Below are 72,089 nucleotides of genomic sequence, written 5' to 3' on the forward strand. Positions count from 1 at the left end.
TCATTTAGAATAATTTTGTGTGCCTCATTAGCCTTGTAATTTAAGAAAGAATAAAAGAAAAAGAAAACAAACCAGCCACCTAATATTAAACAGTGTATATAATTTAATTTTTCCAACCAAAGGGGATGTTTATGACACTAAATATATCTGTTAGTTTATAAATACCTGTGTTTATAGTTGAACAGAGCAGTGGTTCTCAAACCATGGTCCATCAGACACTTAGTGATGATACACAGTGTGCTGCAGGTAGTATGATGCTGCTGCAACCTTTCTTCTTTCTTTCATCTGCTACCTTGCTTTCATGGAAAATAAATGTACCAGATTAAATGCATTCCTAAAGTTTCTGTGCAATTGCCCATTAGAAGGTGGATGGCCAATGTGAATAAAAATAGAACTTGTTTTAAAGACAGGCCCTATCGTTAAGCACAGTTGATATTTAAAGCAGAAGGTACTAAGTTCCTGAAACCATAAGACATGGAAGAATTTTGTTGACTTTTATATAAAACTTGCAGTGAGTGTTCTGGAAGTTCTTTGAGCAGATTATAGTGTGAGAAAGGGTCACTTACTTTTATGCATAGTTGGTAACCTTTAATGATACTGAATCTTTGAAATTCCTTCCGGTAACACTGTGGGAATTACTCCAAATGAAAGAAATGGGATGGGGTTGATGATGACCTACACAAAAAACTGAAGATAGGCATTATTTGAGTTAGAAAAATATTGAATGTCATGTGTAATGAATGTGTGAAGAAATAAGATTTGCTATGCTTGTAAGTACAGGGACATCTACTGTTTCGTGTAGTAAAATGTGCAGCAGTACCAAAGCAGATGCAGCTATACTAGACATAGTTGTAGGAAAAAACAAAGCCTTTAACAGCTGCTTTATGAAACAATACTTACTTTTTATAAAATATATTTACTTATATTTATATTTATTTATATCATTTATTTCCAACATGCAGTCTGCGTTTAGGAATTTTAAATTATCAAACTCTTTTCTTATTTAAATTTGGGTTTTTTTTTAAGAATAATCTCCACCAAAATAAAGCTAAAAGCAATAAATATTTCAATGGTTTGCTTTTTTAAAATTTTAAATTAAATCTTTAAAATTTACAATAAAATTGGAATAAATGACTAGTCTAGGTCTTGGCCAACATGTTTTTCAGTTTCTAGTAACTTCACTATATATATAGCTAGATTAATATAACTGTCCAGTTCCATCAGAATTGCCTTGCCCTAGATGAATCAAGATAAGTGTGTGCAAGTTATTTATAGACATTAGTATTAATAAATAATAATAATAAATAGTGTGCAAAGGTGTTTTTTTTTTTCTGTACACACATTGGCCATATATGCCTGAGGATTTTGTGAGTGTGTTTGGGAGTTTGGCAATTTTCTTTTCTTTTGTTTTGTTTATATTTCGAGTAGCCTACCAGCTTTTGCTAAAGACACAAGGAGAACAGCTGGCTGTGTATTAAGTGCCGCTGGTGGGTGGGCAGTTGCAGCATGAAAAAGTGTGGCATGCCATGTTCTTCTTGCATCTCTGTAGACTTCTTCCAAGCAAAAACTTGGGAGAGGGAGGGGGTTAATGTTGGAGGAAATGTATTCTTTTTTTTTGTAAGTTACTCTTGGGTGAGGACCAGGAGTATCATTCTGTGTCTTAGAGGATGGATTACAGTCTGTACATCTGTAGGACCGGAGAGCTTGGCTTTAGGGTAGAAAGAGATGTAGCTGAATTGAAACCAGATGGAAGTCAAGATGAAGAATTTGGTGAAGATGTGTGTAGGGCATATTTCCAAAGGGTCTGCTCTCTCACCTCATATTTGGAAGGGATGAAATGAAGCAACTGGCCTCCAGCATGTGGAGTCACTATGGCCAGGAAGATCACAGTTCAGTCATCATTCATAGCAACTACTGAAGAGGGCTGGACTTCTAGGTGGAGATATCTTCGAAAAGGGATGAAGCCTGCAAAACTTTCCATTGCTAGGTCTGGGATTCTGAGTAAGATGTTGCCCTTTTACAATTTTTTGGGAAAAAAAGCACAGTGCGGCTGAGTGCCAAGGAAATTTTTGTATACAGAAAATATTTCAGGAATCAGCAGGCAGTTTGCAAGCAGATGAGATGCAGGAGGAGAGCAGCCAGATTGATGCTGAAATGGTGAAATATGGAAGCAGTTGAGAAATAGCAGAGAGAAAATGTAAATAATGAAGGAGATGCTTTGTTTGGGCACATCTCGGGCTTTGGTGCCAAGAGGAAGCGTAAGAATTTACTTGAACAGTAGGGACAAAGGAGAAGGAGGTATGTTAGCAGGTGTTAATAGGCATCACTGAAGCTAGTGTGGTTGTTAAGATTATTGGTGACTGATGATCTCAGATCCAATGCTTTGGAAATAGTAAGGTGATGACCTGGGAGAAAACATAACAGGGGACTCAGAAATGAGCCTTGCAGGAGTCCACAAAGCAAGGATTCTGTGCTTAGAAGAAAACAAAGTGTTGAGACATGAAAAATGAGTGTTTTCCAGATAAAGTAGTAGCAACAGATTTATGTTACAATATGGCAATAGAAAAGTTGAAAGAATTAGAGAAATGTCTATGTATTACAAGGTGTGTACACGTATGCACATTAGAGTCTTACTTTTAATATATTGTGGCTTGTCAAGTTCATTTATGTCTTATTTTATGCTATATGCATACTTAAGGAATCAAATCAGGGTAAACCTGATAAGAAAGAGGTACTATGCTGAAAAGTCATGCAGCAATGCTAGCAATTTTTTCACTGCATCTAAACTTTTTAAAAGCTCAGCTGAAGAAGTAAAAAATGGCTTTATTAGTAACATTTACTATTTGCAGCTGAATAAAGAATTCTAAGCACAGCTTTTCAACAAAATGAAACTTTTAATAGTCACGGAGACTCAATATGCTATTATTAGTACATCATTGCTATGATGTGGCATGCGGGAATATTCGCACCAATTCTGCACACTCTGTTGCTGATTTTTCTGCTGACCAAACTTCAGTTGAGTTACATCAATTTAAAAATCACTGTGACAGAACGAAAAATGAATTCCATCATTTTCATTGAAACACACTTCCATTGTGTGAAACTAGTTTTTCAATTCAGCACTAACTCCCTTTGCATATCGTTCAATTGGAGCAATTGTATGGGCTTGCCTAGCTTGTACCTCCACAATGGCGCAGTATGGATACAGACAATTGCTTGTTCTTGATTGCAAAAATTACTTACAGCCACCATTATATAACAAAGTATTTCTAACTGTAGAGAACCTTAATTGATTCTTTGCTCAGTCCTTTTAACTCACAAGTCCTTGTGGCTCAATTCCAGCATTTATAAATGTTTGCTACCTAAGTGCTTTATTTTTGGTGTTTTCCAGATTTTTGTTTGAGGGAAAAGCTTCATAATCCAGTCCAATGAGTTGCAGCTATTACAGCTTTCTTGGAGAGGCTTTAGCAGGTGGGGCTGTATACAAAGCTATTAAAGGCATATGAATAGGAGCAAAAAACGCATGCAGAGAGTTGAAGACAGAAATTACAAAGCTTTTAATAGGCAGTATAGGAAAGTGCAATGAATGTCCTAAATTTTGAAAGAAAAATAAAGTAGTCCCTATCTAAAAGTTCTTTCAACTGTAAGATTCTCTGCAGCTCAGTGCTTTGTGCAGCGGTATAGACAGCAGAAATGTAAAGGTTTTTCTTGCCTTCCTGGTTACCAGGGCTGTTAAATGGCTGCGAGGAAGCTCGGATGAGCACGAAGGATTTCTAGGTGTTACCATTACAGTGAATAATTACTATTTAGACTAATCATAGTTTGGCAACTGTAATTCCACCAGATGTGTGACAGTCTGTGTCCCCATTTATTTAAACAGTAAAATTTCAGCTGTTTGTATTTAATCTGGAAATTGCTTTTAAGATCAAGAAGCGTATTTCAGCCAAATCAGTGATTAACATTGACACTCTAATGTCTCTGGAAGGAGCTTTTGTTTTTATTAGCACTTTCTCATTCAGCAATGAGAGAGGTGATAGCACCTTCCCATCGTTCAGCTTTACCTGATGAAGCAAAATAACTTTCAGACCTTGTGAGAACGAGACCCATAGGATTGGTTGTGGTCCACTTTCTCATTTGTGATTTTCTCTTTTTCATTTTGTTTGAGATTGAATTTGAGAGAGCGCTTTGTTCCGGACAGTAGTTTGTGGCAGTGGGCTGAAGAGATGAGATTTCATTGAATCATAGAACTAATACACAAAGCGAAAATATGTGAAAATTGAAATGACAAGGTAGAGTAGCTTGGTTGTTGAGGTAGATAAAATAACTAGGTTCTCAGGGAAATGAGGTGGGGATTTTTTTCCTGAACTAGATTTAGTTTGAACAAGAACAGTGGAGATGGAAAACCTAGACACTATAAAAACTTGATAAAAACAAAACAAAAAATATTTGTTCTGCTTTCTCTTGCAACTTTGTGTTGAAGGATCTGTAATGCTGTAATCCCACATCCCAAAGAAAGAAGACCAGAGTACATTTTTTGTCAATGTAACACATCTAGAGAAATAATAGATTTGGTTAGAGTGGATTTCTTTTTACTTTATTTACTATGCAACATTGTTGTCAGAGCACCCTGAGGTATTGGAATGCGCAGGAAAATCAGTAGTACTCAAAGAAATCTGTATGTTCTGCCAGTTCGTTTGGTTTGTTGTTGTTGTGGGGTTTTTTGTTGGTTTTTGTTTGTTTGTTTGTTTGGGGTTTTTTTTGTTCGTTTGGTTTTGGGGTTTTTGTTTTGTTTTGTTTTGTTTTGTTTTTAATCTGGAATAATAGTACATTTATTTTCCTTCCTTTTTCCTTTAGAATCACTGGGGCAAGTTGTGACTGATCTAAGACATGTGAAGTATCCCTTTGTGAACAGAAGAATAAAGTTGGCTTGATGCAATCATGCTGCAGTGCTGACAGAGATGCAGTTTTGAGCTAAAAAAGCCAGGAGTGCTGCCAGGGCTCTCTAATTTCCAAATAACTGTCCTCTCCTCTCATGTGTGGCTGGAAGAGAGAGAATTATTTTGCATTTGATTAGTAAGGAGTTAAATTCAGTAAAGCTTCCTTTAGCTCTTTTACAAAGGCTCGGGGAGAAAGCGGCTGGCAGTAGCCTTGGTGGCACCCAGGGGAGTGTGCTGTGCCCTAGGGAGTGTGGAGCTTTGTAGCAAGCAGGACAAGCCTGGGCTGAACCCCCAAGCAGCACAGTGTTTCTGACTTTTTTATGTTCTTGCTTTTAGTACCTGAAAAAAATGTCCCTTACAGTCAAATGTCATTGACTTTGAACTTATGAGGACTATAACAAATTTGTCAGGCTTTGTCAAGTTGCTAAGGTTTTCTGCAGAAATGTGCTTTTTCATATTAGTTGGTTTCCTTTTAAATTTCTGGGTTACTTCCACTAGATTCCCATGCAGTATTGTTTACAACTACCCTGGATGATTTTTTTTTTGCTCTACCAAAATTATCGATCTGGCACAAAATAACCACATTCTCATCCTAGCACTTTCAGCTACCAATTACTTCACCAGTGAGGAATGCTTAACATAATGTGACTGTACCGAGCTCTTACGTCTCTTGCATAAGCAAATGGTGACATCTTATACTACAGTTTCACTCTTCCATTCTGCTGCTGGATAAAATCTTATGTTGACAGCTGACTTAATTTAGAAGTACCTATGGAACTACACAAAAATACATGATGGGAAAGTTTAAAAGCTAGTAATTTAATTTGCTGACTTCTAACTTACTGTATGTCTCAGGTTCAGAGCAGACCCCAAACTGATCTGAACCATTAATATGTTTTTCATGTATTACAGTGATGCTTGTTGGCCTCCTGAGGCTGAATGCTGTTTGCTGCCATAATAAAAAGGTAGCCTTTGCTCTAGGACCTTTAGGGCTTGCTAAAGTATTATCAGGAAAGTTAATATTTCTACTGCAGACCTCACTTTCACAGCCTCTTCCCTTCTTTATTTGCCAGAATAGATCAAATCGGCTTTGTTTTCCACATGTGTTTTCTGGCAAAACTGGGTTAGATTTTGTAAAACAGAATTTACTCGATCCACTTGTTTGCCACGGTGACAATCTGCAAAAGAGGGAGAACTTTTAACTTTTTGGAAGTTTTTTAATTTGTTACTGGTGTTGTTTACAACATACTGCACTCATTTTTTTGCTGTAAAATTAATTAGATTGTCCTCCTTTGAGAGTACCAGTGCCTCTGTTTTGGGAAAGCTCATAGCTGGCTGTTTGGAGGTATTAAGTAAAGGTCTTAGAGGAGGCTAATGCATAAATTTCACGAGCCATACAGTATAATCAAGATCTACAATGTCCGATGTAGCCGTCACAGTCTGTATAATAAATTGACCGAACATTGCAAAATGGTGTAAAAGTAAAATTTTTTACTTGCTGATGACTTTTTACCAATTCTGTCCTCCCACACTTCTTGCTGCCACCTGCTGAGGTGAGTTTTTGTTTGATGTTTATACGTGGCCCAAAAGAACTTGGCTGGAAGTGACTCCTTTGAGTCCTTTGGGGACAGACGGTTAGTTGTTAAACAACCAAGTGGGACTGAAAAGTTCCTTCCTTAAAAACTGTGAATTTAATTAGTCACCACAGTTAGAGCAAGAGGGTGATGAGGTATATTTAATATGAGTGAGAAGAATGATTGTTGTAAGAGACAGATAAGTTGACTAGGGTAATATTTTCATTAAGTTCACTTTCTTATTCTTATGCAATACAAACGTCATAGATACAAACAGCTCTGGTAAGTTCCCTAAGTCTTCCTGCCCTTAGGAGAGCACCGCTGCAGTTGAGGTTGTGCTGTGGAGGCTAGAAGTAACTGCCATGGTATGTTCAGGGACACAGCAGATGTGATCCCTGGGAGGTACTGATGAAGAAGCATGACATTCTGGGTAAAGCTACTCTTGGTTTCGCCTCAGATAGCAGCTAATAAACTAGACCAGAATGGTATTTTCAGGCCTCAACCACCCACACAACTTTGTATCGATTATTTTTTTGGGATGTACCTTCTGTTGTGTTTGACAATTAAACGTTTTGAAAGTAGAGTTTCAGTCTTGGGTTCAATAACAAGTCTCTCCAGTATTTTAGCTACATTTTATATGTGTGTATATATATATATACACACATAAATGTACATATATGTATAGACATGTATTTTGTGTGTATATATATATATTACATATTTCAGTAGGCTTTACACATTTCAGTAGGGATGAAAATGCAGTGGTCATATTGTCCAATAATGGAGGAAGACACAGCCCTTGCCTGCAAAACATTTGATAAATGTTTTCAACTGACTTAAGAAATGAAGTTGTTTTCTACAGTTAGCTTGTCTTTATTCTTATCAAAACTGTGGGGCTTTCCAATGTCAGGACACTTGGTGGGTGGATACTTCTCAGAAGAATAGAGGACTTATCAGTGTTTGCTTAGATCTATTACACTCTCAGCCATAAAAGTAGCTATGCTGTCTATAGCACTCATAAATCTTCACCTAGTCAAGGCTACTGTCTCTTTCTTCATGCAAGTTTGCGTTTGAAAAAATGAGCATAAACCAATTGCATGAAGTAATTATAATCTCAAAACACCTGACTTCTTCATTGCTGGTTTTGAAAAGTGATACCATAATTCAGTTTGGAAAATTGTCCAAATTACTTATCAGCCCTGCCACAAAAATCTCTCTTTACCCTTATAATGAAAGTGTATTGCTTGGGAACATACTCACCAGAGGGCACTGTTGCACACGGTCTTACAGATAATTTTCTTTTGGTGAAAATAAGGTCTGGTCCTGGAAGAAATGGTGTGTTGGTGTTAGATTATGATGCACGCTTTTCTTAGGGGAGCTGTTGCTAATAAGGTAGTTTGAACTGGTTTAGTCTCTATATCTAGATAAAAGCACATTTTTCCTGTTGAGAAGTGGCCATGGCTACCAAAGCTGACTTCTGTAGATGGCCTATTTTTATCTGTGTGATTTAACTGCATTATATCAAACGCTATGTAATTTATAAAAAGTGAGTGTAACAAGCCCTGAATCTTTAGATTGCTACTGAAACAGTAGCAGAAGGGCAAAGACATTTATCTTGTTCCTATTTATTCTTATTGAAGAGAATGGACAGGTAATACCTAGTAAAACCAGCAATTCAGCTTTAGATAATTGTTAATGTCTACTGTTTATTAATGAAAAGCATATACTTAGGCAATATCATTACACAAGAGATCTCTGTATCTACACAGTTACACAGAATTGTATTGCTATTAGGTGAATAAAGATAGTTGAGAAAACTAAACAATGGTAAAGTTTATGCTTGAGGCTATATTTTATTGTGGAAATAGGCTATTTTTGCCAGATCTCTTAAGGCAAATCTTATTCCAATGTCTTTTCTGCTTGGTTATATGTTTCCTGAATTTTTATTTCTATTTTTCACAGCAAAAGGTGCTTGTTTCCAGTTCTCTAGTATCTGTTTGGGCTTTTGTGTGTGTATTTTTACTTCACTTTGTTTTAGTGTTTCCCAAAACACATAAATGAAATAATATTCACTGTAGAAAAAAAGGACTTTCCACCACAAATGAATGCAGACCTTTTTTAATGATGAGCTGTGTTTCTACTGATTGTGCTCCAGCATTTGTTCTTTGTGAACTTCAATGGCTTTTTGATCACAGAGTGGATTTTTTGATTTTAGGTGAGTCCATTACCGCTGGGCTGTTTGGCAGCGGCTGCAGTGAGAGACCTGCTATCTAGAACCCGAGGCGGCTGGGCTGCATTCGGGGTGACCAGCAGTGAGGTGGTTTCCTGTGGTGGTGTGGAAGCCATTGCAGCGCGGCAGGAGATGGGAAACCAGGATTCTTCTTGCTCTACCTTAAATGTTTTCTCTCTCACCTGTTCAACTTTTCCACAAAGTACTGTTAAAACAGGTGTTGCTTTCACACTGTTCACAAATACAAAGGTATTTGAAGGTATTATTATTTCAATTATCTTGTAACAGTGTGATCCATATTTACTATCTGTCTCACTAGTCTATGTCTCTTATGTCACCCTGTATCACTATCAAAGGACAAGAATGTAATGGAAAATGGTAAATGCCATGCAATTTTTTAATGTTCTTTTTTTTCCCCCTAAAAAGGACTGCAGATGAAGTACAGTGTAAGCTTGATAAAAGTAATTTTGCAGCAGGAGTGCACACTGCTTAAGCTTGCAGTTCTTTCAAGGAGTCACTAGGTATAGGGAAAAGGATATGTTATTGACATAGGTGTGCCTCAGTGGACCTTCTGGTGTTGTGTGCTCCCTGTGTCCTGGTCTCTGCTTGTCCTGTATTGAGAGCAAGCAAATGCCATAGCTCCTCTCCTGCCAACAAGGCTAGTGAGAGGGAAGCAAGGGGGCTGGTGCCCTTCCTGCCCAATACAATACATAGCAAAGCTGGGGTATGTCAGGTTCAGGAGCTTTAAAGTGCTTACTGGGTGTGATTTTAGACATTGTCCCAGTATAGTTAAGTTTCCAAAAAGTCTTTGGCAAATCTCCTCAAAAAGGCACTTAAAGAAACAAAGCTATCACAAGTTAAGATGGATTTTTCCTGGATTAATGATTGTTTAATAGATAGAAAACAAAGGGTAGGGCTAGGATTAGGCTTAAGGTTAGCTTTTGTAATGAAAGGGAATTACTAATGAAGTCACACAGAGACTTGTCCAGATAAATAGATATTCCTGGGGTTTCTGTTGTTCAATATAATCATCAGGGCTTCTTGGAAGTGGTTGATTCATGAGGTTGCAAAGTTTGTTGTTGCTGCAGACCTACTGCCACAGGTACATCTAGTGTGCATCCCCATCTTAAGTGTTGGATGTGGACTTTGTAACGCACTTAAAAAGTTGAAAGAGAGCTTACAAAGATACCCTTTACATGTCATTTTAGTGTCAGTCAAGATGGAAGCTGCAACAGAGATACTGGACAGGTTTTTCTAACAATTTCAATAGCTATGGGTAAGGAGCAGGGGACTAATGGGCACTGACACTTTAGTTCTTTTCTCTACAAACTTTGCACTGGAAATCCCATTAAAACAGATGCATTAAACCAGTCAAACAACACTGAGTTCATGGGACTTCTAAGCATGTCATTTTCTTTTCTCTTTGGTTTGGAGAAGATGCTGTACAAGATACCTGCTCTTATTCAGCCTGTTCTTAATGCCAGTGATCCTGTCCTTCCCTCTTTTACTCTTTTGAGAATAATGCTTTTCAGCATGCTTGTTCCCAACAGGATGAAGCCAGCCATTATCAAGAGCCATGAGTTCTCCTATAGTGTGTATTTGCATCTTAAAGTGCCTGAATACTTTTGAAAAATCTCTGCAGCTCCTTTTTATGGGGGTAGTTGATCTTCTGCTGCTTTGTGGATTGTGCGTGCTCCTCATTTCTGTTTGTCCACTGATGTTTTGTTGAGAAGATGCTTTGTAAGCAGGTCTAAGATCTCTTTGCTCACCACCTTCAGTGTTTAGAACTGGTGGGGAAAGAACGTTTTCTATGAAAAGAACATCGGTAGGCTGGTATATCTTACTATTTCTTCTCATTTCTGTTAGTTTTGTCACATCTCATCTCATCTCATAATTTTGTTTAATTTCCTGGAGACTAGATTCTGCTTTGCACAATGTTTTGTATACCATGTCTTCCAATAGTTAATGAACTGTTTCAATTAAAATCAATGACAGCCTATAAAAAGATTAATAAATATTTTTGTGGTGTGAAACAACTGCAAAATTTCTTTTCTTAGTCTGAATAAAATTTGATTATCTTTTATCAGACTTGCCATCAAGCCATCATCTGAAGATCATCCTCAGATTCATGTGAGCTTCTATTTCTAGGTTTACTTCTATTTCTAGACTCAAATTTGTCTAATTCTACTTTTTACTAAGAATTTTAGATAGCTTTCCTCACAGGCTTGTTTGAAGGAAGTATTCTGAATGATATACTTTTTTTTAAGACTGGAAGGGATTGTGTCCTTTGTCCCTTAGTACTACTTAGGGGATAGTGCATGTTGCTATTTTTTTCAGATGTAGTGCTGCTTTGTAATAATTTGAACGTTTTGGGTGTGGATTTGGTTACTGAGTGGTATACTTTATGACTACATTCAGTCAAATATCGGAAGTTGATTGTGTGATCATATTTGTTTAGCTTAATGCAGCTGTGTTGGAAAATCAAGAACAGTGGCTCGATAAAGTGCCAGTCTACTAACACTTCTGGTGGAATTAATACCATTTGCTTTTACATATCTCTGATGAGCAATGGTTTCACCGATGAACTTGTCAGAGTAAGTGGTAAAAGTCTATGTTCGTTAACGTAGGAAAATAAAAGCCTATAAATTGAAAAGGATAAAGAACAAGAGGACTGACATGAAAGGGTAACAGGATGAAAAATGTCAGGGACTTGAGTGACTTATAAGGTGAGATGTAATTAATCTCATCCAGAGGTTCTAAAAGAGCTGGTTGATCATTCTGCTCCTCACTGGTCACAAGTTCCCAAAGAGGAAAAATATTAATCTTGCTGGCTGGCTGGGCAGGTGGGCTGCACTGTGCTGCAACTCTGGACCTAATATTTTATTTCATAGAGAAGAAGTAAAGACTTGGCAGAAATAAATGTAAATATGAACCTGGGTCCAGTGTTGCATCTAACTATCGTTAGAACTAGTTAGAAAAAAATTTAATTTGCTAAAGTTTTGAAGGACTTTTTTTTTTTTTTAACTTTGAATAATATTTTTTCATATTTGAATTAACTAACATTTTCTTGAATTTGAGAATGAGCTTGCCCCCTCTTTTTTTTTTTTGTTTTGTTTTGTTTTTCACTGCCATTATTTTGTGGATGTTTTTTCAGAAAATTTGTATATATTAACGAAATTTTTGACTTAGCCTAGAAGTTATCATTCTTGTCAGGTCCCTCTGATGATGTTACTCTAATGACCAAAGATTTAGTGTGATGAATGTTTACAGGATTTGGGAAATTTTCTTCTCAGAAAATCCAGACTTAAATCTGTTATATTTCTATAAATGCATTTTTTTCAACTTTTTAACTTATCAGCATATTTCTTTCACGATAATTGTCTTGCATTTAAATGTAACTCTGTCACAAAACTGTCCCTAAGCCAAACTGCATAACCTCTTTCGATCTCTCTATATATAAACACAAGAGCACACTATGTATTTATGTGATGAAAATACAGTTTTAATATAAATCTGTAGACATTAATTTTTCTGTGTATTTTGTTAGTTTATTTACAGCATCGAGGTAAATTGGCATTGATTTTCATTCTAGAAACTAAATTTGTAACTATTAGTGTGAATATATTTGCTTACCCAAGACTTCAGCGCCAGCTTTTGCTATTAAGATTAGGTAGAGTACATGCTGGCCACATTTGAACTATGAGTTCTTACAATAGTTTAAACATGTAAGTAAACAAGCCGCAGTATATATAGGCAGTGTTATTTTTTTTAAAAGGTCATCTGTGTAAGTCAGCTACAAATCACTTTTTTTCATTTCCAGTCAAGTCTTGTTGCCACTATTTATGTTATGAAATTCTATTTAATGATATTAAAAATGTTTTGAGGTTTTTTTATTGCTGGATAATTCAGACTCCATTATAGGCACTGTTTCTGATTTATTTTTAGTTTCTTTATTCAGAAAATTCTTCTAAATTTAGGGAGGCATAAAGTTGACAAAAAGCTGCATATGTTTTTCCAGCCCTCTTCCAATTGCCTGACACTTTGTCAAGAGTGTAAAATTATGTAGCAGAGAGTAAAATATAGATTAAACAAAATTCAATCATCCTGAAAGAGGCACTGTTTTGTTTTTGTTTTCTCCCATTATTTTCTTTTTCTCCCCCCCTCCCCCCCATCTGTCCATGTTTTGTTCTCCCCTGCTTTTAAACAAAATGATGTGATTTATCACAGTGCTTTACTTTGGATCCTAGCTCAATGAAATAATTCAACACATAGCTCTTTTTTATTGTGTTTTTATTTCAGCAAGCCATTTTTTTGCACAATAGCCTATGGTTTGGACACTTGAAAATTCAAATGAAAAGGGGAATTTTTTCCTCAGAGTAGTTTTTGACTGAGTTTTCTATTTAGATCACGCTATTTGAAGAATGTTGCCAAGCTATATGTGTTTTCTATATAGACCGTGTGTTTGCTTGTGCAAACACAAGCTGTTGTATGTTTTGCTTACAATAATAGTGCAACATATCACATGTTAGCTGGGTCACATAATTTATTTGTTCTGTGCAGTTGCTAGTTTATGGCTGGGCTTCCACATTTGTGCAGCTCGTCCCAGTCGAAAAGAGGACAGGTTCCCAGAACTCATAGTAGAGGAACAAATCACAGCTGAAATCTGGAGTAAAAACAATCTCTTTGACAAAAGGCTAACCGAAAAAGGGAATGTCTCTGGAAAAGTCTAGAGAAGATGGAGAGAGCAAGAGAACAAGCAACAGGTGTATCATACAGTAGGGCAAATGCAGTTTAACCCCCCCCCCCCACCAATTATTTAAAAGAAAATTCCAGATTTTTTTTCAGCTTAAAAAGGGTTTCAAAGACCAGTCCAGTTCAAATTGCCACAGAAACTGTGTAACTGCACTCACAGGCATTTTGTAAACGTTTGTTATGAAGGTTTTAAAGAAGAGAAAGTAAAATCTGCTGACATTTTAGTCAAGAAATAGGACAAGAAAACCAACAGTGGCCTCTTCCAGGTTCAGATATATTATGGGTTTTTTATACTGTAAAATGGTTCCATGAAAGAATTTCTCTAATTTCAATAGCAGTCTGAAGGCATGTTGGCTTCATGATACATATATTTTAATTATTTTTGAAGTAATTTTTATACGTAGGGAATTAATTAGACAAAATGACAAAATCAAAGAGAGAAGAGATTGACTGAAAAGAAGCAAGTGGGAAAGAGAAAGAAGAGAGAGAAAAACATTGGGAAAGAAAGACTGGAATGTACATGGCACATGGATAAGGTGAAAGTAAAGTGACTGCAGACATTTTACATGACATAAAGAGGCAACCCTAAAAAAAAAGGATTATTTTTCACAAATAAGAAAAAAAAACAACCAACCAACCAAGGATGGTCGAAAGCTGAAGCTAGAAATAGCCAAACTGGAAGTAAGTTACTGTGTTTTGGCTGTGACTGTAATTGTGGCTGTGACCAATCACTGGGCTGTGATTTGTCCCTAGATTTTTTTGATCAATTGTTATTGGGCATTTTTAAATCAAAATGGGGTCTTCTGATGTACAACCACATGTTCTTGGTCCTCATTAGGAATAACTGGATCAAGTTGCACATTTCTGTGTTATTCAGAAGTCAGTGTAGATTATCAGATTGTCCCCTTATGGGAATTATGTTTTTTAAAGCTTCTTAGAAAATAATATAAATGGTGAGGTAAAGACAGATGAAACTCTACTTAAATACATAATAGATAAATATAGCTCTTCAGATTACAAAGATGTGGTATTTTAAAGGAATGGATTTTAGGTCAACATTTCAGGTCTACGATCATAGAAATGATTGTAAAAATAATCACAATATGCTGTAGTTAGTGAAGCTTAAATTTAACTGCTTGTCAAGTGTTTTGAGTAGAGAAAAGTCTGATTTGTCACCAGATTCACAAATACATAGTTAGATTTTAAATAACTTTCTTACCGCTAAGGTCTAATAACAGCAGCCACCAAGCTCTGTTTGATGTTTCAGGCATTAATGTATCTTTTTTGGACAGCACACTGAAAGGCTAAGGCACACATTAACACATTTTAACACAATCTCAGTGCAGCTATACAAATTTTGCATTGCATCTAAAACACATCCAGCTGGGTCAGAGTAAGAGCAGCAGAAGTGCAGCTGGTACCCATCTGGTGAGGCAGACCTGATGTCCACTTCTTCCACCATTCTGCCTCCCCTACCTCAACTCTTTCAGTACTGCTCTAAAAGAAAATGGATTTGGGCTGAATTTGCAAAGCTTTTTTTTTTTTTTTTTAATTCTGTAAAACTAATCTTTCTTTCTGTGAGGCTTTTTTTTTTTTTTTTTTCTGTCCCCTGGTTTGTGTGAAGCAGGCTTTAAAACATTGGGCATAAGTCTAAGAGTAACGATAACCAGGGATTTGAGACAGAGGAGAATTAGTAGCAGCTCCAGGTATCAGTGGGTACGAAGGTCTCCGTCATTAAGGACCACGACTAAATAAACATGCTGGGGTATGATCGCTTTATTGCTCTTTGCCCATTTTATGTCATTTTATTGCCTTACTAATGGCTATAGGATTAGGTGTGTAAGGGAGTTCTGAAAATGTAAAACTAAAAGAGGTATATAAAAAAGTGTGCTTCCCATAGAGATTCCAACTTTTCCTCATCATGGATGATGGAGAGACTAATTTATCTTGCATAGATTAGCGAGGGTAGGGAGAGAGGCACACAGGGACTTAAAAAAACAGATCCATTTCTAGGCTTCATCCTCACTTTAGTACACCTGATGATTTTTATGTGCATTTATAGTGTCCCCAGTGGGAGAGGCTGTGTCATTACAAGTAGTGCTTTTTCCCTCTGCAATTAGCCAGATGATATGTTTCTGATCTAGGGTCTACATATGAAAATATGCAGATAAGAATTTTTTTTTATATATTTAACTATTAAAGAAAACACTCTAATTTCTGATATTGCCAAAATCAATCTGATATACTGGTGTAGCAGTATCACTTCCGAGGACAAAAAGTACTGATGGGCTAATAATTTTACTGTTTTCTATTTTGCATGCACTGCAGTTTACAAGATCAATAAAGAATGTAGTGCCTCAGCAGACCTAAGATTTAGGCTGTAAGAATTTCTGTTCTTGACTAAAGTCCTGTTGTATCTAAATAAGGGGAGCTAGTTTCATTGCTGGTGTCTAGAAGTGATTTTCTGTATCGTCGCTTTCTTCCAAGGGAAAGAACAATGCATTTCTAGTAAAGCAAAATGCAAAGCAAAGAATGCTGCCTTAGCTGAAGCCAGTGGATTATTTTTTTTTAAATAGGAAAACCTAAAAATGACATGCTCTTATTTGGATTTTAATAGCACGGAGTTATATTTGGGATACAAAAAAAAAGTTTCTTTCAGAACTTTATGACTGGCTAGTGTATATTGTTTGTATTTAAGAATTGCTCATAAATATACAGACTACACATATATAAGAATTTATAGAATAGGTAGCATTGACATAAATATACATAAACCAAAAAAAAAAGATAGTGACTGCCCAGCTGAAGCCTAGTGTTTAAGAGTGCAGTTCACCCAGGAAAAGTCAGTGAGGCTGCGAGAGTTGTAAAGTAGTTCTCAAGGTTACTACAAAATGTCCCTTTCTTTCCTTCGTGCCTTCATCCTTCTTGAAACCCTCTCCACATAATCAAATGAAATTTATTTTTCTTTCAGGCTTTTCTACTACAAATCCTGTTTTACTATGTAGTTTACCCAGTACCTAAACATTAGAGTCATCCAAAGAGCAGGGAATCTTTTATTCATATGCTTCTATGTCAACAGTTCCACAGTCTTAAAAACCATTTTGTCTCTTATTCCCTATATGTAATCCTTCCAGATAGTATTTCAAGACATTGTATAAATTCTATGCTTTATTATTCTACAAGTGGAAGAAAATCTGGCATCAACATTGTCTGATGACATAAGCATTTTCTTGAAGTTTCTTTAATCTTTTGGAATGCCTTTGTACCTTGGGTGAAAGCACTGTATTCTCAACCTTTATAATCCAAATAAGAATTTTCTTTAGGAGTTTGGTTTGCACTGCAGGTAGCTTAGCATTTATTTTAATCTTATTGGCTGCAGGATGGAAACACAGCCTAGGAAATCAGCCTTCCCTCATCCGTATATGGAGAACTGAAGCTTCTGTACTCTTGTTTTCTGTTTTGAATGCGAGTAAAGTTTTGCTGCATGCTTCACTAATCTCCTTGCTTGGTAGAGACTATAGCATTAGCTGTCCTATTTCAACATGCCACTCTTTCAGAAAATGATGGTGATTTGGAGATGCAACTGTTGTGAAAGATCATGTGCTCCTGAAAGCCATATAAATACTTGAGAAATCGGAGAAATTGGTGGTAAATTGGTGGAATGTATGCACACCCCAAAGATTTTTGCTAAATGATATCATTATGTTGTTCACCCAAGGCTGTGTGTGCACCTTATCAGGCAATTGCACCCTCATCATATCTTATTACTTTCTCCAGTTGTCCAGATGAACAGAAGACCTGTGAACCACTAGTTTCTTCTTCCTTTTTTTTCACTGGTGTGCTTTAATCAGCTAATTAAGGACTTTGCAACTCCAACATGTATTGACCTTGAAGACCCAGTCCTTGAAAGGTGATGATTTTTTCTGCTGATTTCATTAGACTTTGAATGACCAGATATTCTTTTGTTCTGGGCCTTTAATATACACCACTTCAAAAAATATTTTTCTCTTTTCCACTTTCTTAAGTGAATTCTACCGTGAACGTTTCCCTCTGTCCCCCAGTGAACTCCATGATTCTTGTTTCCTCCTACTCAGCAGCAACTCATGTGTTTTGAATTCAGTCCCACTTGGTTCATCAGGATGACTTTTTGCTCATTTTCCCTGTTTAATTATATAATACCACTTTTGCTCGATTTGTGCAAACATCCTTTGGACTTGTTACAATTTGATTTTCTGTCAAGGAGAGTTCCAAACAAGAGAAAATGATGGACAGAGGAAATGATGCTGGTGTATATCTTATTTGCAATTCTAATAACAGCTTTGTGAATTTGAACACATTAGTAAAGAGCACTTCACTCAAGTGCACATTACTGCAGAACTTGCTAAACATGCCTAAGAATAATTCTACTCCAATCTGGGCAAATTAGATGGATAACATCATTTGCAGCAGTTGTTAGTTATGTATCAGCTGCAGTCACAGCATTGCTTATCACACTAAGGTTAACTTCCTGTCATTTGTATTTGTTTAATCCATAATTAGAATAACACACTTGATATTGTTTACTGACCACTTTTAAAAAAAAATATTCATGATGCAAATGTTCAGTAACATAAGACTAGAAGAGATCTCCTGTGTTGTCAACTTGGCTGATGTCACCAACCCATATAATACCTCTCATAAATTTCTCTCTGTGTCTTAAAACCGGTTAGGTTCCTCGCCTTTACTACCTAAATGGAGGCTTGTTACAGTGCCATAACCCTGCCATATTTAGAAGCTTTCCGCTTTCCAGCCTCAAATTTATGCCTTTGTTCTTATGGCAGCATTGTTTTATTGTCTAAATAATTTTTCCCCCTATGATGTTTACTGTGCGTGATTTATTTGTAGAATAAACTCCCTCTCACTTTTCACTTCCCTGAGATGGGCAAACCAGCTCCTTTTAGTTTCCTTCTGTAAGATCTACATTCTGATGCCCTGAACATGGCTGGCAAGCCACTAGTCCTCCTTAATTCCAGCTGTAATGGCAGCTTTTAACTCCCTGCCTCATGCAGAGGGAGGCAGAAATGCCATTCACTGTCAGGTGAATGACAGATAACAGGAGATGTAGATGAGTTCTGCTGGCTCTACAAAATGTGTCCAGAAGTACAGGTGGAAGCAACTGGCTGACTTCTTATTCTGGCCAAGTGAACAGATATGCTAGTATTTTAATTAAAACTGTTTGAGACAGCTAAGTCAATCTTTTCAAACCAAGTCCATCATGGTAACTTAATTTATGTACACATCTGAAAAATAGGGAATGCCGTAGCAATTTAGCCACTGGAGCCTAGAAAGATATCATGATTCTTAAATAATAAAAATTCAGTTGAGAATTAAGAAAATGGGGGACAACTGGGGAACAATCTTGTATGGGGGGAGAATTAGGGGAGAGAAGCTCTGCTGAGAAGAACCAAGGGGTCTTGGTAGACAGTGAGCCAGCGGTGTGTCCTGGGAGCAGAGAGCCAACAGCATCCTGGGCTCTGTTAGCAGAATTGAGGGAAGTGATTATTCCCTTTTACTCAGCACTTACTAGATGGCATCTAAAATGGCGCATCCAGTTTTTCCCCCTCCCTGCTCCCCTGCCCCTTTCTTTCTTCCAGGAATGACATGGATAAACTGGAAGAAGTTCAGTGGAGGGCCACCAGGATGGTCAAGGGCTGGAACCCCTGCCCAGTTGAGGAGAAGCTAAGGGATCAGGGATGTTTCAGCCTGGGGATGAGATGGCTTTGGGGGAGGGAGCCTCACAACAGCCTCTGGTACCTCAAGGAGCCAGGCTTTTCACTGTGGTGCAGCTGGGAGGACAGGAGACTGTGGATGTAAGTTGAAACAGGAGAATTTCAGCAGGATGTAAGGAGAGAAATCCTCACTCTGAGGACTGGAGAGGACCAGATCCAGGAGAGGTACAGGGTGCCCAGAGAGGCTGGACGGTCTCCATCCTTCAAAGTGTTTCAAGATATGACTGGATAAAGCCCTTAGCAACCTGGTCTGACCTGCACTGAGGGGAAAGTTGAACTTGATGATCTCCTGAGGTTATTGAAATTAAGGATTAAGATTGTATTCAGGATTCCTCGTGTCCATAGTGGTACTTCATATAGGTCCTCCTTTTGGACTCATAAAACTGATTATCGGGTGTCATACAAATGCCCAGCCTTTTAGTTCACTTCTATATCTCTTCTTTCTTGATTGAATTTTATATTCAGATCACCTTCTTTTTTCTTTTTTTCTTCCTTAACCTCTTCAAAACAATTTAGCACAGCAATCCGCTACAATACTACTTTAGTAATTTTCATTCTCTTCAGTCTCGGAAATTAGCAAAGAACCCAGTGTTCTGTTTCACCTCTGAGTCTTCTCTTTGCTTTTCTGTCCTAAGAAATGAAAAATACAACTTCACTTATGTAAAATAAAACTGCTTACAACAAAAACTGTGTCTTCATGTCTTTTTGGTATTCAATGATTCTGAAGACTTTGGAGTCCCAAAGTAATTATTTCTGCCACACTTCCTAGGAATGGTTGGATTTCAGATAGTTTTTTAACTGTTCTTTCCAAGACAACAGTAGACAGCAGTGCTGTAGTTTTGTTTCTTTTTTTTTTTTTTTTCCCCAAGAACTCTACGCAGATCAGATGAGACAAGTCACATCAATCTTCAATTAGAAAATATTTATCCTGTTTCCTATCCCTACCATTTATTATATGTCAAAAAAAGAAAACAACCATAACAAAGAAGTTTCAGTGTTTTAGTTGCACTTATTCAAATGACCAGGCAAGGCCAAGTTTTAGCAAGAAGTCACATCTTTATTAGGCCAAGCAGGACATCCACTTCAAACAGCCAACATTGATATTCTCTTTGGTGCAGTGATTGTGTTGTTGCTGCTAGGTATAACAGTCAGTCTGCTACAGCAGTGCTTCTAACTCTAGACCTCATATCACCTAAAAAAGAAAATCCTGTTACCCCTATTTTTTCCGCTCTCCTGCAGATTCTGAAAGTTTTCAGATGACTAATTTGTTGTATCTGTATTAAAATGTTAACATGAATGGCTGGGATACACCCAGTTGTGACCTTTTTATGATCTAAGTGAAGCCATCTTTGTTTCCTTCCACACCACGGCTATGGACTCAGCCTTCCTGATTGCTAAACAGATTTGTTCTGCACTTCTTCCTGATTAGGACGTTGTTTTCTACTGTGATTTTGCTTCTTTTTGGAAGTTGAAAGACTAAGTTTTCACAGGAAGTTTCATTTGCCATTCTTACAGATCACCTAGGGGTATTCAAATAATAATGTGTTTTAAATGCTAATTTATAGAACTTACTGATCAAAAGTGGACTGCCACCTTAGATATTTTCTCATGTGTCTAGTTAAAGCAATGTTATCTGGAAAATGAATCAGTTTTAGGTGTTGTCAGGGCATTTAATCAGTAGAGAGTACAGTTTACAGCTGTGTTTTCTCCTTAATCAGATGAAAAGATGTATATCTCTACTGCATTGTTTCGAAAGATCACCAGAACTTTGGAATGCAACAACTTTTGTGTGTCTCCTGGGATAAATTTAAAGATTAGTTGTGATTTCTCCTTCTTTTTCAACATGGAGTGTAACTTTGATAAGGCAGCTTAACATCAAGTGGAAAGCTGTTCCTGCAGCTGTATCTATGCTATGGGGTAAGTGCATCACAGTCCTGTGCCCAGGAGATGCACCTGAATAGTGTCCCAGCAAGGTGGAGGTGACCTGTGTCCTCCACATGCCTTGCATTTCTGGTTCCCCAGGCCAGAGGAGGCGTCAGCTAGGCTCTGAGCCTGTGTGCTAGGTGTACCTTCCAAAGGACATTAGAGAGGCCTGTCATCTGGTCACAGGGATTTTGGATACACGTTCACAGACCAGGGCTGCAGGCAAGACCATGCAGGACAACTGTCCCACATTTAGGTATGGTAACTTAACATCTACTTTGTCTCTTTCTGTCATGAGGAATGTTCTTCACCTAGCTTATTTTTGGATTACATTACACATATTTGCATTTTTATCAAACATGGAGATACCTGGGTCTGATTCTGTTAATCCTCACTTGGTGTTGTGTCTATCATTTTATGATTGCACACATGGCCATTTTTGTTAATTTGGCTGACTCTTTTCCTGAAGCTTAGGCCCTCTGAAACATATCTTGAGTTGGAGCAAACTTTAATTCTAGGAGTATAACAATAATTTGAATTTGTTTTAAAATGTGATAAAGGATGCTTTTTCTGGCATTCATATCATGTAGCAAGTGGGATATATGGTATACTTTCAGTTTTGAGGAAGTGCTCAGGTGGATAGTGCAGGAGGTGGGTCTCCATCCAGGGTCTCCACCTTGAGCTTTTTTAGATTTTGGGGAGTCATTTGCGTAGATTCACCTCACCTAACTCTAGGTGGCCGCTGCATTTGTGTGAGCACTTTGGTTAGACCAGTGGGAGGAAATAGGTGTTTTGAATGGTGATTCAATTCAACCTACTGTTAAAGATAGGTTTGATGAATCTGTTTACATGTGCCTGTTTCTGATCATTGCATACAAAGGGAGTTAGGCATCCAGTTTGCATGCAGATGACTGTATTGTAGACATGTAGACTCAAGTGTCATAAACACTATCTTGAGTTGTCTTTTGCCTCAGTTCTCTGTTCATAACAAGGGGAATATAGCTTGTCCCTCTGTCACAGATACGGAGATAATGTTACTGACTGCAAAGTTCTCAGATAAGTGACGGAGCCTACCTACACGAGTACATTAAACCCAAGGAATATGGCCACAGTGAATATTGCTGATGTTCAGAAAACCCACCCAGAGACAGCTGTTTAAGGTAGATCTGATCATGTAACCTACATTATTGCAACTGCGCAAAACTTTTCAGATTGTATCTTGATGTGATATCACATTGTGGTTTTGCTCATAACTACACCTATGACCATTTCTCAGTTTCCTCTTGTCTGATCTTAAGATAGACTAAGCACAACTTTGCAGGACCACTTCTCTCATAGTGTTCTGGCTTTATTAATCAGAGAGATGCAGCCCACCTTATTTTTCTAATATTTATCATCAGCTTTTAAAAGGGACTTTTACTGATTTTTAGCTTATTAAAGTCACTGATAAAAAAATCTGCTGGGAGCAGATATATCTGTATTTCTTTAAAGACACAGTAGTTAATGTTTTATTCCCACCTGTGAAAACCCCTAGCATGTGTTAAAATTAAGACATAACCACCGTCCAATTGCAGAGCGGATCTGTATGTGTACAGCAAAGAATAGACTTAAGCTCCTTCTCCACAGGATTCTGTTTTATGTGCACTGGGATCTGAATTTACTGCACTTAAAATGCAGATACCTCTGCTCATAAAGATATCAAGTGTCCAGGGACTCCCTGATTCTTAGGATAGCCCTGGTTTTTGTATTTTCAAGGAGGTACTGTTGTCATTTCATGTTTGCTGAAACCAAGAATGACCTTTTTTCTCTAGGGAAAATAATGTAATAATTTTAATGTGAAATTTCTTGGCTTATAACCTAGTGTAATTGTTTCTTTGGCCAAATGCAGGATTTTTAGAAGCTTTGGATGGTTGGTTTTGATATGCTTTACAAGCTGTATTTTCAGCAGTACTCAATCCCGCCATATATTTTTGTTCTTAGAGGGAAAAGCATCCCTTTGAAAATCAGGGTGTTTTACATGGATGCCTCCCCAGGAGATGAGTTGTTCTAAATATCTTCATATTTATTTGATGCAAAACATAGAGTTATTTTGATACTTTAAAGAGCTGATCCAAAGTATCATTGAAACAGAATATATGCCTTTATGTTTTTGTGTTGTTCCTTTATTTGGGTAGTATTTTGGATTTTCTGTGCCTTTGCTGTACTTTCAGTTTAAACTCATAGTCTTTAACATGCTCTGAACTTCTCATTAGCTGATTTTTGTAAAAATAATAATGAGAGAAGTTGTCAAGCTAAGTGTAACCACGCTAGTGTCTTGGAAGAGTTAAGTCAAGTGTGTTGACACAACGTTCTTTCTGCAGGAATGTGATGAGTTGGTTTAGACTCTAGTTAAAAATTTTAATTTTAGACAGAATAACTGAAAATAATGGGACTTCTCTGACTATTCAGTTATTTAATTAGCCTTTTACGTAGGACCAAGAGTTATATAGTTACTAGCATGGGCAGAAGTGTACTGAGTTTTTTTAAACTTTGTTTAGAATATATAACTGATTCAGCAGGGGATAGAATATAGAAATTAGAAGACTTGCTGCAATTAATTCATCACACAGAAAAGAAAGATTCTAGGCAAGATGAAAAAAAGCCTCAAACAAAGCTTACCTTGATACTGGTTAATCTTTTTTTGAACTCTTTTATTGTGTGTGACAAAGGCAATGGTGTTTCTCTGTGAAAAAAAAATATTGTATGGTATTTCTCAAGATAAATGTGGATAAATTGTAAGTAAAATTTATCTGACTGACTATATAAAACATTGTTTATGAGAATGTTTGTATAAAAACCTGCCAAGGAGGCTTATTAAGGAATTGCTAATCACCTGGGGATGACTGAACAAGAGTGTTTAGTCTTGCTTATCAATATCACGATGGTCTGGTTTTATCTTACACCTGAACTCTTTCCTCTTTTTCTTCTAATTTCGTTCTGCTCTCCGGGACAAGTCTCTAATAAATTTTTCTGTGTGTATCAGAAAATAATAAGTTACCTGATTTAAGCAAATAATTAACAAGTGACTCTGGTCATTTAACTGTAACTCTGCAAATCTCACCACGAAACTCTATGCTATAAAAATCCTTTAAGCCCTCTAAACTGGCCACACTTCATGGCTATTGTGAGTTTTCAAGAATAAAATGAACTGAAAAATATTAAGTTAAAATAGAAGTATTAAATACTAAAGCCTATCTAATAGTAGTTTGCATACCTAGCTGTAAACCTCATCTGTTGCAATGTAAAATGCAAAAGTACCCTATTTTTTATTCTTTCTCCCCATGAAAATACACAATTTTCTAATAGTGCCTGCTAACCCAAGATAGGGTTAGCAAATTTGCTGTTAATCTGGACACAAAGCAAGCACAGAAATGGATTGAAGTGGCAAAATACAGATTTACTACTAGCTCATGGAGAGAATCTGCACATGAACAATACAATGTCAAGAATTACTAGGATCTGGTATGTAGGAGGGAGAGCTTCCTTCTGTCAAATACATTATTGTAGGAAAACTCAGTGATAATTCAGGAGGCAAATCCAGCTGTCACAAAAACATTGAAAATAAATTCTTATGTGTTCATATGGGCATATACACATACGCATATATATGTGTATATAAACCAAGATTTTAAAACTGCACAACATTTGCTATCTATCTATGTTGCAGTCTGCTGTGGACAGCCTCCTGGAACAGCTAGATAAAGGGATATAACTACTTTGTGTCCTCAGTCTTTACCTTCTAACCCCTGTACCTGACATACTGTGTTCTGACAGAATAGACTAAACTAGACTAGACTAGACTAGACTAGACTAGAATATTTCAGTTGTAAGGGACCTGCAACGATCATCTAGTCCAACTGCCTGACCACTTCAGGGCTGACCAAAAGTTAAAGCATGTTGTTAAGGGCATTGTCCAAATACCTGTTAAACACTGACAGGCTTAGGACATCGACCACTTCTCCAGGAAGACTGTTCCAGGGTTTGATCACTTTCTCTGTAAAGAAATTCCTCCTAATGTCCGGTCTGAACCTCCCCTGGCACAACTTTGAACCATTCCCACACATCCTGTCACTGGATCTGAGGGAGAAGAGCTCAGCACCTCCCTCTGTTCCCAGATCCCCTCCTCAGGAAGCTGTAGAGAGCAGCGAGGTCACCCCTCAGCCTCCTTTTTGACTGACTGTCATCAGGCTTCACCATTAGCTGTCGTTCTAAATCTTCCCTTAGAAATGTGCTGCTTCAACAGGAACCATCGTGGCCTTGACTTTTCCATCACCCAGACACACTGCTCTCCATCAGTGCAGCTGCACAGGTAGTAGTTGACATTTTGAGGTGGCCTGTAAGTGGTGGTCCATGTATGACCTCTTGGCCATGAGATGGCTTTTCCTGGACTATATCCTGGACTATTAGCAGTGGTATTATCTGGTGAAAGGCTGTCCTATGCTAAGTTGAAGGCTGAGAAATCTCAGAAGAAAGTTTTTAAGTTATTAGCTGCTGACGTACAGTTATTGTAGCTGTAATCCAGCTTTTCTTAGTTGAGGAAATTCTCTGCAACATGAGAATAATAAAGAAGTGAAGGGAAAAAAATAGCAAAATTTTTCCTGAGTCTAGTAGGTAATCAAGGGCTGGAGAGTGCAGCTGCAGGACCACCACATACAGCTACACCACTGGTTTCACTAAACCATTGACAGAAAGTAGCACAGGACATCTGGAAAATGCAGAAGATGTTATCTTAATAACTTTGATCTGTGCAGATTGTGGGTGAATACAATGTGACAATCATACTCAAAACACACCTCTCTGTTAAAGAGAGAGCGTGACTAAGGGTTTGGAAACTGGAATGTGTCTTGTACTTGTGAGATACTACTCAAAGCACTCACTGATGTGTGTGCGCATGTGTAAGTGATAAATAAAATCAGATAAACCAGACGGCTTTGTTTACCTCGACTTTAAGTAGTGGTTGTAACATTTTCCCTTTGCATATGACACCATTATGTTACTGCTGCTGTGCTAGTCGCATATCCCCTCAATATCAGCGTGGTATATAAAGTGAATAAATAATTTATCCTTTTAGAATACACTGCAGAGAATGGTATTTGGAATAGGGAGGAAGGATCTGAAAGTGGTCTATATCCTCAGGCACTGTAAATTATCTTCAAAATTATCCTGTTGCAACTGTTCTTCAGGCTCAAAATATTTTAGAGCTTTCATATTCCTTTGATATTTCCCCTCAAGTACCGACAGGGCAAAGACCTTAGTGGATGCGAGCCTAAAATTGTAAATTGCACTTCATAGAATTTGGAGTATTAAATCTCTTACTCAGCTTTGAAACTGATGTGGACTACTCATTGACAGCTTCATAACTATTTTTGGATTATTTTCAGCTTCAAAAACGTGCTAAATAGGGCGGGTCAATAGAGTTTGACAAGTCAGAAGCCAGGCCTGTTCTTTATTTTCTGTGTTTATTCATATTCATGGTTGAAGTTGTAGCTAGGTGTTCCGAAAGACATATACTTTATGAAGCCAAAATCTTAAAGACAATTCAGACCTCGCAATATTGTTCTGTTCCCTGTTATGCCAAGATGAAAAAAAAAAACCAAACAACCCTCATCGTAACTTACTAAAGCAAGCTATGTTATTTTTGCTGTATGATACAATGTAGCTCAACATAATGAATCACCAATTCAAGTGAAAAAGGCAGATTCAATATGTGCAAGAATCTCATTTTTATAGAATGCCTGGGGTGGTCTAAGTGTCTAAAAATGTGTATAATGGAAACAGGCTTAGCCTAGATTTCCCACAAAGATTTGTACTTATGTTTCACCTGGCATGATTTGTTGCAGCTAATCTTACCACCTTCCCTAATAAGTGTGGTGTGAAAACCTGTTATTCAATTCTGGTACTGGCTTTGCTTTTGTAGTGTTTTATTTAACCACTAAATTTTTAGGACAAAGTCAAAAGGAAGATGCAAAATGAAAAGGCACAGAAGCATCTAAGTGCCATAAATTTGCTCGGTAAAGATGGTAGTTGATGCTGGGTTTGAGAAGTGTGTATGAGATGATGCCTTTAATCATCTTATTGGAAGCAGTTGTGCTGTGCATTTACTCTCATGATTCACAAGTTGTTCTGAAAAATCCTTTAACATTAACCAGCTCAAAGGCAACTTTGTCCTAGTTTGGCTCTGAACATTTTTTTGTGGGGGGAGGGGAACATGACAATGTTAAGAAACTTGTTGTAATGTTTGAGAGTTGTAGAGGAGTATAGCCATGTTTCCATCATGGTATTTAGGTCTTAAGCACAAAAGGCTATTTATTTTTCAAGAAGTCTAAGAACTTTGGTAATACACATTTAGATTTTATCACTAATTTTTAGATCTGATCCAACTCTTAACATTTTAATTTAAAAAATAAAAAGCCAGTGATCTGTATCAAATAAAGAAATACTACAGTGTTACAAATCTTTTCATGTCAAACACATCATAATTTTTTATGTTATAGAATACAAGCAAACATTTCCCAGTCATTACTCATGGACCATTTATGAGATACTTGGGGATGGGTAGCAGCAGAGCTGATGTGATGGTGACTGGCGGTGCTCTCCCTGGAGCTGAGGGTGTGTTACAGTAGAGGGACACTCAATTTCTGGTATCACATGGGCGTGTGCCTTTGTAAGCCAAAGATGAGATTCTCTGCTGGCATGCAGAAATTTGCACACCGCTTCCTGGGTAACAAGCTTTTGGCAAATAAACTTCCTAACTCAGAGGTCTTTGAGTTTCCTGTAGCAAGGAGATAGTCTGGCTCAGCTCGTACAGTTTCATTAGGGTTGGTTAGTCCAGACACCCTGTGTACCCTGTCTCAATGTGTGCACCAGCAAATGGGAGGGGAGACATATTGAAATGTGTGTTTTATCAACATACTGCATAAATATGCCATAAAGAAGATGCCTTCCGAGTATGTCCACCACAACTCACTGTACTTGGAAAACAAGAAATACTGTGAAGTTGTGTTCTTTACTCAGAACACATGAGAAACAAGGAAAAAAAAAAAGCTTTTAAATTAAGACTTTCTTCTGGGGACCTACAATTCTTACTAAGCTGGAATGATAAATGGATATATTGCTACTTATAAAAAAAAAAAAAAAATAAAACCAAACCTGTTGTCAGTAGTGATAGTAGTTTGAGATTTGTTTTTATTTTCGGGAAGACTTTTATGGAAATAACCTTGATTTTATTAGCTTGTGTTCTATTTTATACCACAATAAGAAAGAAAGATTACATTTAATGCAGAGAGCTGAACAATTAACAGGGTTAATAGTCTTAAAGATAAGATAGGAATGCTTTCAGTATGTGATTGTGAGGTCATCAGATTTAAAGAAAAAAAACAACAGAACCACACGAACAAAACCATTGTTGCGTAGCTTTCTCTTTCTTCACAATTACTGCAAAATTTATTTTGAAAAATCATTTCTCACTCAAGTTTACAGTATTACATATCTCAAAGGAGTGTTTTGCTATTTGAGTAATTACACAATTTTAAAACTTCTGTTTATCAAAAGCTAATATTTCTTGGCTGTCAGTAGTAGATGACTTGACTTAGAACTTGAAAGAACATCTCATACTACAAGCTGCAAAGTCATTTAGAATTTGAAAAACAATGCAGGTGACCAATATGAGAAGAAATCTGCTGTGTGCGGGGCTGAATGCTAGTGAACATTATAAAGCCTGGACTGACAGAGGACCAAAAGTTGTTTATCATTAGCTTCTTTCTGATCCACCTAAGGCAGAAAGAAAACATATTAATCACAGCATCACAGAATCAGAGAACGGTAGGGGTTGGAGAGGACCTCTGGAGATTATCTAGTCCAACCCCCCTGCTAAAGCAGGTTCACCTACAGCAGGACTGCATCCAGGTGGGTTTTGAATATCTCCAGGGAAGGAGACTGCACAACCTCTCTGGGCAGCCGGTTCCAGTGCTCTGTCACCCTTGGAGTAAAGAAGTTTTTCCTCATGTTGAGGCAGAACTCCCTGTGCTCCAGTTTGTGCCCATTGCCCCTTGTCCTGTCACTGGGCACCACCGAGAAGAGCCATTGACACCCGTCCTTTAGATATTTATAAGCGTTGATAAGATCCCCTCTCAGTCTTCTCCTCTCCAGGCTAAAGAGCCCCAGGTCTCTCAGCCTTTCCTCGTAAGAGAGATGCTCCAGTCCCCTCATCACCTTCATAGCCCTCCGCTGGACTCTCTTCAGTAGTTCTTTGTTCCTCTTGAATTGGGGGGCCCAGAACTGGACACAGCACTCCAGATGTGGCCTCACCAGGGCAGAGTAGAGAGGGAGGAGAACCTCCCTTGACCTGCTGGCCACACTGTTCTTAGTGCACCCCAGGATACCATTGGCCTTCTTGGCCACAAGGGCACATTGCTGGCTCATGGGTAACTTGCTGTCCACTGTGACTCCCGCATCCTTCTTTGCAGAGCTGCTCTCCAGTAGTACAGTAGTTATTTAGTATACATTAATTGTTCATGAGTTTTTACTTCATGATGCCAAAAATCCCCCAGAAAGCAGATTTTTGCAAACGCCAGATTTGACTGAAGAAGTTTCCTTAGCAAAACACGAGAAAATAGTATAAAGAACATCTTTCCTGTAGTGTATATTTTTCAATATTAAAAAACCAATTGAAATTAGTTTTAATATAACAGAAGTATGAAGGGCCAATTCAGTCCCTCTTTTTAGTACTCACTGAGGGGCCTGGTTTGCCAGTGCTGAAGAAGTTCTGCTAACAGCAGAGGAAATAGCAGGATTTGATCATGACATACATGATATCTTCCATCTTCCATTCATTCCCTTATTTTAAATTTACTCATATACTAGAATGATTTTGGGACTGGAATTTTGAGATAAAAGTCAGCTAGTCTTAGATATGTTTGTCTTTGTGCGACATACAATTTTGGTATGAAAAAGCCAGAGATTATTTATAGAAAATCTTATTAAAACATATGGACTAAGGAACAAAAGGTAATTCAAGTTAACATGTAACCTTTGTATATTATTTTAAGTAGCATATTTAATGCAATGAATCATTTGTCATGCAACTAGTAACTAGTTTTGACACAAATACTATACAAATACAACAAATTTCTGTAGCAAATACAACAGATTCTGCTAGTGAATAAACTTTTCAAACTGAGCCATCAGGTAGTATAAAATGATTCCATTTCATGATGGAACTACAGTGATTTCCTAAACAAATATGGCCTGTCAATAAACAGCTTTTTCATCAATATTAATTTAATGTGCTTTGAGAAACAGAAAAAAATATTAGCTATGATTAAAGACGGTGAAACTTTGTACACTTCCACTACTGTGTAACAGTACTTTCTGAGTAGAATTTCTTCCGTGATCATAGGCATGAAATAGTCTAATATTTCAGTCATAAAATTAAATATCTTATAAAATTCCGGTATATTATTTGTCTTCTCTAGTGTATGGGAAGTATTTGTAGTTATATTCATCATTAATAAATACAAATTAATAAATTGTCATGAATAAAAATGGAGGCAGAACATTATAGGTTTGCCTTTTTTTTAAAGTAGTAACTTTTACTTTTTTGAATATAATAATGGATGAGTGGTTTAAAGGAAAAGGAATAGCAGCAGGTTGAAAAGTACAGCCCCTGTGGAGACCCTCCAAAATCTGCGGAGAATTTGTGCAAGCAGTAAATGCTCTTAGGTTTGGGGATAGCATACAAGAATCCTGTTGTCATAATTATGTCACTGGACTCATGCTGGAGTCAGGAGGAGAACTGGCCTGAGACTGCATCTGTGTGACCACAAGGTGACAGGATGATTTGTGCCTCTCAGGTAACCTTGGGGACCTGGAAATTAGAAGGATGAATTTTGAAAAGCTTGTTTTCTAGGTCTTTTCCTGTAAATTTTCCTTCTTCACTTCTTCATGGGTAGCTTTTTTTTTTTCTTTTTAATCGAAGAGTTGTTTTATGGAGCCATTTTACAGCTGCTTTTGCTGAACAGCAACTGCAGGCACTCTTCCCATTCAAATAAGCATTTCAATGCTGTATGTACAGTTGTATACACAGTTACTGGCTCCTGTTAATTAAACGTAAACTGGGCAGTTTTCTTCTATATGTAATCACTAGCGTAACTATTCTTCAGCAGTATGAAGCGTAGTTTTCTGTAAAGAATTTATTGAGAAGTAATAACATTCGAAATTCTGCTATCCAACATTTAAAAGCACCCGATTAGCAAGTGAAATTCAGCTATCTTTCGCACAGATTCAAGCAGCTTTGCAGGAGGATTTTTAACTGGGTTTGTACATGCCATGTGTACCAAGTGAAGCAGGGGACCTACTTAGAGATTCTTTTCAGAGATGAATGGTATTTTTTTCCCTGTTCATCTGAATGGTGCTTGAAAACAACATGCTGCCATCACACCTTGTATGAAGAAGGGTTGGAGCAGGAAGCCACCTTCTGCAAGTGTGCAAAGTCCACTAGAGCCACAGTGTGCGATGGAGGGGATCTATAAACTGGCCTTGTTGCAGAGCTTGTGTTGCTTGAGCCCTTAGTTTAGCATGCCTACACAGCCAGCTCATTGCCACTGTTAAAGAACACTAACAGTTGTAAAAATGGGAGGGTTTTCAGCTGTGTCTTAAAATATGATGATAGATGTTTTGGGTATGAGGATAGTCCATACTCATATCACACTTCCTTATTGTTCTGAAGAGAGAGAGCAAAATAGCGTACGAAACTACAGTCTCTTTACATAGAACCACCAGGGTGGTTTGTTTCGGACCATTTGTACCACACATTGACCACAAAATGTGTAGCAGGGCATAGGAGACAGGAAGCTTCCTGCACGTCCTTGGGTTCACTCAAGAACTGGAACCAGTACAACTCCTGATAAGGTTATTCCATAAAGCATTCCAAGATTATCAGAAGGGTTGCACTGTATCATAAAAGAAAAAAAAACAACCAGGTAGAATATAGCATGCAGAAGCAGTTTTCCAGCTCCTCCCATTGCAGCATGTAAGTGACACAGTGATAGTTAACTTTGGATTATCAATCACTGTGAAACAGAATGTGAAGGTTGTACGTGTGAGTTGCTTTTTCACTAGTTTCGCATTCAGTGATGAGGGTCTCGGAACCAATACTAGACATGGAAATGGCAAACTACAGTGAAGTTTTAGATCCGACGTATACGGCACTGGAGTTCGAAACTATGCAGATTCTGTACAATGGCAATGGTGAGTTCTGCTCTGTGATGCAAAATCGAGCCAGTTAACAGAGAAAGTGAAGTTTAGTAATGCTATAAGGTGTTAGCTAAATGTTTTATTAATGGAGCATTTGGGGGTTGTTTTCAAACTACAAATCTGCTCTTTTACACTTTATCACTAACTCTAAGTTAATAACATTACAAGTCTTTAAGGAAAATAGAAGAGAGGTTATACGTAATAAAGTAACTGAACTGTACTGTCACCAGTCAGTTAATCAAAGGAAGAAAATAGTGTATTCAGCGGTTGTTTTATTTACTATAGGACAAATGAATAACTAGTATTGACAGTTTGGACATGAAAGTATTACTTCATATATAACATTTGAAAGGACAGGACAAAATTATCCAGAGGCTTATGAAAAAAATTAGCTACTGTTTCTCGATGCCTATTTTCTAATTGTTGGACTAGTATTTTATTTATTTAAATGTCAATCTAGCCTTTCTATGTATGTGTATATATGAACTAGAGTGATTTTTTTAAAAAATCACATTGGCTTTTAGAGCCTGTTTAGCTGAGAAAAAATCTTTGCATTTGGCTAATGTAACACTTTAACTTCAGGTGGAGTTTTTATTGCAATAAATTTTTTATAAATTCTATTAATAAGTTATGCTTGAAATAGGAAGCACACCATTTTATTCTGCCATCATTGAGTATACTGACCAAAAAAAGAGAGGAAATGTCAGTCTATTAAAGTGAAGAAAAGTATCAGGCAAATTAAGCTACTCTAAAATGGCTTTCAAATCTTCTAATATACTTTTAAAGTTGTTTTATGGTATCACAAAGTATAATTCATATATCTATGATAGGATGTATTTTTAAAAGGCAGAACAAGTATTTAGTGATTCACAGGAAAAATACTTAGCACCTGCGTTTCCACATATTCTTGCCATACAGAACCTAGGTTAGTTTTTGTTGTTGAGCTTGAAGTTTTATCTGAATTTCTGATGTTACTTTACAGCAAGCTTAGTGAACAGAAAGGTAGATTTCATTACTAATTTGGGAAGAAAAAACAAACCTTTATGCCCTAAGTGATTTTGAAGCTATCGACAGTGACCATGTAACTTTTAGATGATTTCTCTGCTTTTTGTTCTAATATGGGTGATTTCATTGGCCATTTGTTTTTTGCTGAATAGCACCCTTTCACATCTGTTAATGTTACATGAAATGGGAAAGCAGATTAGGGAGGTTATGCTGTGTTGCATTATGTGTTGGTGATAGAGCTAGTTAAATAATTCACTGTAAGTGATTAGTTTGATAATTATTAGTTATTAGATGTAGCCTTTTTCTGTGTAGAGTTTGCTCTGAGTTTAGCCTAAGCATTTTCTTATAGAATGTATAAAAATATTGCCTTGTGGCTAATGTGCTAGTCTGGAACTGAAAGCTCTTTCTTATGAACCTTCCTACGTGTTTTTTCTAGCTGTCTAAATTAATTAGAAACATTCAGAGAAGTTCACAAGCCGCATTCAGGCAGATTATGCAGTTGCGTTGAAGTCAAAGAATTTTGCAAACTCAAGTCAATTTCCCAGACATTTTGTTTCAGAATAATAACAAGGAAAAGAAGTATATACTTATATATATATACACAGCTTATGTTGCTATGAAATGTTTCATCATTAAACTTAAATATTGTATTTTTAATTATTTTGCTGTATCATTATGATGCAAAATTTAAAAACTCCAAAAGAAAGGTTTTATATTTTTCTAGCTAAAGTAGTTCTATAACACATTTTTAAAAATAGTTTTCCAGTCATCACAAACCTAGTTTTAAAATAATGTCTTTACAGAACTGCAATCTTACCTTTAAGATTTTGTTTTTATTTAATCAATTTTTAATATCATTCCTACCGATTATGTCTCTGTAAAACAGAAAAAATGTTACTTCTTCTCTCTTTGTCTAAAGAACTCTATTTAAATTGTAAGCTCTTCGGGACACAATTAAAATTTCATAATATATTTATGTAATGAATTTCAGTTGGATCTAGTGCAATATGAACAATAATATGTGTCAATATTAACAATTTTACTTTTCGACCTGTCCACTGTTCATCAGCTGATGTACTTGACTCCTGAATGGATGTTTGAATAACTAATGTGGCACTCTTTCCTCTCCCTGACTGAAGAACTACAAATGTTTAGGGCATATTGCAAACAGCTTTCCTTTCATAAAATCAGAAGCGTAACAGAAAAAGCTATTTTGCAATTATTTCTTTGAACATGTCTGTTAAACACAGTGACTCAAAGAAGAATAAATATGTCTGTTTTGATTACAGGTGAATTTCTTCAGTATTGTTTACCATATTCAGTGACTAATTGTTAATCACGTAGCTAATATTCTCTTGTGAAGTGAAGTCCACACCAATGTTCCTTTGGAAAATTTGTTCAAGGAAGTAACACTTAAACAGTCGTCTTTTTTTTTTTTTTCATTAAATATTGTGCAAAATCTGTTTTGTCTTTTTCTTTTTTAATGTTATGTATGCAATTGTATCTTTGTATGACAGTTGCCAGTTATTGACAGCTCCTACAAGAACTGATACACAAGACCTTTGCTGATTAGGCAACACTACTTTCTGCCAGCATTCCTCTTCATGTTAGTAAGAATGTATATGTAATTATACGTACAGAGTTACACTTTAATTTTTGACCTCTGTCAGCTGGAAAGAGTTTAGAATAGAATTATTTGTTGTTGCGAACTTCATAAATTCTGTTAACATCCCTATAACGTTGAAAGTGTTCACCTGCGTAAGAATGAGATGTAATCAGATACGCCGTCCTATATAGATAGTAAGTGGCCATTAAAAGAGAAAAGGCCAGAAAAAGCTTCTATTTAAGTACAAATTGTTCACGGGTTGGTTGTTGAAAGTGTTGTCCATAACTATGTATGTTGTTCTTGCCTCTCCCCAGACAGTTCAGGAGAAGCTGTCAACATGAATGCTGCTGACAGCGGGGTCAGTAGTCTCTGTGCAATATGTGGAGACCGAGCGACCGGAAAACATTATGGTGCTTCCAGCTGTGATGGATGCAAGGGATTCTTCAGACGCAGTATACGGAAAAATCACGTCTATACGTGCAGGTATTTCATAAGTTCATCTAGAGGCACTAAATTAATGAATTTAAGCAAAAATTACATTCAGACCTTTTCAGAACTATGTTGGCGTATTTTCAGCTTTTTCTTAAGGAATTCTAACCTGCATTTTTAATGAACATGTGGTCTATAGTATATTCTTATGACTGGAAAAAATGTCTTTTATTCAAGACTGTTTGATATTGCACATTCCAGATACTACATTCCAGATGTCTGTTGATATTGTTGATATTGTTACATCACTCAACAGCTGTTTCACCCTTTTATTTGTGATTTCAAAGGTCATCTCCCGGGAAAAAAAAAAAAAAGAACAAAAAGAGAAATTCTTATCTTTTCACTGGCAACGTGAAAAGTGTAATTCTTAACTGTTTTCTAAAAATACTTTTTAATTTTTTTCTTGTGAAGGCAGTTTCTGAATAGAAAGTCTAAGACTTATGAGTCATTTTAAGGGCAGTACAAGCGTATCTGCAGATCTACCCACTTTGGTGATACACTGCTCTTTTGAGTGACCATTTCCCCCCTCTGTCAGTCTGAATGACAGTCTGCTAATTTCTGGATGTCTGGCTGCCCAAATTAGCAAAGTGCAGGTCTGTGCACCGTGTTTGACAAATTGTTCTGTGCGTAAACAAGTCCATAAAGTGTCAGTTTTAAGCCATGCACGGAGCATATGGAAACCTCTGTGAGTTTAGACAAATCACTAAAGAAGAAAACCTTTTGTAGGAATGACTTGTTACTGGAAATGTTGTTTGCTACACTCTTCCTTCATTGCTTAATAATCTTATAAGGAAATCTCTCTGTTGTAGACATACCACAGTGATATGGCATAGGTATAACCCTAAAGTGGTGTGACAAGGGCTAATATAAGTGATTTCAAGAAAAGCTCTGCAAAACATAGATCTATTTATCTAACAAACACATGCACAGCAAAAAGGCAGAAGCAAACAGGGAGTGTGTGGAGGGGGATGGCTCACATACATTCCCCCTTAGGCATACCTGTAGATGTACAGGAGAGCTCGGGTAAACCTTCTTGCAGTGTCACGCTCTGTGTGCTTCCTCATGTCTTTATTTCATTGTAGTGTTAGAAAATTTTCCTCCCATTTCCTGTTCAAGTTGCCATCTGTAATGATTCAACATTTAGCTTGTTCATTCATATCTCCCAGAAGGAATAAACTTTGCCAGCCAAGGGTACTGGTTTTGCAGCCAAGGGCTCCTCTGTGGCATTTTCCTTGATTGTCATTTCCTTTTTCTATTTGTAGCTTTTCTTTTTTTTTGCCCACCACCACTTGATGCAGCCGGTTACTGACATATCTCACAAATAAACTGGGGTGTTAATGATGCATATAACTCCAAAATTTTCCGCAGTTGCCTATTCCAATGCGTGTATATGTCTATACACACACATACATTCCTGCAAACTGAGCAGGTATGAAACATGCCTCAAGACTGATTAATTAAAAAAACCCCAACAAAACAACAGAAGAAGAAAGTCTGCGGTTATAGATATTATCCTGACAGGCCAAGTTAGTTGGGTTTTTATTCATAATCAGTGTGCTGCTTTATTAATGCTTTATACATGTACCTTTTCTTGTCTCTGATAGATTCAACCGGCAGTGTATCGTTGACAAGGACAAAAGGAATCAATGCAGATATTGTCGTTTAAAAAAGTGTTTTCGAGCAGGAATGAAAAAAGAAGGTAATGGAGTCGTTTATTATTTTAATTAGTCTTAAAATGTAATAAAAATTCTAAAAAATTCCAGCAGAATAGTGCGATGGGAAGTCTGCTATAATGCCTTCATGATGGAGAAATGCTTTTATATTGAGGTGAAATATGCATCATCTAATTTTCAGGTGGGTAAGCAGTTCTAACACTTTGAGTATTAGCAAATGCATGGGTTTAAAGTGAATTTGCAACTGTTCAATCCATGAACCCTGGCACCAAAATTCATTGGATCCTAAGTGTTGAGCCATATCCTGGAAAAGTTTGAAGTGCGAGGTTTTAATTATAATTTTTACCAAATTTGAGTCATAAAAACTCTATCTGGGATTTTGTTTCTACCCTGAGTAATGACAGTGCCAATTAACTGATTCCTCCCTTAAATTTAAATGTTTGAAGCCTTTTAAGCCAGAGGAAGGAGTGAAAAAGTAGTGGTGAGAACACTAGTGGTAGCTGTCAGTGGACTGTCCACATTAATTAAAAAATATCTAACCTCAATTGGGCTTAATATAGGAAGATTGTTACTTAGACGTCTCGCTGACAGACATGAAGAAATATGGGTGTCACAGTGTTCCTCCTGTCACAGTGGGAAGACCAGACAACCATAGGAGCAGAGCAATAGGGAAAGAAAGGCAGTGGGAATATCAGTGGGATTTTTTTATGTTGCGTGGTTGGGACTGTTGCTTCACTGGCAATTATAATATAGAGGCAAAAGGCATCCTGAACTGAATCAAACAAGCACTCAAAAATGGTCCATCACAAACTTTGCTACCTGTTTTCTCTGGAGCATGGTGTATGTGCCTGAAGGCCAGTCTGCATAAGACTGCACAGTTCTCCTCTACTGTAACTAGACTATAACATTTTTAGTCTATACATAGCTTTCCTAAGATGAAGGAAGCTGTTTCTTTATGCTCTTATATATCTATACTATAGTACTGCTTTGCTAGTGATCAAGTTTTGGTATGAGGTAAAATGGATTTTCTCCTTGCAGCTGCATGGGGATATTCTAGACAGCATTACACTGTGTATGTATGAAATTAAATTTGCTAATGCTTGTGGATCTCCTTGAACATGGTTTAGCCTTTTGGAATTTGAGCCATTAAAATCAGTAACATATTGTATATATATATCTTACCAAGCTGACATGAAGAAAAGGGAAGACCTGTGTGTTCACAGCAGCCCGGAAAGTTTTGCAGAAAGCAGAACTTCACAGACTTTCAAAACCTGAAATTAAAGAATAGTTTAGCTCAGAAGGGACATCTGGAAGGCATCTAGTCCAGGCATCCATTTAAAGCAGGGCTAACTTCCAGGTTCAGTCAGGTTGCTTGGGACTCTGTCCAGGCAGGTTTATACAGTCCCTGAGAGGGTAGATTCCATAACGTTTCTCAACAACTTCTTCCAGTGCTTGACCACCCTTATTGGGAAGAGTTTTTTCCTTATAACTAATTGGAATGTGTCTTACTGCAGTTAGGGTAGTGTCCATTGTCTCTTGTCCTTTCACTGTGTGTCTGAGAAGAATCTGTCTCCATTTTCTGTAAATACAGAAATTAAGACCATCCACTTCCATCTTGATCCTCTCTTTTTCACGTAAACTAAGATGCCTCACTCTGCTCCACCTTGTGTGTCTTGTGTGTTACATCTCCATAGCCCTCTGCTGGACACTGCCCAGTTTTCTAGCGTTTTTCATGTACTGGGGAGCTCAAAACAGAGAAATAATCACTTCCCTCGAGACGCTACTGCAGCTCAGTACATGGCTAGCTGCCATCGCCATGAGGCACGCTGCTGACTCATGTTTATGAAGTGAAAATATATCCTGCACAAAACTTTTAACCTAATTTGCACAGCTCTGCCTCCTCTGGTCCCACTACCTGTAAAACTTTCATTTTTCATTGCGTCCAAGCCATGTTTATTCAAGGCTTCCCAGTGCTAAAATAATTCAAAGCTCTGAACTGTAAATTTCACTGCTCATGTGTTGTTATATACCTCTCTAGAGCGTCAGGGGATGTCTCGCAGAGTAAGCATAGCATAGTCTATACCATAGTTTCTCAGCTTGTTTCTAGCAATTTGCTTGCTTTTCTTCAGGGTGAAGGCGAGAAGGGCTTCAGCTAGTAAAAGCCATACAAGCCCTCTTTGAGCAGATATTCCCCCTTCTTCATGGAGTCTCTGCTTAAGGCAATTTTAGCCTGAACTGACAAAAAGGCTTTAGCAAAATACACAACCCAGTCTAATAAACAAAAATTATGCATACACAGGAGAAAATGGAAGCATTTCGCTAGGAATCTCAAAGCGCTCCACCAGTGACTTTCACGACTGATTGTCAGATTAGCTTACTATTTTTCTAATACTCATCAGCACTGACCTTATTTTAATTATCTGTGTAGCACAAGCTGCAGAGATTCAGTGAATGGTTTTTTTTTTCTCCATTCTTTTAAAGCAGGTTCTATTTTTTTGTTTCCTGTCTATGTGAACATTTAGCACTTTGTGTTTATCACTGCACAACTTTTCATACTGTGACCTTAATAAAAGTCCTATCAGTGAGTGTCCTTGGCAAAAAGTTAGTACACCTCTGGAATAAACTATGTGCATTGTTCAGATAAACTCTGAAAACTATTCAGTATATAGAATATTTTATTTTTTTTTTATTGAAGCCTTTGGTACTGCTCCTGAATTCTGTAATGCAGATTGTTTCCCACAAAATAGCAAACATATCTTTGGAAATAAAGCTGCTGCTAAAAGATGATGAGATTCCTTGTGCAATAAAAAGATTTTGATCAGCACAATTTTTTTTTCTTTTCTTTTCTTTTCTTTTCTTTTCTTTTCTTTTCTTTTCTTTTCTTTTCTTTTCTTTTCTTTTCTTTTCTTTTCTTTTCTTTTCTTTTCTTTTCTTTTCTTTTCTTTTCTTTTCTTTTCTTTTCTTTTCTTTTCTTTTCTTTTCTTTTCTTTTCTTTTCTTTTCTTTTCTTTTCTTTTCTTTTCTTTTCTCTTTGGCCTAACCTTGGACATGATCTAGGTTTTAGAAAAATCTGATTGATAGTTTTATTTTTTCTTCTTCCTTCAATTCAAAAGTAAGCCTCATTGCTTCATAAGCCTTGCTGCGTGTGCTGATTAAGGATTCCTTGTACAAAACGCTTTCAACTGCCTTTTTTTAGACTCCATGAGACCACACTTACTGGCCTGAAACTTTTTTTTTTTTTTTTCACTTAGTAGAAGTTCTGTAAACTCGCTAGGAATGCAATGGCACTGAGGACGAGCACAAGATTCAAGTTTCAAAATTATCTTACTAGTGAATTAAGTTCACGGTTCATTCCTCTTTCAGGGTTTCTCACAGGAGAGCAGGAATAGGGTGTTCAGACTTCCTCTGACAGAGATTTTATCAGTGGTGGTTCTGTACTGCTTGACCTGTTCAGCAGTCAGGAAATGTCCATTTCTGCCATTATTGTAAAGCCTCACTTATTGAATTGGTTAAAATAACAAAAAGACAGCATGTGTTCAAGTTCAAAGGAAGAAAGAGGCTTTCTGTAATAAAGCCATTCGCAAAAGTGCTGATAATTCAGTATCTATCTACAATTAATTACATGTAGTTTTTACAGGCAAACAGCATACAGATAAAGACCATAAACATGTACTGTCATCCTTCCTCATTACACAGAGCACAGGGTGTTTTTTGAATGTCATACCTTTTGCTTCTTACAGTTATCTAGTAAACTTCTGAAATGATATTGTATGGCAATGTCTGCAAGTCGATAAATGAGATTATTATTCTTTTCCAGCCGTACAAAATGAACGGGACAGGATAAGTACAAGAAGAAACACTTTTGATGGCTGCAACATTCCCTCTATTAGCACATTGTCACAAGCTGAGACACTCTCCCGTCAGGTACTGAAATCTACCACAAAATTACTTGTTGACTTTAAGACCATTTTTTCTAAAGTTAAATACTTTTCAGTTTCTTATTGTATTAAATATGATTACTGAGATTATGTTCTTCTGCTTCCAAAACACACCCAGCATCCTCTTCCCAATGTGAGAATCAGTAACAGCATACATTCTTAAAGCAAAGTCAATAAAAATTTCTACTCTGTCCTAGCAATATGTCCTAGGCACCTTTCTTAATAAAGCTTTATGGTTCTTACTGCTTTTAAATCAGTTGCTGTCTCAGGCAGCTGGTGGCATCTATCTATCCTTGAGGCTGGCTTTCCCATGACACATTAAGGAAAAAATTGTCCAAAGCCATTACATTCAAAGGGGTGTGGACACTCATTTCCTTACGTTATTTTGAAAATCCCATTTTTAGTATCCGTAGACATTATAAATAAGGCAAACAGAAGTGTTCCAACCGCAGAGTCTATTCACATCTCACTTTTAAATTTTCTTTGTCTCATCTGAACTTAATTTTCTGTGGGTTTTTTGGTGTTTGTTTTTTGGGTGGTTTCCGCCTCCCCCCCTATACAATCAATTGCTGAATGGAACAGACTGCAGTCCTTTTCTGCACCTCAGATAAATCATGGTAATTGATTCTGCATTCTTGCACCTTTTACTAACTTGCTTAGAATTTAACTGCTACCTTTATGATTTCGTGCTGACTGATTTATACATCCCCAAATGTTTTGTAATCTCATCCTTTACCAGCATCTCTCTTAGGGTGGAACTGTCTGTAAAGAATTGATGTAGGAATTACTGCATGATAGTCTTTGGCACATATTGCATGACTGTGCAGAGTAGATGAACATAATGGACCTTCCTACCTTTCATACCTATACAGTATGAAAAATATACCTATTTTTACCTCCTTAGTATTTCTTTGAACTTGCTTATTGAACGCTTTTTTTTGTGTTACTCACTTAATTTCCAACTGATATATGCAATTCAGGAATAAGAGCTGTCTTAAACAGAATCACATGCTCAGCCTTTCCTGCTACAAAGTTCTTTTCAGACAGTAGATGCCTGGCCTAAAACATCACCCTGTGTATACACAGAAATTTATTCTACTTATTATTTGTTATCTTGTGGCAGGAGAGAATTGCTCGCAGTATGCCAAGCATATATGAAGACACACTCTTGACTAAAAGGTCACGTTAACGTGATGGAAAAGTAAAATCTTAAATGTCCTTGTTTCCCCCTCAATTGAGTAGGTCTGTAAGATGAGTTCAGTCCTGAGGAGAGACTTAGAAGAGGTGGTAGTGTCACAAATCATTGGCAAAGTCCTTCACCTGTGAAATGAGGAAGGAGGTGGCATTCATCCCTTTTAAAATTTTCATATTAAAATAGGGAAAAATAGTTATTTTGTCCCTGAAGATCCATTACAGAGGGAAATTGTACAAGTATACTTTTTCTCCTACAAACCCAGGAGAGGCCTCCAGGGTTGTGTAAATATGAAAGGGGTGTGCTGGGCTCTCATAGGAGTAAAGGCATGTGTGTCTGATGGTTTTCAGGACAATAGGGGTATAGGGCTATATTATCATGTTCACCAAGTTATTAATGGGTATATGTTGCACCAGGAGAAGTTTCATCTCAAGAGAAGAAATAAATTTTATACAATGAGGACAATCATTCACTGGAACAACCTTCCCAGGGGTGTGTTGAAGTCCCCATCACTGGAGATGTTCAAGATACAATTGGACAGGGTGCTAGGTGATCTCATCTAGGCTCCCTTTCCCAAAAAAGGTTGGATAAGATGATCCTTCAAGGTCCCTTTCAAGCTGGGCTAGTCTATGAAGTCAGCGACTCCTGTGTTGCACTCCAGAAATGAGAGGCAAGTTAAAGCAAGAGAGAAATAGAAAGAGGAAAGTTCACTGCTTCATATCCTTGTGAAGAGATGTGACCCTAGGAGTTCCTAATGAACTCCATGGGAGTCATCCTGCAAATCCCCAGCAGAAGCTCGCCAAGTAATTTCAGCACAAAGTTTATAGCTTGTCCTATAAGATGTAATAGATAAAGATGCATAGCTTTGATTAAAAGATATTAAAGGAAGTATAATATATTAAGTTCATGAGTCAGTAAGTCTAACAGCTAAACAATCTGCCTGTTCTTTCCCTTCTTGAATTAACTTCTAGTTGGTGCATTGTGGTATCTTTTTCTGGTAGATCAGAGCATCTCCTACTATCAGAAATGTCTTCTTTGTGTAGGTTCTTTTGAATCATGATCAAGACTCAGTTTACTCTTCTGGAAAAAATGAAATATGTTGAATTTCTTTTCTCTCTGTACTGAAGGTTTTCCAGACTGCATCATTCTGGTAGCTCTCACCAGAATGATATTCAGTATTTTCAACTTAGTTTTTGTAGAACAAATGCCAGAAATGGACTCATGATTACAGAAGGAATTTCACGATTGCTCTGTCTACAAAAAGACAATATCTCAAGCCTTTTTCCTACGTGATAGCCTTTGAATTATGTGTCTGAGGATTTTTTCACCTGCCTGGCTGCTGTATTTCCCTGAGAACTAGTGTTCAGCTGGTTAGCCATTATTGTCTAAGCTGTTTTCAGTGTTTTAGACTACTGAATTATGTAGGAAGCACTGAGCTTTAGTTCAGAAGTGCAACTCCTTTTTACCACCCAAGGGTAATGGGCTTTCACTACAGATCCATCCCGCTGGGGGATTTAACATGGACTTGGGAATGAAGGGGATCTGCTAGGAGTCAACCTAAATAGCATCCACAATCCTGAAATTTGTAGGAATACAGTATTGGAAGATCAAAGAGGATTTTGTTTGGTGGGGGGAATAATCAAACTACAGAATTTCCTGACTATGCTTTCTAATAAAACGTAAGTTGAAAGTCAGTTTCATGTACAGTGGTGGGGTTTTGTTGTTGTTGTGCAGGGATCCTTTTCTTTTTTCTTTTTTCTTTTTTTTTTTTTCTTTTACTTATACTTTTGCTTTTGCTTTTGCTTTTGCTTTTGCTTTTTCTGTATCTTTTTCTTCCCTGGTATGATAGCAGCTATAAACTGATGTTCTCTTCTCAGGCTTGGTTTTATCTTAAATTGTCTTTCCTGCCTGGCTTCAGTGCAAGCCTGGTTTTGTACCTTTCCTTGGAAAGTCATTAAGAATTTCAGGTTTTGTCTCAGTGATTATATGAAAGTGCCCCAGCTTCAGGCCTAGAAAGATATTGCTCTCCTCTTATTTCACAGAACACTGTTCACTGCAGGTGATCTAATGCACACTCATATCCTTTACATATGCTCTGAAACATATCAGGCCCCTGCCTATACTGCTGCTTCTTCATTGCAAACCATTCTCCTCCAGGCACTAAAAAACTCCTGTTTTACCTTCTAAAGTTAATGATACTTATCTTTTCATGAGAAGAACATGCTAACCCTTTATCTCTCTTTTTCTTTGCCCTTAATGTTACTGCATGCCCCTATGAGCTCTTTTTTTTTTTTTCTGGAATGAAGTTATGTCTACCATTTTAAAGGAATTAAGAAGCCCACCTTCCCCCCTACAAACTGTAAGGGCTCTGCTATATTTAAAAATAGTATTTTGGAGTGAGAAGATACTGTATCATTATATGAATAGTGTAATTTTTAATGTTTGTAGTACACACTAGTAACAGTGGGAAATAAAATTTTATAATTTACATGCAGCCTAATGAGCAAGGAAATTCTCAAGAATATGAATGATTACTGCTGTATTTTTTTCTTAAATATGCTGTTCACCAGTGAAAATGCAAAGATACGTAATCTGACATTGTTAATTTTTTCTCCCACTATGGCCAGATCTCAATCCCCAGCCCTGGTGCTAGCACTGACATAAATGTTAAGAAGATTGCTGGTATTAGTGATGTCTGTGAATCTATGAAGCAACAACTTTTGGTCCTGGTGGAATGGGCTAAATATATTCCAGGCTTCTGTGAATTACCACTGGATGACCAGGTATAAGAGGAGACCAAAGAGAGAACTTTAATTACTGTCCTGTTATTTCTGTGATATTTAAATGTTATGATTAAACACTCGGTTTTTGTCTGATCAAATAGAGCTGGGTGCTAGATCTACCATCATAAAGCTTTTTCAAGTTTTGAAATAGCAGCACCACAAAAAAATACCCAGAGGAAATTGATCAGCCTCTAGCACATTAACAAAAAGAAGAGGCAAACCAGTATGTCTTTCAGTGTTTTGTGCTTTCTGTGTTCATTTGGAAGCAGAGATACCAACTTGCATGCAAGAAAGAAAAAAAATTTGTAAAAAAGCCATGCTTTTTTCTGACCTTGCAAAGTACTTGTTTCGTGTTCACCTTTCGTTATAATATGGTTTAAGACAGCATGTTATTTAATTTGAAGTAGGTCTTCTCTACTTGAAAAAAATAAAAGCCAATGGAATCTCAAACAAATGCCAAACATACTAATACCAATCCGTAGTAAATAATCTTTCATATAATGCAATGTACCAAAATTATATTGTATATAGTGAGTGTAGGGGAAAAAGCATCAAACATTGAAAATTCTCAAGGTTTTTTATGACAGAGGTCTGATCTATCATCACATCTGTAATATATCCTAGCGTATCACTGGGTTTTAGAGTGAGTTGTGCTGGCACACTCAGAACCAGTGTCTCCATGTTGCGGTAAGTAGTTCTTTCATCGTCCGCCTGGGCAGAAGGTTAGTTCACAGCTCGTGGTCTCTTGATTCCACTCCAGCAAAATCTGATTCAACTTGAAAATGACTCTGTGGAGTGAAATTATGTTATTCCTGCCTTTTGCTTCTCCAGTCTCAGTTTTTAACAAAATCCTGCAAGGAGGGTTAGATCATTCTTGGGTTTGAGTCTCAAACTGAGCTCATTCCATCTTCTACTCTTCCTCAGGAGTATGGAGGGCTTTCAGGCTGCAGAAGACCCCCCAGAATAGGAGCTTAATAATGTCTTTGCAGACCCAAGAATATGATATGTGCATGCAAGCGCAACGTACTGGAATAAGCTAAAAATCTGTTCATGTGAAAGAAGGAGAATTTTAAATACATTGGTTACACAAGGGCAACAAAACCAAGCAAAAATACTGATGGTTTTATTGTTAAGATGTCATGAAGGAAAAGACAAGGGATCAGACCTCATTAAAAAGTTCCTGTCTGTATTTTAAAAAAAAAAAAAATCAGCTTAGAAAGATGGGCTGAAAACAGCCCTGCGGTGCTTGAAGAGTACATGTTGGGAAATACTCCGGAACGTACCTTAGAAGACTAGTGACAAAGGTATTGGGAGCTAAAACAGATGCCACTTCTGCATTTGTGATAGCCTCTTTCTAAGGGGCATTGTGCATTTAGTTATAAAATAAACCATCTGGTTTTGAACAAAAGATTCTTGATCGGGGAATTAGCCTGATACAGACCATAGAGCAGGCCATAGCAGGTAAATTAACTCTGTGGAGAACATGAAAATTCTTAACACGTTAAGTATTCTTAGGTGCTGTGTACCTTTACATCACTCATAAAGTATTGGCTTGGATTTATAAGAAAATAATTACTTGCCAGAGGAGTTTCTTGAGGAAATAGAGGCCAGCACTGAAGTTTCAAGCATATGTTAAAACCAAAGGAAAGTAAATAGGTGATAAAGAGTAAACTGATGACCACATTTTTAAATGCCTTCCTGCTATGAATCAGGTTTCTTTTTTGTTGACAGTAGTGGATATTTTAGTGTATCTGTCTTTGTTGGGGGAAAAGTGCCAAGTAAATTTTTGGGTCAAGGTGAAAAAAAGGAAGCACTGATCATGCCTAATTGTCTGTAACAGTTCATTCCAGCCCATTGGAGTCTTTAGTGTCAACTTAAAACTCCAGAGGAAACTTTGTTAAGGGCATAGGCACTAGGAAGTAAATTCAAGTATTGGATTTATTGAGAAGTATTTTGCAGAGCCATGTTTAAAATCTAGACCAAATGCTAGAAGTGACATAGGATGGCAATTTAATTATAGTGTGCTCTTAGTACAGTGTTAAGGTTTTACATTAATTTTACATTAGAGTCTCAACAGTCTTAGACACGTGCCTATAGCTGAATACACTCACAGTAATATGCATTGCCATTTCTTTTGCCCTTATTGGGACTTACTGCTTTATCTTCTAATGAGTCTGCTGTTTTTTTCTTGAGGTTGCCCTGCTAAGAGCACATGCTGGGGAACACCTGTTGCTTGGAGCAGCAAAACGGTCCATGGCATATAAGGACATTTTACTTTTAGGTAAATATTGGTTTTGTTTTAATTAATAATGATGATGTTATAGTACATTAGCAACCATGTAATCACATAAGTGGGACAACTGTTCTGGCACAATCAAAGCAACACATTCTGTGAATGCTAAATAGCTGTTAATGACATAATGTCATGTGCTGTGTTCCAGCAAAAGCAGGTGGACAGTTTTCTGTGAGTTAATACAGCAAAAGTTTTGTTGGATACCAGAAACCACAATTAAGGGAGTTCTTGGCAAATTACCTCCTCACACTAGCATCCTTTCTGCACCTTTGTCCCATTAAAAAAACAAAACAAAACAAAACAGAACAAAACAACTACCAAAAAAATCCATAAAAAAACTTTGCTTAAGAGAGGAGCAGCCAACCTGTGGTCCATGTACTTCTTTCAGTCATCATGCAAACCATTTATCTGGAGCTTTCGCAAGAGCCTTTCAGACCTAGTCAAAGAAGACCCTATAGGCTAGAAAATTGGGTAGCCTGTTCCCTGCAACTCGCTTTCCCAAGAGCCCTCTCACTGCTGCCTTGGTGGTGTCCATTATGTAAACAACATGCCTGTGGTCCCCTGCCATGTGGGAGATGGGTTCATCCGTGGCAAGGTGAGGAGTCGTGCCTGCATAAGCATGTTCTTGGTGACTTGAAATGGCTCCTTCACTGAATTACAGAGAGCATGAGTGTTAGGGAGAGGGACGTCGTTGGGTGGTGGAAGCGTGTCTTCTCTTCATTGATACCACAGAGAGGCACGCTAATATGATGAGATGTGTGCCTGTGTGTATGGTGACGCCATGAGGCATTTGTTAGCATTGTTTGACACAATACTCTGCCAGGCTGAAACGCACCCTCCCAAAAATGATCTCATTAAACATGTGCTGAACTTGGGCTTTTGTAAGAAAGTGTGTAGGTCGTCTTGGACGGGATTATTGATGTGAGGCAAGACTATGCAGAATATGGACTCACATCCATATGTACAATGATATAATATGGTACAAGGAGATTTTCTACTACTTCTTCTCCTTCCTTGTTGGGCCTGCCTTTTCATAGCTGTAAATCTGCTTGAATTTATTTTTACGCGTATCATAACATTAAAAGAACAAGGGCTCGTTCTGGAGATTTTACTTTCACCAGCAATCCTTTCAAGATTAAAAATATAGACATTACTTTCTTAACCTAGTTCTTTCTCTAGATACAGTTGTACTGATGAAATTAACATAAATAAAAAGGAAATATTTGCAGTTTTATTTGGGTTAGTAGGTAATAAGGAAAAGAAATGACAAAATAATAAGCAGAAAATTGTAGTCAATATCACCAGCATCAGCATATATACCAAAAGAAACAATTTGATGCTCCGAGGCTCATTTCTGCTACTTGCCCGTAGATACCTGTAAAGCTTATGAATCTTTTTGGCATAGATCTCTTGTTATTTAATCATCAGCTTTTCTTTCAAAAACTGCTTGGTGTCTTCTGGAAGGTCTGTGGCTTTTCCAGTGTTCTCACCACTCTAGTTAGATGATTTCTGGACAGAAGGTGAATTAAGATGCCGTGATGGACTTCTCCAAAATGGAAACTGAAAATTAAAAGAGCAGGAAAAAAGATTTCTTTACTGAAAATTTAATGATGCTTCCAAATTTTATTAGGAATAATAGAAGCATCTAGTAGAAAAAAGGCATTCCTGGTGTCTTCTCTGGAGAAGGCTTCTTTGTCCATTGACAAATCCTGATCATCAGCTTGGGATATATTATTTTAATGGGAGAAGAAGAAATTTTAAGATCAGTTTGCGATTATATTTATCCATTATGTGAAGATAAAGGCCTACTTGCTCCATACTTGTGCATTCAAATATGGGCGTCGGCCCTGTGGACTAATCAGTAACTGTACATATTCGCATATTTACACGCACAGATTATTTACTGGGTGATAGCTATATTTTGCACGTATACTCTGTTTGCAAAGAACAGTTTTATATGACACAAAGGAGAGTTATTACTTAAAAAAAATATTAATTTGATTAAGAAAAATGAAACATGCTTTTGAAAATGGGTTTCATCTTGTACATTACATCAAAGTCTTTTTCCTAATCCACATGTTGGTGTTCTTTCTCTCTAAGGCAACAATTACATAATCCATCGCAACAGTACTGAAGTAGAGATCAGCCGAGTGGCAAATCGGATTCTAGATGAATTAGTTCGACCCTTTCAAGAAATTCAAATAGACGACAATGAGTACGCCTGCTTGAAAGCGATCGTGTTTTTTGATCCAGGTACCTTTTCAAAAATATCTTGTGGAATTATTTTACATGTGATTATGTTGAAAGTAATTTTTGTTGATGTAGCATCTGCTCATGTTATCTGTTATGGAAAAGAATAAAATGAAAAAAAGTAAGATGCTCCTCACAAATCAATCTAATTTGACTTGAAAGTTTTGTCATTTTTTAAGATGCAAAAGGCCTGAGTAATCCAATGAAGATTAAGACCATGCGGTTCCAAATCCAGATCAGTTTAGAGGATTATATTAATGACCGTCAGTATGACTCTCGAGGAAGATTTGGAGAACTTCTGCTTCTACTGCCTACACTCCAGAGCATCACTTGGCAAATGATTGAGCAAATACAATTGGTTAAACTATTTGGAATTGTTAAAATTGACAGTTTGCTTCAGGAGATGTTACTGGGAGGTAAGCTAACAACTTGTTAAATTTACCGTGCTGTGTTACGTTGAATTTAGCATACTAGGATGTTGAGGGAATCGTGATGTGAGCAAGCACTTTGACCACTGCCTCGCTGGCTGAGCTTGAAGTCATATGCTCATTAGCTAAAGCCTTCTTGTCTTGGCTGCTCATCTTGTTAACTCAGTTTTACAACCTCAGATTGTACTGTGTACTTCTCAGTCATTGCCAGGTATCTAGACATATAATTCCCTTGGCAGATGGAAGAATCCTTACAAATATTTCATGAAATCCACTGTTAATGCAGTCAAAACATTGATAATAAACACAGTGCTTAATATGGTTGAAGTCTGGTTAAATTGTTTAATGAATACCCAGAGGCAATTATTCAAATTGCCAATCAAAATATTTGCTCTGCGGAAATGTAATTATTGAAGTATAAGTCACTGGCAACAACATGCTCTTTTGAATTGATAGATGCTTGTGTTATTTTTGCAGGTACTTCTAATGATGCTAGTCATCTGCATCATCCAGTACATCCTCACTTAGCCCAAGATCCATTAACTGGCCAAACTATCCTCATAAGTTCAATGTCTGCTCCTGTACATACAGAACAGATTTGTAAGTAATTGCAAGTTAGCCTTCTGTCATAACTTTTCACTGTTACATTTAAAAATTTTAATTAGAATGGTGGCCTGTCAGTGCACATAGAGTTATTTCATAAGCATTCTTAAATTAAAATAATTGTGCATTAAAAACTTCTGTATCTAAACAGTGCTAAGTAAGAGACTTTGGCCTGAACTTAATCTAATTTTTAAAATTCAGCATCATTCTGATATATCGTTGTTTTCACATGCACAATTTTTAATAAACTAAAAATTAAAATATCCTATTTCCCTAGCATGCCAAACGTAACAGAACACCCTTTCAGCACAGTACTATGTGTGTGTGTATGCAGAGCAGGCCAGAATATAAAAATACGTAATTCTTCCTATATTCTTTTTCAGCAACTCCAGAAACTCCATTACCTTCCCCTCCTCAAGGCTCTGGGCAAGAATACAAAATGTCTACAAATCAGGCTTCAGTGATTGCACAGCAATCTATTTTGAAACAAAAACCTTTGGGATAATGTTTCTGTCTCTTACTTGTCCATCCGTCCATCCATCTGTCCGTCCATCCATCCTTCCTTCCTTCCCTCCCTCCATCCTTCCCTCCTTCCTTTTTATGCACTATATAAATTGGTAGGACACTTGCACATTTAAAATCTCAGGATGATAAAGGAAATTATTTCCTCAGCAGCCACTACTGTGGGTGTTTCTTAAAACACCTCATGTTTTGGGAAGTAATACACACTGTTCTAACTGTGGACACTGCAGTCTGACAAATATGTATAGAGATTGATACTATTTTTAGATCTTTGAACTGCACAGATTCATTTTTTATTACCTGTTTTAGTTGTTGTCTTAATATTATTGTTTTAGATGTGTATATAATTTTTTCATTGTGACGGAACTGGTTAGTGCTTGTTTAGCTGTGAATTGTAGACATGCAAAAGCGGGCTAATCAGACAAAAGCCAAGATTCCATTAATAGTGAAACGGTAGGCTACCAAACAAAGCACATGCATTAAATAAAGAGGAGAAAACACTTAATGGACAGAAATACCCAACTCATTTATAAAAAAGTCTTGATTTAAAAGAACCATCTCTTTCAAGTAAAATTTCAACAAAAGAGTTGAATCCTCGCTGATTACCTATTTGTATGAATTGGAGGGCTTGCCACGGGCAAGTGTGTTTGAGTACTTTTAAAAATCTGTATCCACAGTAATGTCTGCGTCGGTCAATCAGACAGTGCCAAGGCATGGGTGCTAGCATTTCTGTTGCTAAACAGTTGGAGCAAGGACTGGTATGGGTTTTGCTCAGGACTAACTAGTGCTCTCCCAAACAATTTCTGGGCACACTTCAGGAATTAGGCCAGTCTAGGGACACTTTTCACCAGGTGCTTTGAATATGACCACCCCTCTTTAGGGACACAGACAGTATAACTAGGAACATGGCCAGACCATGCCACTTGACCTCAGGGTTGGAGTATAGACTTTGTACTGTTTGATTTGCAAGTGTAAATGTAGCCATTGTGTTTATTTGCCTAAGTGGCTGGTGAATGCATGTTTCAACAATCACTCTAAATTTCATTTCCAGAGAAGCTGTAGTTGTGTAGCAGCTCTGTGTCTGGAGAGGAATGGCTTACTAACACGAGCGGCAAACATGCCTGAGTTCAGCTCCAGATGTTCCTGGTTTGAGCCATGGTATTTCAAGCCAGAAGAAAGCCAGCACACCAAATACTCATCCTCTGGATTTTTAAGAGTTTTCAGAAGCTTGGGATGAATTGATTTACTGTGATGAGCCCCCTTCTCTTGCTCTTCCTCCCCTTCCAGTCCAACATTGGCTAAGTTTTGTGTCTGGATTCTATAATAACCCATCTGGATTTGGACACTCTGTGGATTTGCACAAAGGGGACCCCTGTGACACATACTCACTTGGGCATATACTCACTCAGTTATGATTTGTGAAAATAATCTATTATGATATATAAAGTGATCTGTTGTTCATACAATACTGATGTCATAAGGAAATCACCACTTTGCACATTTTATTTATTCCAGACAGCAATGATTTTCCTTTAGTATTTTAAAGGAGACTTTCTTCCCAGAAGTTGTGTAAGAAAGAAACAGAGAAAAAAGAGGGAATAAAATATTGGAGTTTGCTGAACTGTTGCAAAGAAAAAACATAGCAGAGTGAGAAATTCTGCAAGGTGAGATGCTGAACATCCTGAACCAGACACCATTAATCACAGCATCCAAAGCTGGTGTGGATAGACATCTGGCTTTTAAAAGTGGCTCAAACAAACTGATGTGATTCTTCAGATACATTTTTGCAGGCAGTAAATGCAACACAGTAAATGCTGAACTGACCTGAACATTCAAAAGGCTTTAATGAGAATACAGTTACCACCAGGAAGATGCTGTGTTTCTTTATGTTATTTTAGAGTAGTTGCTTTTGTAAAATCTGCATACAGTAGCTCTTAATGTTTACCTCCTGCTTTTAAGAGTGTTTTTCTTTTTTGCTGTTTACTGTTTATTTTTTGTCAATGCATTGCTCTTTTTACAAGTTCCTTTTAGTACGAGTTTTTATGACAGAATAAAGTACTGAAGTTTTGCCATTAACTTCAGGAAAATCCAGACTGTGCTATTTTTACAAGTTGGCCACCAGTGCTTTGTGAGGAAACACAATGGTAAAGCATGTGTGAGAGATACTGAGCAGCCCAAAAGTTGACTGATGGAGGTCACTTCTGTGTACTTGCCATGGAAAAAGTGTTGAGCTCAGGTTGGATCTGCATGACTTTACTGGGTCAGATTAATTGAGTCAGTTGCATAAACATGGTAGTGTTGGTCTGCCTAAAAACATTTAACTGGAAATAAAAAGTAGTCTCCAAGTTGGCCACCCTTGCCTTATATAAGCAATGTGCATAATAGCTTAATGGGTTTAATTTTCACACTGCATTTTAGATATCAAGTGTACAATAAAATGTTTTCACACACTGCCAAAATATACTGGATGAAAAATATACTTTCGTATTTTATCTGACAAAAAGTTGTTATCTATTTTGTACGATATATTACATTTTTGAAAAAGAAGAACACCACTGTAATTTATTGGGAAAAGCTGATTTATTTTATAAATGTAACATTATTTTTGTAAACTTAATTATGGAAAATCAGAAATGATTAGCTTTGTTAAATATTAAATTATAATTAGATGTAACTTTATATGTTTGAACTCTGATACCAAGTTTTTGTGTTGAGCATTTCCAATTGAAATGGTTGCTGGAAATGTTTCAAACGGACTGTTTTTCATCAAAGCTCAATAAAGAAAAATGTATGATCCAAATGACACATTTGCCTTTTTTTTTTTTTACTGTTTACATAAACTTTGGCGATGATTTACATTGCTTATGTTATGAATATGTATAAAACTGTAATGTGCTTTCATGTCTGCAGTATTCACAGCATCACAGAACGGCTGAGGCTGGAAGGGAGATCATCTTCTCCAACCCCCCCGCTCAAGCAGGATATTGAAATTGTATGAAAGAATACGATGGCAACATTTTGGCTGATTCTACTGTAACATGGCAGAGTATTACATAGCTATGGTTTTCAGTCTTTAGTTCAGACTCAGAAATGAACTGCAGTGCATTCTTAATTCCATCTGTGTTTAAAATGAAGCATCTGTTGAACTGCCTTTTTTTTTTTTTTCTGGACAGTGACAACTTAACAAATCACTCCCTTTCATTGCTCTAGTGCATTGTTATTTAGGCTAATTTAGTTGCAGCTGAGCAGTTATTTTGTAGAAAAAGACTTTGTAAGCTGTAGAAAAAACTTTTTAAGATATATATATTTTTAGATAACCAGTATCTCCTCAGCTTTGGAAAGTATGTTCAGTTTTATGTCTCCTTTGAGTAGATTTTGAACAGAGGTGGGTTTTTTTTTTTTGATTGGGTGGTGGTGATAACACAATGGATTGGGCTCTTTGCTTTTGCTCACGTGTGCTTACTGTGGATTGCAGAGCTGCAGGGCAAAGCTTCGGTGGGAGGAAGAAGAGACTCCACTTCTGAATGTTGGAGATCCCTCTGAGGAACTTGTGTCTGGGGCTGATTACTCTAAAGGAAGGATTTCTCTGGCCTTTACTTGTAAATGTTGACTTGGGTGAAGAAAGTTTTTGATTTTAGAGAACAAAAGATTTTTTTTTTTTTCAGCCTACAGTGGAGAAAACATGGAACCCCCCCGACATCTTCAATGCTGTGAAGTGCTGACAGACTCTTCTTTAAGGATTTCCATAAATCAATTTTACAAACAGGTGAATCAGGAGAGTATGTTTTACAGAGAGAGATGAATGTATTAACTTTCAGTTCTGATCACTGCACAAAATTCCTCATAATTAAGGAATTCTGAATGTGAGTGAAGGTATTTACTGAGCTCTAGGAACCTTCTGCGACAGAAAATTTAACATTATCAGAATATAAGAAAATCTGTTATAGCTCTTCATTGGCATTTGTATACTTGGCAGTGCTGTTTTCATCTCAAGAATGGCTATCATTCTGTGATTGACTAAAATTTTGATGATGACGTGTGCTCCACTGGGTGAAAAGCAGCAAATGTTGAAGATTTTCCTTTAGCCAGTCTGATCAAGGGGTAGTTTCATCTAAAGCTTAGACACTGTGCTCTGAGATTAAAGAAGAAAGCCCAGAAATCCACACTTACAAAATGTCTTTGACTTGGGCCTGAAGAGCACTGGCTGGTCTCTTTGAGTCTTATTGTAGTAAGACTTGAACAGGCCAACTGGGATGAGACAAAAACTTGGCCAAGTTTTTAGTTATGTACAAAGGCAACGTTTCAATTTGACACAACTTTGGAGAAAAAAAAGGAGTTGGTGCTGGTGATGTTCTCGTCTGTCATCTTCGCATCAGCCACTCGATCTGCAGAGTGTCAGCTATTGTCACCTCTTCGAATGGCTCCTATTTCCAGTCTTTTTGGAATAAAACACCTAAATAGCTTACAACTGCTACCTAGCTAAAAATATACCAGATTCATAGAAATGCAGTTTTGAGATCATATAAAACTTTCTTTTTTAGTTTATGCATTTTGCTACTTAATTGAAATGGTACAGCTTATGTTACAATTTGATCAGCAAGCGGTTTCCCCCTCACTGTTTTTTTTGACCCCCCTCACAATTGAATTTTCATGAATATGACTGCCCAACAAAGCATCCCGTTTTTCAGATGCCTGCCTGCCTTTTGTAATTTAAATAATGCAAGCATATGAACATAGAGATTTTGCATTAAGAGGCAAAGGCAATCTCACCAAAAGAGTTTATTCAATATATTTCCAACATCATCTACTCCAAGATATAATTAAGATTACTATAGCCCAAGACTAATTTGCTGTGGTTTCCAAAAAGTGGAGCAGATAGCAATTGTAATAGAGGACAAGAATTTTCCATATAAAATGTTTCATTGTCATATGAGATTTTTTAATGAGCATTAGTCTTGATCAGAAATGTAATAAAACAGGACAATACTCTAAAATATGCAGACAGATGTATAATAAAATAACAAACTTTATATATTTAATTTATGTAGTGTGAAGTACACTTTTCTTTTGCAACATTAATATCCATTTTTTATCTCAACGACAAAATCAAAATTTAACTGTAGCATGATCTGTCCTCTGTTTTAATGCGGGGTTTTTTGTCGGTTGATTAAAATTGCATCATGTGATTAAACACATAGAGACGGATATTCCATTCCTGTGACACTGTGCCTCTTCAGGGACTGACAGCCTGACGTGCTGCTTATTAACCAACAAATAATTTGAAAATGAAAACAGGGACAAAGCCCTTCTGGAGGGCAGAAGAGGAATCCACATCCTGATCGTGAGGAAGGCACTGTTGGAGCTTTCAGCTTTTCACTTACAGAAGCAACACCTGCTTAAGGTGAAATTTACACTTTGAAGATAGGGGTAATAGTGAGGACAAAATCCCTTAAAAATAGAGTTGTTAGTCTCAAGGGTACCCAGTGAGAGAGGATAGATTGAAGAAGACTTGATGAGCACAGAAGAGCAGTCAGCCGAGGAACACAGCACTATTGTCTTTTGCAATGCCTCAGCTTCTGGAGGTATATGAGTATGTGAAAAGGAATCTTTCTTTTGTCATGGTCAGAGCAAGCTTCAAGGCATCATGATTAACAGAGAACCTCCTCAAACAATGAAATTTACACGCAGAAAAATCAGAAGGAATATTATTTTGATTTGGAAATAATTCAGCTTATTGATTTTTTTATACAAGTCAATCTTTCTGGTATTTTGAATGCTCTTTTCAAATTTTAAATGCTTGGAATTGACCATGCTATGTCAGATGTCATCTTCGTGTTCTGCCTGGTGGGAGGGGAGTGGGGGCAGTGAATGAAGACATTAGAAGGCCAAAAGAAAGCCAAAGCAGTGAGAACTCTCAGACCCAAAGAATAAGACTCCGTCAGCACATTAAATAGACTCATGGGATCTACTTCAACTAAAGTATGTGAATGGAACTATTTGCTCAAATTACTATCTTCAACCCTAATAATATCGTTTGCTGGTGATAAAGGTTCTTTAGTGTAACAACTATGAATTACATTGCTCTGTCCTCTCTCTCTCACCTGAATCTTATCTTTCCTGGAGTAAGAGTCCTTATTTATTTACAGCTTAATTTATATTGAATCCTGTGTTTGAGAATCCTTGAACCCATCAAGCTTACAGCACTTGTGTTGTCACACTGCTAGCCCCGTTTTGTGTGAGCTCAGGCTGAGTTTCCTGGGGGAAAAAAAAAAAACCACCTACTAGAATAACTAGAAAGGGGAAGAGAAAACAGCAGCAGGTTTAGAAGGATGCAGAGCATCCTGTCATTTCTATTACTCACTGCTGCTGAACTCACTACCTACTGTTCGTGACCTCTGAACATGTTAGTGATTGCACGGTAGTTCCTCATGTCACAGGGAGACATATGGTGACGCAAAGGTCTGTATGCTGCCACTCATTTTCTCTGGGCAATTTACATCTGTATTGTTATGGGCAGTGTTTTGAAGGATGTAAACAGCACAGTTATTTCATCTCATTCTTTTGTTTAAAAAGTACAAATGAATGAATCATCCTTTGCCTCTTTGCACTTTATTTAATTCATAAATATCAATACTGAAGCATTACTAAAAATGTAACATCTGGACCAGATCTTAACTGATGCATTTCACTTTCTCTACCACTCACCTTACTAAAATCAGTTTTCAGCAGTGTTCATTTTCTAATACTCAATTTTATTGCAAGGTATTTTAAGATTTTAATTGAAGTTTATTACAGGTGCCTGTGGGACAGTAAGGAGGAATACCAGTATTTCTGTAAACGAGGTGTCCTTGCAGCTAGAGTGTGTGCTAGAATGCTTTAAAGCTGCTGCTCTGAAGTTCTGTAATTTGGGTGCAATGTGTATTATAGGTTAATCCCCAGTACACGCAAACCAATTCACCAATTTAAACCTCATTATTTCCTGTCACTTTGCCTTAAACTACAACCAGCACAGGAGACAAAGCTGTGCCCATTGTCCACTGTCACTTGCTTTATATATGGAGACACTGAGAGTTATTTGTTGACCTTTGAAGTAGAGTGTCAAGCTCCTTTAATATTCTTTCATTTCAGATGATGAGAAATACAACTGAGAGTTCTCTGTCAGTCCCACGTGACTCGTGTCCTTGGTGGTAATGAGGCTAAGTGGTGCGGATGACCCCTAATGCAAGAGGGGAGCAGCAGAGTGCCTGCTCCAGCATGGCTGTAGGGCTACATTGCCCTGTAACTGGAAGGGAGTTACTTTCTGCTTCTTTTTCTGTGGAATAAAGACATCTCAGCCTCCTCTAAAGCCGCTGCTCCATTGGAATGGTTGTCATTCATACATTAGACATTTTGCTTTTTTATGCAAAAATTCTTGCAGTGCAATATTATGACACAATACAAAACATTACAGTCTTACTGGAAGAAAAATTTTGCTAAGGATCATAGCAAGCCTGCCTTGCAGTTTGATCGAACTCTGTTGCGTAAGTAAGCAAACCTGAGGAAAGACAGCAGGTGTCCTATTATCTCTGCTCATACAGGAATTAGGAGTACCTGGATATCCCTCACTGATGTAACCCAGTGTATATGGGTAAGCAGCTGCCCTCAGGGCATGAGGTAGAGCTCTTCAGGCTGCTCAGACGTTTTAGATACAATCTGAAAAAACGCTTAGCACTCTGACCCGATCCACCAGAGCACTTAAGCAATGCTTAACTTCAGAGTCCTGGCTGGCTTCATTGGAGCTGCTTACAGGCTTGAAGGTGAGCGCACTCAGGCATGCTATGCTGTGTAGGGACAAGAGGTGTGCCACTGCATGCCATCCTGCGGAATGGAAAATACTGCAGTGCTGCAGCTCAACACACAAATTATTGCTGCTTCAGCCACTGTCTTTTAAAAAACAAAACCTCTTTCAGGAGAATGGATGCTCTCTCCTAGCCACAGGAAACAATGTAAGAAAACAAGATGCAGACTGAGCTAAGTGTCCTCTATACATTGCAAAGTCTTCCCCACCTCCTCATCATTTTGAATCAAAAATTTATCGCAGATGAAAAATTCTGATCTCTGAGCGTTTTGAAGAGATCGAGTAGCTCTTTCTACCTGCATGTGAAGTGTTGGTGGAACCAACTGCTCAGCCATCAGCTGCGTAGAAACTTTTGTCCTATCTCAAATCTAAGCCCGTAAGTGGAGTTACACTCACATCCTTGCAGCAAGGTAGGTGATTGAATGGACTATGAGGGACTGCACTATGTTCTAACACATTTAGACACAGTTTCCCCTCCAAATGAATCTAGTAATGAGGAGTTTGTGCTATAGCTAATACGTGAATGTAAACTTTGACAGCAATCTTCAAAGATATTTTGGCACCTAACTACTACTGAAATCAATGGAAGTTGGCTAACTAAATAAGCATTAAGTGCCCATATATCTCTGAGGATCTGCCTATACATCTCTGAGGATCTGTGCCTTTGATCTCAAAATCTGTCAGTCCAGCTCATTACAAGCTCTACATTTACTTTAAAAATATATGAGGTATGAATTAAGGATAAGATTAATTAATAGTGGCATTAGCCATAGCAATGCAAAGAGACAGATTGCACTGACAGAGAAACTAGAAAGGATAATGGATTTAATGGCATGTGTTCTAATGGAAAAAAAATAACCTACTACACGAGACTGTCATATTTGAAAAAAATGTCGCTACCATTTACAGTTCATATAGGGACAAAAAGGTTTATACACTAGCAGTATATAAATCACTGAAAAGAGTAAGCTGAGTTCTTTATAGTAGCAGTGATATATTTTCCCTTGTGGAAGCCCAAGCCCAATTTTGTATCTACAGAATCTCTCTCTGGCTCAAGTGGCTGACCTATCTCCAACACCCAGCACTAGGCAGGGGTGGAGATGCTCAGTCTCTCTGAGCAAACACCCATTGAGGGACAAGCATGAAACCTCTTGTCTTCATTTGCTACTGGATAACACAGGGAACTCATCATTTAGCCTACTAGATGCCATGGTTATCATTTAAAGTATGTCCGCAAGCAGAGTAAGGACAGAGCCCCTAAATCAAGATTGAGATATCCCCCTTGTGGGAATTTGCATGTGCGCTAACCAATGAGCTAGCAACTAAAAGGCAGGGCAGGATTTTGCCTCCTTCTCCGTCGCTTTCCTTGACTAGGCTGCGGATGTCCATGAGTAAACTTGATCAAGTTCAAAGCTATTGAGATTGAGATGCTTCTGGCTGTGTATACAGGTAAAAATTTAGGAGCTTCTTTATGGGACTTGGGTGTTAGGCAGAGAAGAATTCTGAGGACGGCAGCTGGGACCTCAGCCTCTCTTTAATCTTTTCAACATTCAATGATCCAGGATGAAACTGGGGTCTCTGAGCCACCTCTAGGCTTTCCCTGGCATGCCAGCTGTCATACTGCAAGCATTATACCTGTGTCAGTACAACATTAAGCTCAAATATATAATGCACTGATACGGCTAAACTGCCTTCAGACCCAAGTTGCATTTCCAGGTATATCTGTGTTAACTTGATATTCTTCACCTATGCTGCATTGTACAGGACAGGCATGTATTTCTGCTGGATCCCTTTGTAGACCTAATTTTCAGTGCTTTCTTCAGAGGATTCTTTGCCACTTCTCTGAGACTGACTTCTTAATTGACCCAGATGATTACATATACAGATGCAGACATTGTGGAAGAAGTAAATAAATTTAAAAATTAAATGTAATTGAATATGATAACTGTTACACAAATTTATAGTCAAGCTGATTTAGCATGCAATACGTGATGGCAGCAATAATTTTACCTGGAAATTGTGTGGTGAAATCTGCGAGACTTAAGAGGGGATGGCATTTCATCCTAAATGCTTAGAAGTAGGTGCCTAAGTCTGATAGCTGCAGTTGGTCCCAGCTTGCTGTTAACATCCTAATTGCACGTGTTCTGCCAGTTCAAAAGCTGTTGGGAGAATAAAAGAGGGGAAAAAAAAAAAAAAAAAGGAAGCATTTGCAATGATATTAAAATTAATGGTTTCAGTTTCATGTTCCCACGACATTTGATTTGAGCAGCTGGATAGGGAGGAAGTGGCTAAGGAACAAAGTGCTGATAAATGGGCCAGATGTCTAGGTATGGTGACAAAGTGCATGGTCCGACTTGGGGAGGGAGGGAGGGAGCTAATACACAGGAAGAAGAACTCTTACCTAAGCCCTCCCCTCGTCCTGGAGCTGTTGTGTGCAGGGCCAGCCCTCAGGCACAGGCGAGAGCAGCCCTGAGGCTACCTTGCTAAGTAGACAGGTCCCTCTGCAAGAGCAAGTTTATTCCCAAAAGAATGTTATCGACTGCTGTGTTCAATTTGGTTTTAAATGATTCATGTACTAACTGAGCTTCTACTACTCACCAGCTGAAATATCATTTGACCTCCCTCTTAGGGAACACAGTCTTGTTCCAGTGTCCTGACAATTGTCTTTGTGTAATTGACCACCACCACCACCAAATAAACATGTAGCTGCAGAATGAATTCTGCTGATTGAATTTGCTGTGAGAGTGATCAGGCAAATATAGTGCTGCAGCTGATTTTTTTCAAGCAACAAAACTGCGAGATGCTTCAAGGCACCAATGCAAATGGGCAGAAACCAGAACCTGGCACAAACTGGGAACAATACTCCCCAGTGAATTACTTGTTCAAATGCTCTAGCTCATGATACTAACAGAAAAAATAGCAGACAACAGCATATGGTTTTCTTCATAATTATTTACTAAATCCCAGAATACTTGAAAGATGACGTGCCAAAGGAACAGGGAGGTGATTTAAAGGATCTCTGACAAATACTCTGTTGACTGGTGGGCCTGTGTTTCCAGTAAGTATATACTGATGGAAAGAATCCCTTCTTTCCCTCCATGCTTTTTTTTTTTTTTTTTTTTGTCTGTAGTGTTAATGCAACTTAAAAAATTTCTTTATATTTGGGCACTGCATCTTTAGAAGCATTCATCTGTGCCACAAAATATTTGGCACAGATCCTTTTCTTTCCAGTACTTATTTGTCTTTTCCCAGAGGACAGGTTTGTATTGGTGTCCCAAATGGCGATAAAGTGTGATAAAACTTCTATAAAACAGATTGCAGAGAGATGGATGCGGTGGCATCCAGTGAGTGTCCACGAGAATTAAGGGGATATTTGTTGAAGTAACTAGACCGAAGGCCTCAAGGGACTAACTAGAAATGCATTTCCGTAATGGCTTTGTGTCTTCCCCTCTCTTTCTTTGGAAAGGTCAATATTTATCCTTGAAGAAAGGACTGATTGGATGTGTGAAACTGTAGTCAAGACCTGACTTGAAGCTTCACGAACACTGAGCAGTTCTGAACTTAGCTTTGAGTTGGATGGGGGGTGGGGGGCGTTTATGCCTTATGATTTTTATGAGGCGAATTTGTCCACAAAAAAACTGAAAGAGCAAGTGCTCAGTGGAAGCAGAACATCGCTGTGATTCTGTCACTTGTGGCAAAATGAGTGCATCAAGAGAGGGAGTTAACTGGAGCCAGTTTGTCTCCAGGGCTGGTACACTGACAAAGCAATATTACCTCTCTACCAACAACTGACATACTCTAATCTCCCAAGCCTTTACAGGCTTGGTCAGCTTCTCTATGCCTGGGAAACATTTTTAGTTCCAGCCAGATCTTCAAGGGCCAGTGCAATAGAGCTAGATGTGTGTGATATTGTGTTTGGCTTCATGCATTCTGTCAGCTTCAGTGTGAGCCTGTGGTTATCGATGTGAGACCAGGCTCCAGATCTTGGCCCTCTCTCTCCCAATGGAAAGTCCATCTGACCCTCCAGGGTTCACGGGCAATGGGCATGCCTTGGGGAACAGCATGGGCCACAGATCACTTGTGCCTCCTCTAGAGGATAAAGATCAGGAGACCATCTGTGCATAAATGCTAAAAGAATGAGCAACCTTACTCTATATGTGTTGCTCAGAGTGGTGATCAAGGCAAAATAAGGATTACTCTAACTGAAAGATAGACACATTGGGGTCAATCAGCTTAACGTACTGACACGCAGATAGTTGAACTGTAACCAAGAGAATCTGCTGTTCTTTGTATTAGGTCTTACACAACTGACAGAGAGACAATACATGTCTTCTGAATAAACTGCATAAAATGATATTGAGACTTACAGGTATATTAGTCTTATAAGGCACAGTGAAGGAAAAAAAAAACCCCACAGAAATAGAACGCATAGTTTTGAACCAGTTCAACGATCCCTTCATTTTATTATAACCCACATAACTTTCATAAAAGAAAATCACATCTTGAAGTACTGACTCAGTAGAATACTCAGCTAATTGTGTGTTTCAAAAAGATTTAAACCTGGGATTAAGTGCTCTGATGAATCAGAGCTTCTCCTGATCATACTAACAAAATACTAGAAACGGAAAGTAGAAATATATTTGGTCATCCAAATAAGCTTTTTAGTCTATTAGTTAACTCAAAAGTTATAAGGGTGAAGCATTTCTCTCAGTAAGAGACAAAAAAGAGAAATAAGAATGAACAGGTGAATTTCAGCGCAGTTAACAGGACATGTAAGAAAACACGGCTCACATTTCTTGGTGATGTGAAAATGGGAGCAGAAGAGAAGAAGAAAACTGTAATTGTTACCTTTGGAACCTATGGTAGTAAAACTAAAAAAAGTTTTCCCTGAGGGAAAAGAGGAACTGCTCATGAGAGCAGGATATTTTTTCTATAAGCATATTTGTCTCCTATCTCACCTGCACGTGATGGTCACTTTTCATCTCTTGGGCTCAGCATGCACCTTAGTCTCTTGCCTTGCTGGCCAGCAGCTGTGGGGGTCCCACAGCCTGGGGCGGGGCTGTGTCAGTGCAGTGGTGACAGTGTTGGACCATATTGGAGCCCAGCACCCAGCAGAGCCCTAATGTAAGGTATAGACTTTAAACTTTTTTTAATATATTTACAAAAATTGCATGCAATTGTAAGAATTAAAGAAGTCCAGGACCTGCAGGATGGATACAGCCCATGCCTCCAGTTCTACAGTATTTTGTCTCTGACTTTGCTCATTAGCTCAGTGTCACCTTTGACAGTCATTATTTTTCACAGTATCTTTCTGACCAAAGATAAAATGGAGAATTTTAAATTTGCTGCTTTTGACCTTTGACTCATTCATGAAAAGGTGTCAGATGGATATTAATAACTAATTTTTTTGTAGGCTACAACCTAAATGTTTCATAAGAACTCCACAGGCCAGACATTTGTATGGGAGACGAATAAGAAATTGAGATGCCGTGTTTCTAACGTACAACCCTCATACACATCAGCACACAAAATAACCCACAGCTCAAATTCACTTTAGTGGGACAAAAGCAATCTAAAAGAGAAATAAAACCAACTTCATATTACTAGAAAGAATTGAACTCTGATGTATATTGATGTTCAGACCCTTCAGAATTATTTTTTTTTGATAAAAAAGTACTGTTCAGTGTTTTTAGGCATTTATTTATTTTAAATGGGTATACTTTTGAGTTTATTTAAATAAAATGTGCATATTATGGTGCATATACATATAAATTATATTTCTATATATTTTTATATTACATTGATCAACTGTCATATGCACATAAAGACTTGTTTTAGTAATTCTTATCATGTTCAACTTCTTGGTTCTCTGTCCTTTATACAATGAACATTGAATTATTCCAACAGTTTCAGCAGCTTTAGGAAGAAACATCCCTGCATGGACCAATATAATTTTACATATTATGTACACCCAAACTTAGATATCCAAAATAAGATAAATGTGTCTTCTTTCTTCCACAGGAACTCCAGCTTACTGTACCTCCTGAAGACACTGCTTTTTTTCTCTCATAATCATAAAAGTTTAGCACATTATAGACCACCACCCTAATTTACACACTGAACTAGACTCAAATTTGTGAGGATGACCTTAAAGGAACTCAGGAGGTAATACACAGAAAGCTATTTCTGGCCCAGTCATTTTGCAGTAAGAGATCTTCCATTTCTATAACACTGTTCACTGTAGACACAGATGTAAAACAATACTCTTGGTATTCAGGAGGGTAAAATAGTCACAGGTTCTGTAAAGATCTACGTGACCATTTTACATTTATCTTGTACACCTGAATAAAAAATAGATATGAAGAGTATTAAAATGGTAGCCACAAAGTTCACTGAGATTTTCTTTATTGTATCATTGAACTTCATGGCCAGTTTCCACAACTTAGACTTTGGGAAGAAGTCTGAACATTTAAGGAACAAAGAGAAAGAGGAAGATTTGACATCTCAAGGAAGAAAAACCTGATATAGAAGTAGAGATTAAAAAATGGAAAGTGCCACAAAATAAGCTTATAGATTATTTAATGTAAAATCACACACAAAACCAGTTCCTATAGATTTCCAGGTGGGGTCTCACCAGAGTGGAGAATCACCTCTCTTGACCTTCTGGCCATGCTGCTTTTGACGCAGCCCAGGATATGTTTGGCTTTCTGGGCTGCGAGCGGTCATTGCTGGCTCATGTCCAGGTTTTCATTCACCAGCACCCCCAGGTCCTCTTGATCCTCTCACTGCCCAGCCTTTATCTGTGCTGGGGATTGCCCCAACCCAGGCGCAGGACCTTGCACTTGGCCTTTTTGAGCTTCATGAGGTCAGGCTGAAAGAGTTGAGGTTGTTCAGCCTGGAGAAGAGAAGGTTCTGGGGAGACCTTACAGTGGCCTTCCAGTACCTAAAGGGGGCCTACAGGAAAGGTGGGGAGGGACTTTTTACAAGGGCAGATAGTGATAGGACGGAGGTTAATGGTTTCACACTGAAAGAGAGGAGATTTAGATTAGACTTTAGGAAGAAGTTCTTCACTATGAGGGTGGTGAGGCACTGGCACTCAGGTTGCCCAGAGAAGCTGAGGCTGCCCCCTCCCTGGCAGTTTTCAAGGCCAGGCTGGATGGGGCTTGGAGCAACCTGGTCTTGTGGAAGGTGTCCCAGCCCATGGCAGGGGGGTGGAAATGGATGGTCTTTAAGGTCCCTTCCAACACAAACCATTCTGTGATTCTATAATTTCTGTGAGAACTGAATTCCTATGGCTATTCTCAGGGTTAGGCTGGGGTTTTTTTTTGGTTGGTTTGGGTTTTTTCCTTATTTTCTGAGATGCTGAGGTACTGGTACTTCTTGTACCAGTCCTGCCCATCCCAATGAAAGCAGCAGGTGCTCTGAAACTCTGAAAAACAAAAGACTTCAAGAGGGTAACATACATATTAAAGCAAGTAGAATATGCCGTGCTAGGAGATTAGTGATTTTATAATAAAATAAAATACTAATACAATTACATAACACATTGCATTCAAACACTGACATGAATGATACTTGAACAGTGAATTTATGAAAGTTTGTACTTCAGGAAATGATTATCAGTTCTATGATAAGCCAGTATTTATTATAATAGATGTGGCACAGGTTTACACGGTCAGACAATGGCTGCTCATATAAAATTGGTCCAACATGCTTTACCGGATGTTCGTTGTCTTGGTAGATATTGTAGACTCCATGATTCTCAGAATCTTTGATATGCATTCAGCACCACTATTTGAACCACGTATTATCGTCTTAAAGTACCAGAATCCAGTCCAAATGAAGAAGGTTTTAATACAGTGTTTCTTTTTCTAGTGTTGGAGATTAGTCCACGAACTACCATCAACTCATACTTCTTATGCATAAATTATTTGAAAAATGGTATTATTTTTCCATGAAAGCAGGGCATATACACAAAATCACAAGGTCCTGGATATAAGCCACATGGCATCTCTTTAGACTGTTTCATCCCTTACTTTTAAAAACAAGTATGTAACAATGCAAGAAGAGCATGTGAAGCAGCCTTGCAGTTCATCAGTACTAATTCTGGGCAAATAGGAAAGGATGAAGTTTTAGCTCAATGAGGCTCCAAGGACTGATCAGACAACAACCAAGGAGCCTCATGGCTATGCAGAGAATAGTCTGTCGCAATAAGCCAACCTGCTAAGAAAAAATTTCTCTGATTCTTGCATGCTCATTGTATATTCTGTTTTGCTTTCCCCAGTTTCAGCATTATGAGGGGAAAAAGCAATGTAGGAATGGGCAAGGAAGTATGGAATTCTTCGTTTTTAAGTCCGAAATTTACTCTGAAACTGGACTCCATTATTTGTTATCAAACTTCATGACATCAGGCTGCTGCTTTTTATCTGTAAAATGTATTCATGATCTCTGTGCAGTTCTTCCAAAACTAGTATTCCTGACGCCTGAAATAATCTACCCAACTCCTAAAACTCAGTACCTGCTTTTGGTATTCACATGTTGGTATTCACCAATACACAACTGGCCTTAATTAGAATACTTTGGGGCAGGCTCAGTAAAGAGAAAAACTGAAAGGCTGTGTTAACCTTACTTGCAAAGGCGTTCAGTCTCACACAGATAGGGTCATTGTGTTGTCAAAATTTTGTGCTCTACTTCTGTACATTAAGAACTCTTCCTAGCGGTTTTTGTTACCTTTCCTGAAGAGTTGCTGGCTTTATTTTTTTTTTCCTTTGTGTATTATTTAAATTAGAGCAGCAGAAGATACGTTTTCTGCTGTCCTCTTTCTCCAGAACTTTTCTTACAGTTTATATAAATATATACACATTTGAGTGTGGTTAGCATTTTTTCGTGAGTTAATACTTTTACTTGGGATTCTTTGTTTGTAAAATGTCATTAATTTTAAATTAAAAATGACCCAAACAGCACTTGAGACTAAACTGAAATGTTTTATAAAATATGTATATTGATTTTAACCAAATGCAAACTTTTTAGATAAAAAGACTCTTTGATGCATATTCAGTGTACCAAAAACTAACTTTCCTGACTTTGATCATACAAAGACAGAGAGAAGATCTTGTCAGAGATGAAGTAGAGAAGTGAAAAGGGGTGAAAAATGAATGAAGTGACATAACACTGGTTGAGCTTTGTTGTCCTTGCTGTACTGTACTAGAACAAGCACTTCTTGCTAATATGATGGAACAGCTCAACAATTTTCAGGCACAAAGACTACTTGAGGGAAAATTCAATAAGTGAGCTAAGAATACCAAACTGTAATCAGGCCTTGGGGAAGAAGCAGTATTGAAACACAACTTTTTTTGACAGTTTTGAGTGTAGCTCTGGTGGTCTGTTTCAAAAACTGTCAAAACGATGATAAGTAGTCTTAGGAGTCTAGTTTGATTCTTAAACCAAATGATCTGGCTGCCTTCTTGGTATTAGTGCCGTCAGCAATTTAAAAAGTCTGCTTTTTGAAAGAGGAGAGATGTTAAAATAGAAAAATGATTATGCTGAATGTAGAGTAATTACTTTTCATGACATCCTCATCAAAATCAATAGGATTGACTAATTAAGACATCTAAGCTGAAATCAATAGCATCTGACAGCTAACACCGCCCTGTAGCAATAAGCCAGCATAAACAATTTTGCATCTATACTGATGCAAAAATTAGCCAATCCTATTTCTATTGCTATCCAGTAATTCACATTTTTTCTAACGACAAAGCCATTCTACTCCTGGTATACTCCCCACATTCCAATAAAAAAGCTGATGAAATTGATATATCTTCTGCTTCATAGAGCACATTGGCAGTTTGGTAAAAAAGACCTTCGATAGGCCTGATGTTTGGGTTCTTTTTCCTAAGATACCAGTGGGCTACACCAGGCAATTAAAATGCATGTCGTGGCCAAGAGCATCAAATGCCAAGCCAGCAACCCAGAGTGGGGAAAAAAGCCCACAATCAACACCGGCTTTTAGTTTTATTCTTTCATTAACGAGGCTTTAATGGGAAAGCCTATGGATGGATAGTTCCCTGACAGTTCTTCCACAGAGGGTTTACTCTGCCTTCCCCCAGTGGACTTCTGAAGATCTGTGCCAGGCCCGTGCTTCATTACTCCTCAGTGCACTGTAGAACAGGTTCATGGAAATCATGCCACCTTGAGGATTTCTAGAGTTGGAAAGGGGAGAGAGACAAGGAAAATCAAAATACGTGTGCTATCCAACAGACCCGCTGCCTGAGGTTTGTTTTTCTGCTAGGCAGATTTTGAGTCTTGTTGGAGTTTTTATTCCTTCTGAAGGCAGAAGAAATAGTCAACAATGTTTTCCATCTTCAGTTTGCGGTGAGGCTGTGATTCTTCTCCAAACTATGCTGATGAGCATGATAGCCTTCATTAAACCAAGTGCAATCCATTTGACATTGTCCATCAACGACCTTGAAGACAGATCAGGAAATTCAGGGAGAGCAGAACGTGTCAGGAACGTCTTCTGATTTATCCTGTTCTTCCTAGAATTCACTTCATATCTGATAATTTTTTTTCTTCCAATTGCTGTTGGGTTTTTGCGCGGTTTATTTTGCTATTTAATTCATAGCCAAATGAGTATTATTGGTTTTGTTATACCTGTCAATAACAGACTAGAACCATGCCTTCAAACCACTAAAGGTCACAGTAAACAGCCATTTGAAGACATGTTAAAAGCTCACTGTGGACCATGTGTATGTTTTCTCTTTTTCTTAAGTACAGCAGCATTTATTTGGAGGTAGAGTACAAATTTAAGCATGCCTTTGTGGGGGCCTGTGTATGTTGATCCATGAATTTTCAATTTCAGAAATTTTTAAGAACCCAGAGTAACAGTATATCCTGTCCAAGTTGTAAAATAAAAACCAATCCAAAATGTATTAGAAGTCACAATCTCTCACAGCAAATTCCTCTTCATAATTTCTCAGCCAAAGCAATTCCATAATTTCCTGTCCTCCAAAGGATTTTAAAGATGCCTGGATATCAACAAAAACGAGATTATATGATTAATGTTGGAGAAGAACTGAAGTCCAGATGCCCTAAGCAAGCAGTAAATCTTAATACTGGACATACTTAAAATTTACTGTAGGCACAACTTTCCTTCCCAGAAATTTCTTCATATCTGTATGCAATATTCGATTTGCAAAGAATTAAGGAGGACTTAAATTGGAGCAGGTGTAGAATGATTTACCCTGAACCGGGCTGGCAAGAACATCCTTGACAGCAGGTATTTTTCTCATGTAAGCAATGTCTGCCCCAGCTTTGTTAGAGTCAATAGTGTTTTTCCATTGTATCAGGCCCCAATGAATTTAATCACCTCTGCTGATCTCACCTGCAGCAACATGGCTTGGAAGGAGAAGATGGCATTCAGGTTGAAAATTCCAGCCCATTCAGGAAATCATGCTAAACCTGATTCAATGGCCTCTGAAATGTCCTTCTCTACAAGTATCACCACTAAAACAACTTCACTATATGGTTCAGCAAATTACGGTATTTTCTTCAAAACTATGGCTATGAAGGAGACCAAATTACCTAGCAAATGGGAAAAGATGGTAGAATACCAAAATCATGAGGTGGCAGGAGGAAAATTGCATTGTGACCAATCACATGAAATGCCATAACATGCTCTCCATTTTTCCATTTTAGCAAGAGAAGGTCTCATACATAGGCTATGGACTTAGGAGCAATGGGCTCAGTTTCTCCATTTTTTCCCCTGTGTGTCTTTTGGCAAATGTCTTAGATACTATCCTTAGTGTTACTGTCCAAAGCCATGTAGGAGAATACAGAGGTGCATAAGAGCTAACACTTGCCCCGACCAGACACATTGCTTAGAATTAGAGCTAATGAAGCAGGCATCTGAAATACATGCTTCTTGAACAGTATTTTTGACTTGTTCATCCAACACAAGAGTGAGTGCTAAGATCTCTTCCCTCGGAGTGGGGAAAACTGGATTCAGATCCCTGTTCTGCTTTTTTTATCGCAGTGAGCTAGCACAAGACCTTCCATGTGATAGATGAAAGTTGCTGGATTACCGAGACACTCCCTTTTCTTAATAATTCATTTATAAAGGACAGTCTAACTCCAACAAGATAAATTCACACTTCACTGAAAAGCCAAGTATTTTATGATTAAGGTACTCAATTGGAAACTGGCAGAGCTTTGCTGAAAATTCTTGGTCTAACTCCAGCAGACAGAACTTGAATACAGATCTCCTACCTCTGTGTGAGTGCTTTACACTACAGATTACTCTATGATCTTTCTGTCATTTTCTTTGTGAAAGGGCAAACCAGGTTTAGGTTCATGAGTCTCACAGAGGATTAATGACTGAGGATTCCATTAGGTGATGGCTTAAATTTTGCAAAACCATGTGTCGTTACTTTTAAGTGGCCAACCCTTTAAGTTTCTCCATGTCTCTTTTTCCTTGTCCATAAAAATGGAATATTGATGCGTCTTACATCCTATGAGTGTAATTATAAAATGGTGGGAACAAGGTTAATGGGATCATGTAAATTCTGTGCCTGGATATCTAATAACACAATAGTGCATGAAAATAGTGAGCCAGTGATTCACAAAGGCTGAAATGAGTAATTAAGAAGAAACACCCCTGGGTTATGGACTCCACTAGACACTTCTTTTCCAGACATTCTGGGTGCTCAGCATAAGAAGAGCCATGACAGAGATGCTACAGAAAAGTCATTTTCATATCTGAAGGGGGAAAGGACTTCTGTAACAATTAAGCCTGTAAGATGTGAGTGATAAGGCTATTGCTAATCTCTTCTTCCATCTCTGTGATATCAAGGAAGGAGCTTCATACCTTAAATATGGTATAAATACTCTAAGTAAGGTAAAAAAAATATTTAACCTCAGCATTCCCATAAAGTGTTTTTCTCATTTCAGTCAAACAAGAGTCTATAAGCAAAGCATTACATAGATTAAATAACAAGGTG

The 72,089-nt window shown here is 37.6% G+C and overlaps 1 protein-coding gene across 1 annotated transcript; it reads left to right on the forward strand.

Annotated features, from left to right (window-relative positions):
• Window positions 1–32,355: 32,355 nt before the first annotated feature.
• HNF4G (hepatocyte nuclear factor 4 gamma) lies at window positions 32,356–51,240 on the forward strand. The gene is made up of 11 exons (XM_086466011.1): window positions 32,356–32,470; window positions 33,395–33,401; window positions 35,406–35,570; window positions 37,181–37,275; window positions 41,066–41,172; window positions 45,006–45,161; window positions 47,355–47,442; window positions 49,555–49,707; window positions 49,884–50,120; window positions 50,610–50,732; window positions 51,119–51,240. Exons 1-11 carry the CDS (start codon window positions 32,356–32,358, stop codon window positions 51,238–51,240), a joined length of 1,368 nt encoding a protein of 455 aa, XP_086322137.1.
• The last annotated feature ends 20,849 nt before the right edge of the window (window positions 51,241–72,089 follow it).

The sequence above is a fragment of the Leptosomus discolor genome, chromosome 5 (assembly GCF_034619465.1).
Source record: "Leptosomus discolor isolate bLepDis1 chromosome 5, bLepDis1.hap2, whole genome shotgun sequence".
Taxonomy (NCBI): Eukaryota; Metazoa; Chordata; class Aves; order Leptosomiformes; family Leptosomidae; genus Leptosomus; species Leptosomus discolor.

Bases quoted from the DNA above. Each gene is read 5' to 3' on its own strand.
- HNF4G (XM_086466011.1), top strand. From the start codon at position 32,356: ATGAGGGTCTCGGAACCAATACTAGACATGGAAATGGCAAACTACAGT. The intron at 37,276-41,065 runs GTAATGGAGTCG...ATTCTTTTCCAG, and splicing joins AGCAGGAATGAAAAAAGAAG to CCGTACAAAATGAACGGGAC. The intron at 50,121-50,609 runs GTAAGCTAACAA...TTATTTTTGCAG, and splicing joins TCAGGAGATGTTACTGGGAG to GTACTTCTAATGATGCTAGT.